The following is a 60,948-nucleotide window of genomic DNA, read 5'->3' on the forward strand; positions in this document are numbered from 1 at the left end:
AAATCAGTTCCCCACAGGACAACCAGATGAAGTTTCTAAATTCACCCCTGCTCTGGCTCTGAATTTGACACGGAGGAAGGGCTAGATCTGCCCACCTGGGAAATTAATCTCTTCCAGACCATCCTCAAACCTGGTCCTGGACGCAAACACACCTCCCTGCCCCTGTGTCCTCTGACCATGGTCTGGAAACACCACCTAAATTAGTGGGAAGGGAGTCTGCTTTCCTGTTTGTGCAAGAACTGACTTCTCTGAAGATTTGCCAGTGGTGGGGCTGGATTTAAGAAGAATAAAATACTGGTGAGATGAAGGGAAGCATCTCTGAAGGTCAGCAAGTACTTTGGGTTAAATGTCTCCCCAGATTTATGTGAGGTTTGCATTGTCTGGCTTTCTTTTGCTGCACAATTTCTTGCATACCTGTGGCACAAGAAGCCAAATTCATCCTTGCTCTACATTCATTCATTTCTTTCCTGAAATTAATTCCGCTTCCTCTGAGGGAGAGCTATGCATGTTTTACCTTTGGATTCCAGCAGGCTCAGCCTGCTTTGAACCTGCCCCTGGCTTTGAGCCTTCCTCATAGTTCTTTTCTTTCAGGGGAAATGAAAAAAATCAAAGTCAGACCCATCAGACCCATGTTTCCAAATGCACCTATTCCCTTCCATCTCTTTAGGAAAAAAGCATAGTGAATCTTTACACACGTTACAACAATAAGTGCAGAAAAGAATGGTTTGGTGAAGAACTGGAGAAAGAAATCTGCAAACTTACACCAAGGTTGAGCAAGAGATGAGATCCTGGCTCTAAAGAAATGACATTATGAATCTGGTGAGGAGAAGGAACAGACTGCTTGTTGGATTTTCTATCTGGGAAGCAGCAGGCTGCCAGAGACTCCTGTAAATGGAAGTTCTGGAACAGAGCAGCACGATCTGTCAAAGGGAAGAGGTGGTGTTAATCAACACCATCAACAATAGTTGACAGAAGAACCTTCCCTGGACCACTGGAGAATTTCTGAGTAGTGAACAACTTCTGTCCATTACAGAGGCTCTTGCAAAATCCCTACAAAATCCCAGCTCAAACTCAGCTATTCCAGAAACAACTGAATAACTTCAGAACAGCAAGCAAATACCTAAATAATCCCTCTTGATCCTGGGCCCAGCAAGGGGCTGGTGAGAGGATGCCGAGACCCCAGATGTACAGGGGTAGGCAGAAAGCAGAGTTTCAGCCCCTTCTGCAACCATGGCTCTTCTGGGATGATCCCTTTCCCCTTGGCCAACCCCAACCCCAGTGTCCCACCAGACACTGGGTTAGGGAAAAATGGAACAAACTAGTTGGATCAGAGGTAGTGACTCCCAGAAGGCGGATGTGGTGAGCAAACAGAGGGGGTTGGTCAGAGCTTCTTCTGCTGGAGCCGAAAAATGGCATGTGGACATGGCTCAGTCAGGAAACTTGGCTTTTCAGGGAAAGAAACTGCCCAGCAGGATGTCAGTGGCAGTATCACCTCAGTGTGGGATGACCTCAGCCTCAGCAAAAATCCTTGTGACAGGATGAGAACGTTCAGGAAATATTCAGGTTTTTTGCTCCACAGAGACAAGTCAAAGCCCCCCATGTTCCCACTGAGTGAGGCACCTTCACACAGCACACCCCTCAGGGCCGTGCTCCCGAGGCACAGGCTGGATCCCAACATCTCAGGTCACACCACTGGGAATGTGGCCAGGTCTGGCTCAGGTGCCTCACGTGCCCTTTGAGGCACAGGACTGAATAACAAGTGCACTCTCCCACCTGCAAATGACAGGTGGGTGCTCCCAAAATTTTTTTCATTCCAGCCCATCACCACTGCCCCAGTACCTCCAGTAGCTGCTTGCTGTGACCACTCCGTGGCAGCTGGGCAGCTGGAAGGACCATGATGGGTTGTCATTTCTGTACTTCCCTCCCCCTCTTTCTTCCCTAGTCCATGGGCACCCAAACAAGATTTTAATGACTTATTTTATTAGAGGAGAAATTCATACCTCAAGCAGGAGGCACAGAGCATGTAGATGCCTGCAACTTTTCCAAAATGGATATGGATTTTGCAGGAGGCTGCCCTTCTTTAAGCCCTCTGTTATAAAAGATCTCTTACAAGAAAGTTTTGATTCAGTTACGTGACATTTTTGTAAGTAAACAACTGCTGCTCAGAAATCAGCTCCAGTCCATCTGCAAAAGCCTGAAAAATGCCAAATCCATGATTCCAGGAGACCATTATGTCTCAGGGCTCCCACCACCTGATCCAGTAGCAGTTCTGGACTCATTTTCCAGCAAGTTATATTTAATTCTGGCCTCTTAAGCCACAGATTGCTTAGCCCCGAAGCAGCAAGTTTAATACCCCTTTCAGAACATCATTAGCATTAACTATTTTTACTGCATATTCTTGTTATTCCTGTAAGTGGATCCCCTTCAGGCCTCTCTCCAGGCAAGCCCCTGAGCATTCACTCAAGTGAACTCGGTGCACTCCAAGCCACAGCAAAGGGCTGCTCCCAAATTTCCTGCACACGTGATGCTCACTTAGCATGAACTTCACGACTGGACTGGTGCACCCCTGACCACGTCCTCACGAACATGTCCCCAGAGTCACTGGGCACAGCCTCAGGGTGTGACTGCACTGAGTTCCTGAGGCTCCTGAGCGGGAGAAGAATAAAATGGGCAGCTCAGCTCACGTGGCAAAGGAGACCCGGGGCAGATCCCCCTGTCCCGACACCCTGAGGCTGCAGGAGGGCCTGTCCAGCTCTGCTCCACCCTGCACATCCCTGCACAAAACCCTCTGTGACTGTTTGTTTCTGTTGCAGGGCAGCCTGCCAGCCTCCCTGTATCACTCCAGAAGTGCAGAGCAGCCTGATCTACATCTCCGGTTCACACCTAATTTTTGATTGATGTTTTTGGACTGAGCCAGATTCTTAATTGGGAAGGATGTTACCTGGTGGCTCTGCAGTGAGGATCAGTGCTAGTGCATCACTTCTCATCGGATTATCCCATTTATTTTGCATTCAAAGCAATCCTAAGACCTACTCTGCTGATAGAAAAGTCTTCTCCCAGGAAGAGCCTTTCATTTTGAAAAGAGCATTTTTCCTCATCTGCTGTGAATGTCATTGCTGCAGCATTCCCTTTTAGCACTCCGGGCTGTAGCTCTATATTAGGCCAACAAAAATAATAAGTCCTAAAATGAAAACCTGCAGATGATCTTGGCAGAAAGAACACGTCCGTCACAAATGGAAATCACATTTGATACTCCACAATGGCAGGAAACTCACCTGGTTTTATTTAGTCTCCACACAGCTATGTGCTATTGGCACTCCTCCAGTGGATCTTTTGAGAGGGAGGGTTTTTTTTTTTAAACTCTCGGTTAGTGGCTATCCTTTCTTATCTAAAACACCTCTCATGTTTGATTTTCACCAGGGCCCTGTGCTGAATTTTTTGTTTGTCTACTGTAAACAGGTATTGGGAACTCAGCAATTTATGCATTTACAGCTCTGTTCCCACAACAAGGTGCTTAAAATAAAGAAATTGGCTCGGGGTAATTGCTTGATATGAGAAAGATTATGCAGGCAATGAACATCTGTATCACAGCTACGGTTGATGGCTCTGAGTGCTGTATCATGTGCCAGGAGTTCCCTGCCAAAAAAAATACTTGGGAAAAAAAAAAATTTCCAACCCAACATATGCTTATATAAGACTTATCCAGTATGCAAAGAAGCTCATAAAAAAAAAAAAAAAAAAAAAAAAGAGAAAAGGAAAAAGACAAGAGTGTTGAAATAACACAGGAAATTATGCAACTGATACCTGAACCTGAGCGTTGCAGATCCTATCCGGAAACCTCCCTATCTCACAAAGCGTTGGTAAAATAAAACAAGTTATTCCCTCTTTTCGAAACTGAACTTGTTGATACAGAGTCAGATGGAGGTTTTGCATCAACACGGTCACTGCAGGCCAGGGCAGCAGCAGCGTGGGCCAAGTGCTGTGTCATCCCCAGCACCTGGGCAGGGCAAATCCCCCCTCACCCTCCCCTCGGCGTGGAAACCTCCGGGGCTCGGAACACATCCAAGGGGCACATGGACACTGGCTGACCCCTTGCACAGGGTCGAATTGTCTCCGTGGCTTTTAGCATGTGAGCTGCATGGATTAAAGGGAATGGGGAAACAACCTTGGAATAAAATCAGCTGCGAATTTTTGCCAGGAATTTGAGCTGACCCGAAGAAAACTTGTTTCTGGGATGAGTTAAAGAACGTTTCCCACCTTATTATTTCCATGCTTGCATTTGACACGCAGGAGGGTCACATCCCCTTCCTCTTCCCCAGGAACGTTGGCTTCAGGGGCTCTGCAATCCCCACTCACAGGAGGGAACCTGGCACTCTCAGGTGTTCACCTGGGGACCTGAGGCACAGCCACAGAGCCCCTCACCCCGTGGATGAACAGGTGAGGGTTACGTGAGCTGCACCTTCCCTGCTCAGCTCGTGACAGGGAGCATGGCTGGGACTTGCCCGGGCACAACACCGGGAGCTCGACACCACGGCTTCAGACTTGCCAGGGGAGATCCCCTTCCCACCTAGCAAAGGGAAAAAGCAAAAGTTCTCAGGCTCAGATAAGCTTACCTGTCCTTTCCCTGGTGCTCAGGGAGGGCTGCTGACCAGAGGAGTCTCCAGTTCAAAGTTCTGTTTCAGAAGCTCATCTATCCATGAACAGCCACCCTTGCTGGTGCTTTGTGTCTGCACTAAGGGTAAGAGAAGGACCAGACATCTAAATCTTGCCAACCAGTTGTGTAGCAAGGGGAAGGGAAGGCAGAGGCAGGACAGGACCAGAAGAGTCTTCTTGCCCAGAGCAAAACACTCATAAGTGTCTCCTGAAAGAAGACAACTGCCTGCAAAATGCTCTCTTGGAAGAGTCCTCCAGTAGCACAATGTGAAAAAACCTTATGGGCTTGGCCTGGAAAGGTTGGATCTGAAGTTCGGTGGAGCTGATGGGAGTTTCCATACTGGTGTCAACAAGCCAGAAGTTCACCATTTTCCTTGTTTAGCTTTTAATAAGCAATAAATTCAGGGCTACACATGCCCCTTCCTTCACCTTGGTTTCTGGCCCCCTCCTACACTACCCATATAACCATCAGGTTCTCCTCTCTCACTGGTCCAAAACCACAATCCACTTTCCTCTTTGCTGCAAAGCCCCCTCCCACTCAGCCTTGGTGGTAAACACATTCACAGAGTTTGGAGGGTAACTCCCCTCCTCCTGGGCTGCAGAGCCCCAAAGCTGCCTGAAAACAAATTAATAGCCTAATGTCAGGGAGAGAAACACATCCCCACTGCTGCCTTCCCAGGCCCAAACCCATAGCACCTCATAGACAGCCCCACTGCAGGGTCTGGCCGTGCCCTCTGGCCCGGTGGGACCTGAGCCCCATGATCATGAAGGAGCCCTTTGTACATCTGCAATGCTGTCAGCTTGTGAAACAAAGCTCCAACAGTCCCAAAATCCTTGATGCCCCAGAAAATGAGTGAGCAGAGAGGCTGGGAGAGTTCCCGAGCACGTCTCAGTGGGCAGAAGGAGGACTATCTAATCAGATGTGGATGGAGAACAAATAAAAACCAGCTGCTTCTCACCAGCTCTTCTCCCAACTGGAAATAAAAATGCATACACATACAAGAACAAGGGAACAGGCACTGATGAGCTGTTATCTGAATTTATTGCCATCATCTGACCCACAGTGGGGTCTATTTTTTTTTTCATTTAATTTATTACCCAGTTTCTCATCGTATCATGACATCACCCAGGGAATTAGATTTCGTAAACATGCACATACATCTCACTGGAAAGAGGATAAAGCCCTAGGCCATCCTGGGATCCATGCAGCATCACCCCAGAAGCAGTCCCCAGGCACCCTCTCTTCCAAGAAATCACTTGGCGTGGCCATGACAGAGCCACCCACCTCCCAGGCTTCACTGGGCTGGAGGCAGCTCGGAGGGGATTTTTGTACCCCTGCAGCCCAAGGCAGTGATCACCCCTGTGTCCTCTTGCTCCACCCTCACTGCGCTTTCCCTGCAATGGCGCCAGACAGCTCCACACTCAGGGATGATTTATGCTGTTTTCTTTTGGCAGTACAATATATCAAATCCTTCAGAGACTGGGTGGAACCAGAAGTGCCTCCTCCATCACTCAATCCAGGCTCAGGCTGGAGAAGCCAGTGGTCAGCACATGTGTGACCAATGCATTCCCTGGTCCGGCGTTGGCCCGAGAGCAGCAGCGCCCACATGGTTGGCCCAGGAGGGAGCTCCTGGCTTTCCTAAACCTAATGTTGGAACAAGAGATCTGCCATTCATTTGTCTAAATGCTCTGATATTTGTTTGTCTGACTGCAGCTTCCCTTGGTGAGAAATCAGAAACTGCCCCTCTTTGGGGTGGAGATCTCAGCTGAAAGGTCAGGGCCAGACAAACACAGGGCTTGACTTCCCTCTGCTTTCAGAGGTGGCAACACAATCTGCAGCTCAGGAGGGCACAGTGAAGTACAGAACACTGGCAGCACAGGGGCAGTTTGCCTCCAAACAGCTTCAGCCAAACTGGTGAGAGACTGGATGGAAACCAGCCTTGAGACCAGCAGCAACAGTGCAGGCAGGTATTCTGTGGATTCAGTAGGAACCCAGGCTGCATTCCCAACAACTTTCCTTAGCCTGATTACTTGTAAAATCAATTTGAATTAACAGAACTGGAAAGAGAGGGAAAATGAACTTCCCCAGTATGTGAAGGCAGGGAGAGAAACAGTGTCTCCCAAGTGATCCACCTTTCCTTCAGCAGACACACCTGAGCGGGGCCTGTCCTGGGGCTGGACAGCAGCAGGGCTGGATGACCCCAGAGGGCTGCTCAGGAATACAATTTGACATCTAGTTGTTTCATCCTTTTCTGTACCAACCTAAAATCCACCTGCCCAACTGCTCAGCTGCAGACTGAGGCTCTCAGGAACCCCCAAGCTCCCCACAGCAGATTCAACCCAGGAGCTCTGGGATAATCTCCTGGAAGAGCAGGAGCAGCTTCCCCCAGCCCGTTTGCTGGTTAGGATAATTCTTTCTTTGACTGATGATCAAGAAGCTATTATGTCCTGAGAGGGGAGTGATTTGTTCTATAATGCTCATGGCATTGCTTCAGCTTGGCAATTCTGTCTTGTTATCACTGGTGGAGAATTTTACAGGCCACTGACAGACCTTCAAACGCAGCCATTGCTGTGTGGAAAATCCAATTTGCTTTGGAAGTCTCCTGACACAAGGCCTTGTCTTCATGGTCCCTTGGCAAACCATTTTCAGCACATGCACTAGTTCATGACCCTGTGATTTAACGGACATCATTAAATTTTAGCAGAAGAATCCATCACTTTGAAGGAACCCCTAACAAGTGTGTGACCTAAAAGTGAGACCTAATATACTGGCATCTCCTCACAAAAGGCTCCTTTTCTCTTAACATTTGGCTTATCTCCACGCCACTCCCAGGTCAAGTTCAGTAGTGAGCCCTCGTAGTCAATGCACCATTGAGCTGCTCCAGGAAAAGCAAAGAGCATCAACTCAAAAAATGTAAATGTGGGTTTCTCCGCAGCATCCCCCGCTGCCAAACAGATAACAAGTTTATGTAGGCCCAGAAAAAAGAGAAGTCCCTATTTGAATAATTATTGTTTGCTTGTAAATTAACCCACAGAACTGCGCTGCGTGCCGTAAAACAATTTTACATTACATGGGCTTAAACGGTGGGGCTGGCATAATAAACTCTGTGTTGAGTCACCAAATTCCTCACATTCTTTGACTTCCCGTTGTGTCTCAAATATCAGATATCTCACTGGGGTAACACAGGCAGTAGCAGGGACTGGGGGTTTGTGTGGGTTTTAATTGTAAAAGCAACATTCTCATAGAGAATGACAGACAAGGTTCACAACCCCACCCTGCTGCTTGGGCAGACTGGGGGAGCTTCAAAGACTCCTTGTGTCCCCACTGGCTTGTTTTGGGGTTTAAGGCCCCTCCAGTGTGGCTGAGGGTCTCAAAGCTGTGCAGCACCCAGAACTTCAGGACATAGAGCCTCTGCAGGCTGCTGCCTTCTCAAAAACGTGTGTGAGAGTGGCAGCAGCTTGGGAAGGCTCCTGGGTTTGGGCAAACCACCACATCATTGCAATAGCCTGACTCTCCATCTCAAGTGTACCAGAGTGACTCACACTTGGTTATTGCTCAGTAAAATTTAGGCTTTATTATAAAACTCCAGTATTTAAAGTTCCTGAGATCTTGTGAATTCTCCTCTTCCTTTGTGTCCTGGTGCAGAGGAATCCAGACCTTGTACAGAGATCCTTTATTCCTCATATGCTTTTGATTGCTCCTTTGTCTTCAGAGAGGACCAATGAAGATGATGCACCTTCTCCAAGGAGCCAAGACAAACCTGTAGGCAATTTTGACACAACATTACTCCCAAAAATGCAAGTGATGCTTAGACCTTGTCTATGTCCTTGAGCATTGTTGGTTGGTGGAGGCAGCTGGCAGAAGCTCAGGAAAAGCCTGGGAACCCAGAAATACCCTGTGACATTCCAAAACATATGTATATGCCCAGATTAAGAGACAAATTGTCCCAGAGCCAGCATAAAGAGCTGCATTTCCCTTCCCTCATCCTGGAGCACAGGTTTGGCTGGTGTCTAACAGTGTTGATCCAGGGGTGAAGCAGAGCTCAAGGCCATGGCAGATGTGCAGATTTGACTCTTGTAAGCGAAGTGAGAGCACAGGCAGCCCTGACCCCACAGCACAGCCCTGTTCCAACCCACTCCCAGCTCCAGGGGAGCCCAGCAGCCAGGAAGGACAGTGTGCACCTGCGAGGCTTTTCATCTCAGTGCCATGGCCCCGTGCCTGCAGTTTTCCAATGCTGACAGGAGGAGGTTGGGGGTGGAAAGCGAGCTGGGTGGTTGGTTACAGCCAGGTCCAAGTCATTCCTCCCAGGACCTCTCTGGCGTGAGCCCTCCATGCTCATCCAGCCAGGCTGTGCTTCAGCTGGGATGGGGAGGGAAGGGACCTGGCACTTTTTCTCTGCCTCCTTTCTTACACAAGCAGGGAGGGAGGGAGTGAAGGCTGCACTCCCGGAGCCACTCCAAGTGACCCCCTCCAACAAGGGACCTCCACTGTCACCCACCCCAACGGCAGGAGCACCCAGAGCCAAGCAAGCCCTGTGCCCCACTCTGATTTAAACAAGCCTAGAAAAACCACAAATGAAGCACATGGATTTAGCATCTACGGTCTCTCCCCAACTATGACCAACAGAAAACATCTGTAGGGGAAAGGAACTGCTCATTTACTTTCCAAAATGTCAGTGAAACCCAAGAGAAAAGGAACCCAATGCAGCAATTACCCTGGGCTCCTCTAGCCTCCTGCAATAATCAAATATAGCTAATTTTCACTGGCTCCTTTTTGTGCTGACTCCAGGCATAAAACAGAAAGATCACAAAGGAAAATCACTCCCAATCCCCCAGTCTTTCTTTAGAACTGGGAGCCGAGACTAACTAACCCCTCGGAGGAAAACATTCAGCCAGAAGGGCAGGAGCTTGAAAAAATCCTTTCAGACAAATGTGAAATACTTGTGTTTCAGCTGGAGAATGAATCAGAGATGATTCCCAGCAATCCCTGATTTAATACCGGTGAGGGCTGGGTGCAGTGGATGCAGCTTTTCCCCCTCCCTCTACCTGCTGAATCCATCTCCAGCTTTTGAGGTTGATTCGGGGCTGGTAAGGGCAGCATTAACTCGAACCTAAACAGCCTGCTCCCATCATCGACAGGGAGCCACGGGGTCAACTGGAAACCAGAGAAAATCTGTTTAGTCATTTCTGAAGGCAAAGCAAACCCTGATGATATCACTTACTCGCACAGACGCCCGGTCGGCACTCACTGCCAAAGCACCTGGTCCTGCTGCCTCAGAAAAGCAGTCAGAGACGCTTTGGTGAGCTGAGAGGGAGCCCCTTAGACTGTATTAACCAAACCCATGGGTTTTTTTTTCTAGAAAACAGAGCAAAGCTGATGTGCAGGTGATGTGGGCGCAAGCGGGACCGCCTGAGGTTGGGTGGGGTCAGCCCTCCTTCATCCCCATGGGGTGTTTGGGGTGGGTGTGAGCAGCTCCCCAAGCAGAACCCTCACTCATCAGGAGCAGCACGGTGGAGGAGCAGTCTCCTACTCCAGCTGCCTCTCATCAAGGCCAGTGAGCTCCTCCAGCTCCATGGCCAGTGCCATCCATCCGCCCCTGCCCGGGCAGGCGGCCTGAGCGATGACCGCGCACAGCGGCTGGGCCTGGAGGGAGGACACGGCTCCCAGCAGCTCCCCTGGAGCTTTAGGGGGCTGCCAGCGGGCCAGGGAGGTCAGGAAACCTCTCACTACAGAAAGGCTGCATCCCATTGCCCTGGGGATGCTGCGCCTGGATGGAGAAGCACCGCACATCCATGGTCCCCAGGAGAGCTGGCCTTCAGAGAAACAGCTCGTCTGCCCCATCACAGGCAAAGGCAGGGTGGGAAGGTGTGGAACAGCACAGTGGGAACAAGGAGGGTATGGCTGCCTGGGGCACCAGAGAGAGTGTGATGCTCCTCTCTGTAAACCAGACAGCTCACCTGAGCGGTGAGGGGAAAGGTCCTGGCAGTGGGGAGCTGCCTGCCCTGCCTGCCCCTTCTCGTGGGTGCTGCTGGCTAAGGAGACAAACATAATATCCTGAGTTGGAAGAGACCCATCAGGTTTGAGTTCAACTCCTGGCCCTGCATAGGACACCCCAACAATCCCACCATGTGTCTGAGAGGATTGTCCAAATGCTCCTGGAGCTCTGGCAGCCTTGGTGCTGTGCCCACTGCCCTGGGGAGCCTGGGCAGTGCCCAGCCACCCTCTGGGGGAAGAACCTTTTCCTGAGATCCAGCCTCAGCCTCCCCTGCCTCAGCTTTATGCTGTTTTCTCGAGTCCTGTCACTGGTCATGAGAGTGAATAAAACCTTTCTGAAGCAAAGGCATTCTCTGCTTGAGCTGAGGGCAGGAGCCAATGCCACCAATGCCAGAGTGTGATGTGCCACCACTGCTGATTGTGCTTCCATTGCACCCGCAGGTACAAGTGGGGCTGAGGACCTGGCGCAGCACACACAGCCAGCAGCACCACTCTTGGTGGCTTTAGTATTAAATAAACAGGATAAATAGAGGGGAAGGGAGGCTCAGAGAGAGGAAGCAACTTGTCCCTGGGTCACCGACAGCTAGAAACAGATTGCAGGTCTCCTCCTCCAGACCTGCTCTGCTTCCCTGCCTGGGAATGTTATTCCACGGCTGTATCACCTTCTTCCAGCCTCTCCCCCAGCAGAGTTTCACTCCCCTCTCCTCCCCAGCACAGAATTATTTAAGCAGCAAGCCCAGGGTTGGTGGTCTGGTAAGAAATGCAAGCAGGGAGGCAACCCCTCTCCTGGGACCAGACTAGGTGGCCCTTTTTTAGTTCATGAGGAATTCAAGGGGAAAAAAAAAAAGAAAATAAAAAGAAGAAAAAAAAAATCCACATCCAAAGCTTGGTTTTTTTCAGCAACTGCAATTGTTTCTGTTTCCTAATAAATCATGTAGGCCAGGGACGACCAATCTGCACAGCATTATTATTGTCTCAATACATTTGTTGAAAGAAAAATAACACTGCGGCTTTGCTGAAGCAGACAGGATCTGCTTTTCCAAAAGGTTTGTTGATATTAGCCCACAATCTTGTCGGGCTCCATGTATACTCTGGACTGAAAGAGCTTTGCTGCATTCCCATCTCTAAGATACGGAGAGTCACCAAACCCAAATATTACCCTGAGCAGCTGAGACCTCAAAAGGTCTTTCTTTATTTTCCTCCACACTCTGTTTCCCATTAACTCTTCAGCAGCATTTGTATGCCCTTAACTTGCAGAGCCCAGGGCTGAACTCGGCTCCAGGCTGAACTATCTCACATCCATCTAAACAACAGCAACCCTGCAACCTGCAGGATTTACTCCAGGAAATTTTCCTCTGGATATAAGCAGGGCAAGTCTGTCCTGCTCAGGGGCCAACTGGGGGCAGCCCAGGCTCCATTTTGTGGATAAGCAGCACTTTGGTACTTGCTGACCCTCAAAGCAGCAAGTTACTGCCATCAAACACCCTCAGAGGGTGATTCTCAGCCTTCCCAGCCCAGGCAGCCCTAAGGAACTGTGGGTTCTGCTCCTCACCAGCCCAGTCCTCTGCAGCTCCCCATAACTGCAAACAACATCACTACCCTGGGGATTATATGGACAGATCATGTGCTTTAATCCTCGGGGTTTAAGCAGACCCACATCTCACATCAGACCGGAGCAGGGGCCACCAGCACCCCCCTGCTGGTCCTTGATGTCCCCTAGAGAAGCAGCCAGTTGGACTGGTTGGGGGAGCAAAGCACTCCAGTCAGTGGTGTGCCCCTCTCTTGTCTGTCCATGCTCCACTTGTGCCATTGCTTATCTCTGAATGACAGCCCGGATTTTTCTTTTTTTCTTTCCATAACACATGGAAACCAAGAATGCTCTCCAGCATGTCCAGGAGGATCCAGACAGGGCATGTCAAGAGCAGACATAGCTCATGTAGGGACAAGTATCTACTCACCTCACCATGAAGTGTGTCCACAGTGTGAAGGCTGTGGGATGCACAGCACAGACCCTCTGAGCTGACCTTGTGGTGCTTTTGAATCAGGTTTCCTGACCCACAGGAATCTGATAGGCAAAAATTAAATGCCTGATCCGTGCTCACCCCCAGCCCAGCTCATCTGCCAAGAATGGCCATATTGTCAAAGGGAGTCCCCAAAGGCTTTGGGTGAGGACCCTCGGGGGGCCCAGGCAGGGCACATCAGCTCAGGTGTGCTCATTCATCCCCATGGCAGAGCAATGCCAGCCTAGAGACAGGGAAAGAAGGGAAACACTGAGACAAAAGTCAACAACAGGGAGTGCTGCCCCAACCAGAGGTGCAGCCTGAGCAAGAGCAGACGGTGCCCATCGAGTCATGGCAGTCACTGCCCATCTCTACTGCCAGTGAACAGTGCCACAGCACATCCAATTTGACCCCTGATATTTCCAAGTGTCAGACATTCTGCTACCTTTGGCTCTGAGGGGAACGATAGTTTAATTTTGGATCCTGAGCTAAGGCTGCATGGGGTTTGGAAGTTCAACAACAAGCACAGAGGGGTTTTTCCACCCAGCTTCACTTCTGCTGCCTCTGCAGCAGTTCCCCAAAACCAGGCTGCTTACACAGGACTTGCTTAATATCATGGTCCATTCCCTGCTCAGAGAGGGCCCTGCACCATGAAGGGGGAAGGAAAGGGCACGTGGTGTCACAAGAGAGATAAGGCAGTGAGCCAAAACAACCCTGCAAAGGTGAGGAGACACAGCTGGCCTGGCTCAGAGCTGAGCTCATCCCTCCTGAAAGGCTTTGGAAGCAGTGGAAAAAAGTAAGTGAAATAAAAGCCAAAGTCTAGCTGCTTTTAAAGGTCTTTTAAGCATGATGAATACACATCCTAGACCCTCTGACCTCCAGGAGCCAGTTCTGCAGTGTTTACACTCGTGGCATAAGAAGGCATTCACACCCATGAGTCAGCAGAAGGCAGTTTGTCTCCTTTCAGAGCTAAGGGATGGTTGAACAGATGAGCCCAGACAGGGGCACATCCCCACTGACCATGGCTGAAGACAGTCAGTGCCTGAGCCAGGCTGACCAGCCCAGGTCTTCCTTGTCCAAAATCCACCATTCATACCCAGCTCTCGAATATCCACCACTGTTCAGGCTGGAATGTCCCTGTGACTCCCCCAAGCACTGACAGAAATTCAGACTAAAACATCCCCTGGGGGATTAAAAAAAAAACCATTGCAGGGCAACAGCATTTGCAGGGCATTTTGAAAGCATTTTTTCCACCCTGGGAAAGACACGAAGTCTTTTTGCCTTTTGGGCAGAGTAATAGGCAGATAGGATTTCTCTGGAATAAGCAGATTAAGAACAACCCAAGGAAGAGTGTTAACACTGCATAGTGAGAAGGAAAAAGCCCAAGGGCAAGGCAAGCTTGGCTTGGATGCCCCAGCAAACGTTACACAGGGTTTGGGCTATTGCTATTGTTGCTTATATCAGCAGCAGCTCGAGCCTCGTGTAATGAGTTCATGTCCATGCTGAAATCTGTTCCTGAGAGGTGTCCATGCCCGAATTTGCCCCTCCCATCAGCCGGGGATGCACAGGCAGGCCGTGTCACCAGCACACTGTCAGCTCCATCCGACACACGGCTCCAGGAACCGCCGCCTTCAGATCACAATGAAAGATGTGTTTGTTTGTGTCTCACTCGAGTCCCCATTTGTCTTCTCCAAAAACCACAGAGTAATTCGGCTCCAGGGCAGGCTCCAGCCTGGCGACAGCACAAGAGCAGCGCGGGGGATGCCCGAGACCTTCTCCACACCACTCCCTTTAAAAACACAACTCTGGGCTGAGGCGACCAAACTGATTTTTTTTTAATTATTATTATTTTTTTTTCCTCTCCAGGCAAATAAAGCTTCTGCACAAACCAGTTTGACTCCAGCTCAATCTGATGCTTCCCAAAGGAACCGGAGGAACTGGTTGGTGATGGGGCAACCCCTCCACAACCACCACAGTGCCTGGGTGGGCACCTGTCCCAGCTCCCCACACCTGCAGGGATGGCACCTCATCCACCCTTTCGTCATCTCTGCCATTTTCCTAAGGAATTTCAGCAGGTTTCCATGCAGTCAATAATGCCCTCACCACCCTGGCAGCAGGGCTCTCCTTCCAGGCTGGCCCAAAGCTCCCTCAGCTCATTTCAAGTGCAATAAACATGTTTATCACAGGAGCAGTCAGGACCAAGCAGGATTCAGCCTGATGGCTTCAGGTTCCCCCATGGAGAGGAGCCCGTGGAGCTGCTGGAAGAAGCCATCCACCTTTCAGGACAGCATGGAATTGGCAGCAAAGCTTCTGAGCTCAAACCCTCTTTGGCCGGAGCAGGGTCCCACATCATCCCAGACATCAGGGTAGGAAATCCCAAAGGGAGCCTCTCTGGGGACCAAATGAGAGGCAGTAGACCCAAGAGGGATCCCCACTTTTGACTCCCAGCTCACTGATGCTGCAGGATGTGGGCCAGGGGGTGAGAGAACTGGCTCTGCACACCCTGACACAGCACAGGCCACTGCCCATGGGCAACGCGCTGCCGTGGGTCCCAGAGGTGTGACCTGCTGCAATAGAGATGGAGCCTCTCCCAGCACCCCACACACTGCTGTTACCTGGAGAGCCCTCTGGTAGGTTGGACACACAGGTAGATCCTCATTACATGCACAAGCTGTTCCACACAGCCCAGCTCAGCACTTAAAACCACCCAACCACTGACTGGGCAGGGCAGGGCCAAGTCTCAGGTGCTGTGATCCCAGCATGGCCCCGCTCCCAGCAGGAGACAACACCTCCATGGGGCTTTTTGCAACCCAGAGGCTCATCACAGCCTCACCCAGCCTCCTCCATAGCAGGGGGTATGTTCTGACATAAGCATGAGTAACATCATGGAAAAACACTCCAGTGAGGCTCTGCCAGCTGGAGGAGGAGCCTCCCTGCCCTGATTCAGCCCTGCAATGAGGGGGACACAGCAGCAGAAGCAGCATTGCTGCAGCACACACTCACCCCAGGAATTAGCCCGGGATGGACAGCACGTGTTCCCCAGCAGGAGTGCAAAACACACCCAGAAGCAATCCTGAGGCTCTTACTGAACTTCTTGGCTGTTGCCCCAAAACAGTCAAGGCGTGACTCTCCCAAAACCAACTAATGCTGACTCCTGCTGCACTATGATGGCCTCTGAGCCCCAGGAGATGCCTCTGGTTTCCAGAGAAAGCCAGTAAAAGGCAAAGCAGCTGAGTCAGCACCCGGCCCTGGGGAGAAAGCCCTGAGTCAGCTCTGCTGTGAGCACAAGCCAACACTCCTCCTCTCCTCTCCTCTCCCTCTCAGCACTGCTGGCAGCCCCATCCTTGCCCTGGCAGCACCACGTCAGCCTGCACACACAGAGCACACATGTGAGGCTTTGCAGGCTGGAGACCTCAAACACAGGAGCAGCCACTGCTCAGGGACAGTTAACTCTGTGCAAGGACCAAGGGGTCACCCACAAACCTTCTGGAAAAGCTCACAGCAACACACACCAGGACCAGCACAGAGCAAGGCTGAGAGGACAGCTGTGAAATGGGTTACAGAGTACCCATGTCCTGCAGCAGCCTCAGCTCAACATGCTTCAGCTGGGGAAAGGAGGCAAGTGGGGCCCCAGCTGAAGCCCCTTCGGCAGTGGTTGCTGCTGGTGCTCTCTTTACTGTGTTCCACAGACACAGGCAGGCCCTCAGCATCCCAGGAACAGCCTCTCTGCCTCTTCAGAACCCCTTCTCTGATCTGGGCCCCTCTGAGGCTCTGTGAATGCAGAGACTGCCCACCACAGCTTCCTGCAGATCATTAGATTTGGAAGCTCTGCACCTCCTCTGCCAGGAACAGGAGAGGAATAAAAGATGAGACACATTTCTTTAAAGTAGGTTAGATAACTATTAAAAATTGTCCTTTCTTTTGTCTTGCCTTCTCCCCACCACTGTCATGTAGCTCTAGCTGGGTATCTCCATGGATGCTCTTATGGATGCTGGGGAGGAACACAAGGGAGAAATTCCGTGTTTTCTGCCCAGCCTGGAGCAGACATTTCCAAATGTTGCTGAGAGGGGCAAAATGAAGGTGTTTGGATGATGCTGAGGCAGGTGCATGTGACACTCCAAAATGAATTTCATAGGGCCACTGCTGTTGGAAAGGGAGGAGGAGGAGAGTGGTCAGGGTTAGTCATGGTGTCTGTCCCTCCATGTCTTTTAGCAAAGCTCTGAGGCAAAGACTGATGGTGAAGGAGAAAGGATTGGCTGGAAAAGGCTCTTTCTTTGTTGAGCACCCAGACCATGACAGCTAAGACTGGTTGGTCCTCACTAAAAGGAGGACCAAAATCAACCAAACAAAGAGAGGGCTGGCCCCTTGCAGCAGGAAGGGAAATCACTTCTGTCAAGCTGGAAAGGAGAAATTTGATTTCTTCTCCCTAACCTCAGCAGCCCAACTCCTCCAGGCCCGAATCTTGCTGCTGTCAAGATATTTCTGCACATTTCTTTGGCTCTGTATTGCTTCTAACCCCTCTCACAGACTTGCACGTGCTTCCTTTCTGATGTTTTTCTGGTTTACTTATCAACCAATTTGATTTTTAATTTGCTATCTGCTGGAGCAGCTGGTCCCAGTGTTGCTAACCTTGTTTACCACTCACCCAACACCTCTGACACGCATCACTAAGAGACTTTTCCAGTTCCAGAAGTAAGTACCATTTAATTAAGTTGAGGATGAGCAGGAGAGCTCTTTTCTCCCTCAGAGGTGTTGCACCACATCAGCAGGTCAGGTTTGGAGCTCGTACAAGTCCCGTCACACTTCAAAGGTAGGCAGGAAACACCTGGTGCATTGCACCACAGCATGTCCCTGCTGCCCAGCCTCCTCCTCGGGCAGGGAACACTCCTGGACGCTCAGAGGAGCTTCATGCACGAGCCAGATCACCTCTCCTGCCTCCTGCCACGTGACTCACTTCAAATCACATCCTTCCCCCTCTCATTTCAAGCAGCACAGCACCAAGCAAGGTCTCTGTCTGTGCTGAAGAACACACTGATGCTGGTGTTCAAGGTGCAAACAGCTTGGCTACTCTTTAGCTTGAGTGTGACCACAGTGTCCTCCCCCACAACCCATATGTGTCCTTAGAGTGGGGAGAAGCTGCTGCACAGAGAACCAGGCCACAATGTGCCCCAATTTATCCCACAGTGGATAACTCAGGGTAGTCCCCTCCTGCAGAGCACAGGCTGAGCCACACTGAGGGCAAACTCTTCTTTATCTACACCTCCTCTCCTGCTGGGAACAAGGAGAGGAATAAAAGATGAGGCATGTTTCTTTAAATCAGGTGAATAACTATTGAAAATTGCCCTTTCTTTTGTCTCACCCTCTCCCCACTGCTTTCACACAGCTCTTCTCATCAGGAGAAGAGAGCAGCAGCGGGTTGGAGCTAAAGCAGCTCTCAGCATGGAAACAGGGATCACCAGCAAGGAGTGGGACAGCAGAGCTGGGAGAAGGTGGCAGCAACAGCAAAGAGTTTGATGAAAAGCTGCCTACAGCTGTCTCTGATCTTACAGCCAGCTGGCCTGAGGGTGGGATGGGACATCACCAGGGACAGGCTGTGGGGATCACAAATCCCTGCAGTGGGGCTTTGCTTCACGTGGAAGAGGCAAAGAGTATCAGCATAGCTTGGGGGAAAATGGCCTGTTGGTCCTGAAAGAGAAGCAAGCAGGTGATCTAATCCAAATCCTCTGGCCCAGCTGGAGGCAAACCAAGTGTGGCAACCCTGCTCCTCTCCACACACAGCACTGAGGTCGTGGTGTTTGGAGAAGAGATGACCCTGTCTCTCCACAGGATGAAGAAGGCAAACTTTCCCCCAGGCAGGCAGCATCTGATAGACCTCAAACAGACCCTGTAGATACCCACACAATTTTCCCAACCCACTTATTTGTCACCACAGCAAGCTCTGCATGGCTCATGCCTGGGCGGTGACTTAGTTCACCAGTGGGCTCGTGGAAAATCAGAGAAGTAGAGGGTTACCATGGAAAGTGTTTTCACCAACAGCCCAAACCACACACTTGTCAGAGGCAAGAACACAGCAGATGCCTCGTACCTATTTATGGGTAGTGTTGCCCAAGTGGAGGGGGATCTAACAGTGGCAATTCAAGTTCATTAGTTCTGCTTCCTTAGGAACAGATAAGTCGGTCTGCTGCTTTTAAGAGGAGCTCAATTATGTTAATTAGGTATCAAGAGAAAGCCCTTCATCTTCAGAGAGCTGCAGTGGTAAGAAGAGCAATGCTCTGCAAGCCCCTGCTCCACCTCTGTCCTGAGTCACCTTCAGCCAAGGCCTTTCATTAGGTGGCAACAAGCATGTCCTCACATAACACTGCATCAATATGCCATTTGCTCTTCTTTACAGTGGAGTCAGCACATGTGAGCAGAGTCATTTTTAATCCGTCCCTTCCATCCCCAACTCTGCTGCCAGACAGGTCAAGCCATAATCATCTTTCAAAGACTTAAGGGTGAGCCTTTGGGAACTGGATTTTAGGGCAGTGGGTGGAATCCCTCCATTAACCTCCCTCTGTACAAAGCACACCTGGCTATTGGGAGATGTGGCACCAGGTCCTGGGGCCGGAGCGAGTCCTGCAATTAAGGATGAGTGGCTGGGGATGACACACATCAGCCAAGCTGTTGTGCTGCAGGGGAGTCAGGCTCAAGGCAGGGACAAGGAAAGCTGCAGAGCAAGTACTTATTGCCACTTTGATCAAAGGACTGGGCTCTGAGCAAAGCTATTGCTCATCCAGGCACTCCCTCCGAGGCTCTGAAGCTGTGGACGTGCGAGGTGAGATGGACACGTAGCAGCTCCGGAGCATCCAGCACTGCAACTCAGCAAGTTGTGGAGCTGAGGCAGAGCAAAAATCTGCAGGGTGATATCTCCTCTCCTGCCAAGGATTTCTAGGCAGCTGGGAATAGGGACTAATACCAGTGGAGGTGGGGGAAGGCAGGCAAACCAGCCACTGCAGTAAAAAGGGATACCAATTCAGTAGCTTTGGCTCCAAGTGTGGTGCAAAGGGTATTTAAAATAAAGTCTACAAACAATTTAAACTGCCATAAAAATCAGACTGCAGCCAAAGGTGGAACTCCAGGGCCAAAGCCTCCCTGACTTTGTATTTTGCTTGCACTGTCCTCCCAAACACTGGCTGAACGTTTAATTCGGCCTCTTCCCCTCACTCACGCGGCCTCACAGAGGAAGAGGAGAGTGGGCAGGTTGGAGGCAATTCCAGGAACATGTTGTTCTTCTCATCCTGCCAGCACTCACTCTGTGCTGGAAAAAGCCTATGAAACACAGCAGGAGAGGAGAGGTGAGGTACAGGGCTTCTGAAACGCCCCCTCAGTTGTGCTCGGGAGTCACCTCAGCACTAAACCACAAAGTCATTTTTAAAAGCCTACAAAAGGCTGGGTTGAGATCCCTGAAGTGGAAGCAAGGCCACAGAGAGGGGTTGGGGCAGGCTGAAGACAAGGAGTGAACCATTTTACCCCTTACTGGTCCTGGCCCACTTCTCTTAAAACCCCAGTTTTAAGAAGGAACCTTGAACTGCAGAGAACAGGCTGCTGGGTTTGGGGCTTTGCTTACAGGAGGCTGGAAGGCAGTTGGGGTCAAAGCAGCAGATAGGTGGGTGCTAAATGGGGTTTAGAGGTCTTTGCTGAAATAGTCACAGTGTCCTGGAGCCTTTTAGGATCAGGTTAGCACAGCCAAAAGAAACTTTTCTTCTCCCACAGAATGAATTCTGCTGAGAGGAGTCTGCAGAAACACTTGCAGAGGGATTTTGGTCTCACTACAGGACAGTATTTTGGTACAACCTTGGGGTTTTTATCCCTGATAAGTGTCATGGGACACTTATCCCATCCATCTCAGACCTTCCTGCATCCCCTGAGCTGCTCCAGAAGCCCACCCTGAGGCTCAGAACCCAGTCACATGAAGGAGAGATGAGGGATGAGGTAGAAAGAGTCACTAAGTGGAAACTTTTTATTGAAAGAACCTGATGGCCTAAAACAAAAGTTGGAGCAGTAGAAAGTGCTGAAGAACAAACGTGGGCAAGAGGTTAAAATCCCTGTGAAGGCACCATAAGAGTGAGGCATTGCAGGCTATGGGGAACAGTGGGAATGAACAGTGTCCCACAGGACACTGCCTGCAGGAGTGGCCCACCCTTATTAAAGTGCTTACTTTTTATAAGGTGGCCTGGTCCTGTCCCCTGGGACTCACAGGCATGAACATCCCCCTCGTGCCAAGCTGCCAGCCAGCACAAATGAAAGCTTCAAGCTGAACATGAAGGGGCAGCCTGCTCTTTGGAGCCGTTCCCGAAATAACGCCATCGGCATCAGAGAGAAGAACACTTAAAGCCTTGCCTGGACACATATCTAAAAATCTCCAAAAATAGCTCCTGCTTCCCCTTTGAAAAACACTGTGGTTTCTAAAGCCTCACAGGAACTCTGGTTCTGCTCAGAGAAGCCACAAAACAAGCGAGCAGCCCAGAGTTGATCTCTGAGCACATCTGGACTGGCCGAGATCAGCCTGACAGAGGAGGAAAAAAATAAAGATTTTAAACAGCATGTGTCAAATCCAGGGACCTTTATTTCTCTGGAATGGAAAGAATTTGCCAGCCTGGACAAAAAAAAAAAATTGCAGGCGGCGATTGTACATTCTTTCAAATAAAAAAAAAAAAAAAAAAACACACACACACACATAAGAGTTTGGCTCCATAAATTTCTGTCATAAGAAACAACTTTGAATTGTACACCAAGCTTTTTACAAAGCATCCATGTTAAGATGTTTTACCGTGCTCTATCACATTCTTGGCCATTTATACAGAATACGCCATACCAAATGCTACATCAGCTTAAGACATTTTTAAAAATTAGTATTAAAAAGATACAAAGGCATCTTGGCTTTCATTTGGGTTTTTTTTATTAAGACGTGGGAGTTTTTTCTTTGTTTGTTTTCCTAAGGAAGTCACTAAAAAAATATAATAACTTAATTCATATGGACAAGATTGGTTAAAAATCCAGCCTTGCTTGCTTGGCAGCCTTCTGAGCTCGTACCTCTGTTGCTTCCATTAGTCTATGAGCAGGTTGTGGGTGTCCTGTGGGGTCTCTCCTGCCCTCCAGATCTGTCCAGCCTCTCAGTTCCCAGTTTTCTTCAGAGTTCTCACTGTGACCAGGAAATATTCCTGGCCAAGCGCTAAAAGCGACCTTCAGCCAAACAGGGGGGTTCAATCTGGGCCAATTTCACAGGGGTTTAGCCCTTTGTCTTTTGCCTCTTTGTACATCCTTTGGAAGTCTTTGAAACGAGGGGCACAGCCTAACCTGGCCTCCCCAAAGTGCATACGTCCCGTGAAAAGGAAATCTCCATCTCCTGGCTTCACCCCACACTCCAGCAAGGTCTTTATTTGTCCTCTCCAGTTCCCATTCTCCCCTGTCAGCTGAAAGACTTTGCTCTTCTGCCTGTACAGTTTGTTGACACCAACATGAATGATGGATTCCTGCTCTTCTGCCTCGTTTGTTACGTTTTGAATGGAGCCTCTGATCACTGGAAACAGAGAAAATATTTAAGGATTAATTACTCTGGAAAACCCTCATCCAAACTCAGCCCTGTGCAACCAGGGGGACTGACTTCACCACGGAAGCCCCAGTTTTGGTCCTTTGTTATTTTTAGAGTCAAGATTATCCAGTAACCTCCAGTATATATTTGCATTTGTTACAGTTTATATTTGTAACCTGTCCAGCAAACGGCACCCATATATATTAAATATAAACAGAGAAATAATTACATTAGAAAACCAGCATTAATCATGATGAAGAGTTCCAACAATAAGCTGAATGCTCCCTGACAACTTACTTTCTGTTCTCCAGCCATCACAGATACCAGCTAATATTAATTTCCCCTTTAAAAAGGGAAGCACAGACAATTATTGAAACTTCTGGTCTTTTGTCAGCAGTCAGCCAACACTGTAGGGCAGCAAGTAAAGGCCTCTCCTAGATGCACCCAAGTCCTTGAACTTCTACTTTTATTGTGGTTTCTGGGTCCCTCTGTCCACCCTGGGGAAGTGCCAGCTGGGCAGATGGTAGATGGTTTTGAGGTCCTTCAAACCACGTCCTCCTCCCTCTTCCATGCACTCCCTTAGACCACATTTACTGCCAGTGCACGTTGCCAAGGGTAAGGAGGTGGCCATTGGTGTTTATGGATGTCACACTGGCATCAGGGGGAAGCAACAACTCACCAAAATCACTAGTGCAGACAGCCAAGAGAACCTCTGTGTCGCTGCATGGTCGGCAGGGAGCTGGAGAGGAAGGGTCAGAATTAGCAAAGGACTAGACAAGAGTAAATAAATAAACCATTTAAATTAACCAAAAATGCGGCAACACACATACACACATCACAGAGACAAGCAGTTTAAAGGCTTGTAAGACACCAATACCACTACAAGAAGTGGAGGCTGACTCTAAAGGCCCCGTGAGACTTCTGTACCTAGGCATGAATATGGTTCTCTTTACCAATCCTGCTGGGATATATTGTGTAGCAAGCACCCCACACACTCACTGTGCTTATGCAAAATATATTTTGATGCTGGGTGCATTTGCAGGATGCTCTGCTGTAAATTCAACACTCTCAAAAGCTTAATGTAAGATTGTGTGTTTTTTATATTCTGATGTCAAAGCTTCTCTCTTATAGTTTCTATCCAGTGTTGTTGGGCTATTTCACAGCCATTTCGTCATCACCACATCAAAGATCCAGAAGGTTACAGAGTGGGGGAGGCAAAGAGGGGAGGAAAAAACCCCAGTGCATGTGTTGGAGGGCGCTGAGGCAAAGCGGAAACTTGAGCCCAATATCTGTTCGATATCTGTTCGATATCTGTTCGAGCTCAAGCAGCACAAAGACCATTTCCTGTACTGCTGGAAACATTTGGATATCTGCACTAATCTAATCAATGCAAGAATGTGGCTCCTCTTTGTACTCAGCCAGATATTTCTGAGGAGAAGGTGCTGTAGTTGCAATACAGATGTTTCTGTAATACCCTGTTGAGTTCAGGAATTTGCTTACTATCAAGGTCTGCCCTGCCTGGGGATGCTCAGCGAGTCTGTCCACGGTGGCACAAGGATCAGAGCCCTTGTCTGTCACTTGGTGTCATCTCAACACATCAGTCAGAAAAATGGAGACCCTGGATCAGCACAGGCACAGAACTACAGCAAAGCAGGGCTTCCACTGGAGATGAGGTGAAGCCCTGGAGCTTCAGCTGATTCCATCACACATTCCACCATCAAACCCCAAACTGAAGCTTCAAACCCCACTTCTCCCCACCCCTAAAAAAAAAATCAGTTTTTGAACCTCAACATCTGAAAACAGTTACCAGATTCCCAAAATTGTCACGCCCTTCCTCTCACCCCCACCTGCTTCCCAGAGAAGTTTATCCACTGCCCTAAGAAGTAGATTTAAACTTGTCTACACAACATGCAGCTGGTGCCTCTGATGCTCCTCTGTCAGCACAAGCCACTCTAACATAAGACATGGCAAATCTCTTATTTTTTCCAAGGTCCCAGGAAAGCAGTGATCCAGAAAGAAGGATTATTGAACCAAATCCACCAGATTTGCTCCAGTCAGATGATTAATACACAGTGTAACACACTGTTTAATAGGATTAAAGGGAATGTAAAATGCACATTTCTGGGCAGGGGTATTTGAAGGAATAATTCAAGGAGGTTAAAAAGCTCCAAAAGAAATGACAAGGAATAGGCAAAATAGCATCTGGATCAATTGGCATTTCTGTTTTGTCTGAATGCCTTCAGGGCCCTTAGAAACAAAGTCAGCCTTTCCTGTCCTTCTTTCCCCACATACCATTTCAGCTCTCTTTTTTGGAAACATTCAATATAATGAGAAATGCAGAACCAGATGAAGCCTGAACCTAAATGGAGTACCAGAATAAATTCAGGCTAAAGATATTTTAACTTTTAGACTCAAAGAGATTTTGATCAGTGGTGAGACCAAATGTCCAACAGAGAAAATTTTACTAGAATAACAGAACAATTTAGGTTGGAAAAGACCTCTAAGATCATCGAGTCCAACCACTAACCCAGCACCACTGTGCTCACCACTAAACCATATCCACAAGTGCCACATCCACACGTAATGTGAGCACTTCCAGGAATGGTGATTCCACCAGTTCTCTGGGCAAGTTTTAGTGGATTAATCACAAAACATCCTACTATGGAGTTGTTTCATTCATGGCACTGACCAAATCCATCCAGGGGAAATGTCCCTCTTCCCCAGCCTCCCTCTGTCCAAATCAAGACCTGACTTAGATTAATCAAATGGAGGGAATCTGCAAACCTGTGTGAATCTTACAGCATTTCCACATGGATAGAAGCTCCAAAACAAAGCACAGCTGACAGACATCTTCAAAATCCAGTTGGATTTCAGATATTTTGCTCTGCGAAGACCTAATAATAAAAAGGCATCTCAGCCTTTTTAAGTCTGAGTGAAAACAGTCTTGGTTTAGACCAGACATCTCTGTAGTTCATCCAACCCCATTGGAAAATTGAAAACACCAAGATGACTAAGGCACTTCTGTTCTCCAAAGGAGAGCAACACAAGCAACAGCATAAAAGATGAAAAACAGAATACTTTAAAAGTGGTTCCTTCCATTTAAATAGACTGACACTGTAATAAATCAAATGAACAAATCTCCATGTATACACAGAATCAAATCATTGTAATTGTGGACTCTAGGCAAAATCCTGCAGCCTTTTAAATGCAAGAGGAAATTAAAAGTGCTTGGCGTTGCTCACACTAGATCATTGCTTAAAACCTGCTTCAGATCCAGCTGACTCACAGCAGTGTGGTGGCATGTGAGCTGCTTTAACAACCATTTTCCACCACCCATCACTGCAACACCAGACAGATGAAGACCAGAAATCCTCTTCTGTGGAACAACTCCCACATCTGCATTCACAGAGTATCAAATAGATCTCGCAAGTGGCAAAAACAAGGTATGCAAGCACAGATGGAAAGTGAGTCGTGAAGGATTACTGCCGAGGTAAATGGACCATTAAAAAGCAAATAACATCCACTGGCTACAATCAAAGCTTCATTCCTATCCAGGCTCATAAAAGAAACAAAATCCTTAGGAGGTGGCAATGCCTACACTTTCTTTTGAATCCCAGCCAGGAAGGAGTCTGTGTGTTTATGGCACAAGTTTGGGACTTGAGCAGCAGTTTCAGCTCATTCCCTCTGGATCGGGCAGCAGGTGCTTCCCTCCATCCGTGGGTCAAAACAACTCACACACCTCAGGCTAGAACGGGAAGCATCCTTCTAACTGAAAAAAGAAAACCAGGAAAAGCACTTCAGCCGTGCACAGCAGGTGAAGATGCTCATTTTCTGGGGAAACAGGTCCGGTCACTAAACAAGGTGTCTGTGTTTGTGTTTGCCCAATCCCGACTCCCCGGGGACATCTCGAGGGCTGCCCAGGTTCTCGCGTCCAAAAGCAAGTCTATGAACTTGCAACAACAACAATATCAACGTCAGCTGCTCTAATTCCTTTTAACTCGATAAGCCAAAGAGCCTTAATTCATACAGCAGCAGGGGAAGGGGGGGAAAAAAGAGAGAGAGAGAAAAGCAGCATTTTATTGAAGCCCTCTAAAGCCCAGATGCCTATAACTCAACTCCACCACCGGTGGCATAAAGCCTGCATTGTGCACGTCGGCTGCCGACTCTCCTGGGAATGCCTTTGATGGATTTTGACAGTATCCTGACCTGAAGTAACCTGAGGCAGCCCTCTCCCTCCACCCCCCCCAGTCCAGTGCCTCCAAAGGCCTCTCTATTCACCTCCCCGCAGAGGGAGATGTAATTACATCATTCCTCACAAGCCAGCAGTCATGTCCCAGCTGCTTTGAGCGATTTGCCCTCTGAACCTGATGTTACTGAGGAGGACGTGGTGGTGCTAACAATAGACCGCACTTGTTGGCCAACAGCTTTGTCAAACACTTTGCTGGTCCTCTCCTGGACCTCTCCTCAGGGAGGCAGAAACGCTCAGGAAGAGAGAGGGACCTGCCCTGAGGAGCTGCCATGAGCCCCAGGTGGCGCCCAGCTCAGCCAGCATCAGAGTTGGGGTGTCCAGAAAGGATTTTCTCCAATACTGGGGATGGATTTAAGCACACCTTTAGTGCTGCAGTTTAGCACAGATCTCTGCCTCGAGCACGGTGGGTGGTGTTGCTGTCCTGTCTCAGCTCACACACACAGCTCCAGTCCTTCCTCCTTCGGTTTGTGACATTCGCATGCAACCCTCCTTTCCTCGGAGAGGAGGAGGTGGGGGTTACAGAAGGGCCATCGTTGTGGTTTAGGATGACAGCTCCCTGCAGGACACATCCAACCGAGACGTGTTGGCTCTGGCTGCAGGCGTCACAGAAACCACATGAAGGGGCCTGATCCTCTTTTGAAACATTTGTGTTTCAACAGCCACCCATGGGTCTGACTGACCTCACCTTACCCCTAAACCAGCTTCCAACCCATAAGCAAGAAGCCTCCTCTGCCTGTCCTAATTTTCTCAACGTGCTCCACAACCTCACATCTCTCAAGAACACCAGGCAAGCCAGGCTGCAGGTCCCTGCACACCAGAACTCCACTTAGTGAGCCCAAAAGCCCTTCTCCATCCTCTGTCCCTGGGTGGGCTGTGCTGAACATCCACCCCCCCGCGCCGGCAGCGAGCACAGGAAGAGAAGACACCCTTTAAGCAGAAGTGAAAATGTTTTAACACAAAGCAATTGCAGAAAACCGCTGCACCGAGGAATACCCTTCGGTTTGGTGAAGGAGAGGGTGCCTGCGGTGCGGTGGAGGTGTGGATGGTGGGGGAGGGAAACACTGAGCTCTTTATCTGAGCTTCCAGTTGCCGGTGGCACACATCACCCACACGCTGGTACTTCTGAATAACCCTTTGAAGAGCAATCAGACCTTTTAAGTACCAAAAGCCACAGAGGAGGCCCAGGCAGGGTTGAAGCTTGTTTTCTGTTAGTTCTAAGCTTAAATCTTTTGGTTAAAACAAGTAGCCTTTTCTCTTCAAGACATTCAGATGGGTCTTGTTGCAGCCCGGGTTGATTTAAGCCAAGCCTGTACTGCAGCACCTCCAGTACTGGTGTGGGGTCCCAGACACATCTCTTGGTTGGAAGTTCAGACTGACATCAGCATTAGTTCATATGGAACAAAGAAACCCACCCACATCTTTCAAATTCTTGCTGGCAGCTCTCTAATTGGCACCTCTTGCTGGCAGCACCCTACTGGAAAGGGCATCATAGGATGAGTCTCCTTCCTGGAAACACACAGTACAGACTTCTGAGAGCAGATTATAAAAATAGACATGTGGTTTCTCCAGTGATGGTGCATTTCTCCATCATTTCTGAGTCCTAAGCAGAAATGACTATGTCTAAACTGATTACTGGACCAATGATTTATCTGGGAGACAAGAGTTTAAGGGCAAACATCATATGAGCAAGAAAAAAAATAAATCTTGCCCTTATCCTACTTTAACTAATTATAAAGTGGAATAAATCCTTGTAATTATTTTTTCCTAAGTATGCCTGGGCTTCCTCTCTGAAGAAGCAACATTTCTTCCAAGAAACAAACCTCTCACAGCTTATATCCCAAACAAAAAGACCTGCTGCTTTGCAGTGGAGGTGGGCAAGAATCTGACAACCACTCTGGCTTACCAGGCTGTGACTAGTCTTCTCCTTTCTAGATACACCTCGACTTTCCTCACCCCCTCAGAAAGCTCTTCCTGAGCAAGCCAAAACAACACTCAACCTCAAAACCCTCACAACCCTCGCACCGAAACACCACCCAAACTACATCAATGCATCTGCACTGTCAGTGCCTCTCGTACTGGAGATGAAGTGCTGGCTGAGGCCAACAGAGCTGCACCCAGCACACCTGCATCTCACACAATACCTGCAGCCCCAGAGAGGGAAAACGGGCCCAGAAGACACTGAGCATCTCCACAGCTGGGCTGGAAGTTACTGACATGCTGTCACAACACACAGAGGAGCTCTCTCATCACTCTTTGGTTTTAAAAGGTTTTCCTGTCTTCGGATGGGGTAGGATTACAGGGCTTTCTGCAAGCACTGCACTTTTTCCAGCGTGTCAGTAGGAAAATGTCCAGTGAGAGAGCAAACAGGAGAGTTGGGCTAGTGCTGCTCCCAGTCCTCTGGATCAACAAGCCTCAGAATTCCACAGAATCACGAACAGCTTGGGCTGGAAGGGACCTTAAAGATTATTTGGTTCCATCCCCTGCCAGGAACAGGAACATTTTCCAGGTTGCTCCAAGCCCCATCCAACCTGGCCTTGAACACTTCCAAGGACGGGGCAGCCACAGCTTCTCTGGGCAACCTGTGCCAGGGCCTCCCCACCCTCCAAGTAAAACATTTCTTCCTAACATCTAACCTAAAGCTTCCCTCTTTTAGTGTAAAACCATATCCCCTTGTCCTATCTGCCCACATAAAAACTCTCTCCCCTTGTTTTTATAAGCCCTCTTTAAGTGCTGGGAGGCTGCAATGAGAGATTGTGCTTCTTCAGTGAATAGAAGGTTAATGTTATAAATTACATACTGAGAGAGTTTAGTGGTCCTCTAAAAGCAGAAGTGTCCTTCCCCATATTTGCTAGAAAGTTAATCTGAGCCCCTGTGCTGAGCAGAAGAGGCAGCTCAGAACAAGGACCATGAGCACAGACACAGAATTCAGATTCCCTTCTACAGCCACAACACAGCCCAGATTTGGTACAGGAACAGATGGTGATTGAGCAGCTGGACCAAGATCATGATGCTACAGTGGACATCCTTCCCTGACCCCTCCATGTGCAGAAGGGATACTGGTGCTTTTACCCCTTCACAAAAGGAAGTGTCAACTCCCATTCCTTGTCTTAGCTCCTTTCTAACACTCAGTTCAACTTGCATTTATGTACAAGTTTCCAGAAGTAACTTGAAAATAGAGACACTGCCCAAGAACAATTTAAACCTGCAACTAAATTTAATGAAATGCAGACTTTCGTAGGCTGTGGCATAGACTGTGCCAAGACAATTGAGTTAATACCACTTCCTTCCTGCAAAGAAAGAATAAAAAAAGCATACTGTGAACCTCACCATTAGGCATGTGATGACCTTTGTGTTCTGAGAAATGTTAAGACAAGAGACCATAAACCAGAAATTTATCTTTTCACAGAAACGTCTTCCAAGAGGGTATTTAAGTCCTTAAGTACCAAAGATGCACTATTTGTGTAAACAATGTGAGGAAGAGATTTGGTACTAGGCAAGCTCCATTTGCAACGGCTTTCAAATTGAAACTTGGCTCAGCAGCTACAGAGCACATAAGGATCCTTTGGGATTGCAGAGTTGATGCCTTTTTGCTGTTCCAAGATGCAGCACCCATTCTAACAAATGAGCTGAAAGGTCAGCTAGAAACACGAACAGCCATTTGTTTAAAATTTAAAACAAAACGGGGGGAAAAAAAGGAATGAAAACTCCACATAGCAGTTTTTATTCAAGCAGCATTAGCCATTATTAAACTCTACCTCCAAGTCCATGCATAAGTAGCATCAATCCAGGAGAAAACATAAGTGACAGGGCTTCAAGACACTTCTTTCTGTCCCATCTCCTCCTCCTCCATAGCAAACCTCAGAGCTGGGGTGAGCAGCAATGGAATAGTGACTGGATCAGTGCCAGCTCCCAGCCCAGCTCCTACTCTTACCCATTGCATCACAGCTCTGTAAAAACCCTCTGTTACAGTCAAATCTGCAATGTGTTGTGTCCAAAAAGCCCCACTCAGCAGATCAGATGCCCAGTTAAATTCCTCTCTCTGCACTGCAGCAGCAGAGCTCAGCAAACGAGAAGTGTCTCTGCAACTGCACCAGCCCCTGTTCCTGTGCCAGCAGCACGTGTGCACATCTGCCACTCCTTTGCTTTCCCTCTCTCCCTCCCTAACTGCAGTTAAAGGGAAAAGCTGGCAGCAAGGTAACTGCTGGGAATGTCTCCTGCTGGTCATGTACCAAACACCACTATAAAGCCATAAAAAAGTAGCTCTATTTGTTTATCTCACAGAAAATACCTCTCTCCTTCCTCAAACCTACCAGTGCTGCCCAAGGGGGATTAGGAACGGGAAACATGAAGACAGACAAATTGCTGGAAGTCAGAGGTGCCTCCAGATGGTTGAGGGGCTCCTCTAATCCCCTCTGACCAGCAGAGGAGGGGCTGGGGCAGGATCTCTCTCCCTGTCACCCCACAAAAACCTGCCAGCACAGGCAGCATCAGCATCCCACCCCTGAGCTGCCCATCCACCTCCCCACAGCACAGCACCAAAGCAAATATTCCACTGACTCAGAACCCACAGAGATTTATGGCTTGGCTCATCCCCTCCTAAAATACACTCGGAAAATATTTCTTCTTTCTTCTAAAGAAAATGTCATTCCAAAGCCTCGTAAAATCACACACGAGTCAGAAAACATTAAGTTATAAGGAAAATTTTTGATGTCCTGTTTGGCTTTGTCTCCAATAGCTAACACAGCACTCAGCTGAGATGTCATGAAGTGCTTGTGAGGCAGAAAATGAAAATGTGAGGTGTTTTTACTCCCATGCCCTGGGGAAACGGTGCAGCCAAGCACTTCCCTCTGCCCCTGCCAGGGGTTTAGGAGAGGCTGGAGCCAGCACCTACTGCCAGGCTGGAATCCTGCCAGGAACACAAAGCCTTCCCTCCCTCCCTCCCCTTCGGTTCGGTCCATTAATGACCTCTATGGAGCAGGGGAATAGAATTAAGTAACAAGTGGCTGGTTAAAGTTAAACCCTGAGAGTGGAGTAATGACAGATCAAAGATTAAGTGTCTTAAAAAAAAAAAAAAAAAAAAGAGAAAGAAATAAAAAGAAGGAAAAAACAGCGTATGTGCATTCAGATCCACAAAGGTCTTTCTCCTTCCTGTTTCTAGAAATCAAATTCTTTTTGGTATGTGGGAGAGCTCTGAAGGAACAAGGCCAGGTTTCATTATAAAACCATGTTTATTTGATCAGGCTATTTTTGAGAAGGGCTGTGGAAGGGCTACACCTCACACAGCCAGAGCCTAGATGTTGTAAGGTTGTTCAGTTAACCTATAAAAAAGTTACTTCAGGTCTCCCATTTGTAACAGGAAAAGCTTTACAATACATCACCTTTTCGTACTTAACAGCACACAGTTCTTGGTCATATTAAGAACATTCACCTGTTCTACATAAGAACTTGTTTTTTCTCCTAAATTTCACACATCCACTTGCAGATAGATGAAGCTGGTGTAAGGCCACTGACAGTTCTGCTGGGGCAGAGGTGTATCCTGTACAAACAGGGTGATCTGGGTGGATGCTGATGCCATGGAAAGCCAGGCCAGGCTCCGTGTGCACATCCCAGCACTGAGGATCACCACAAGTCTCCCAGGGCTTCAGTACAGAAAAGCAGAGTTTATGCCCATTGCAGGACTCAAATCCCATAGAGGAGTCAGAGGGTGCCCACCCAACCCATACCAAAAAATCCTCCCACAGATCTGAACCAGCAGCACAGCTGAACTGGCCAAGCCTGTGTGTTACACAGGAGCAGCTTCTTAATACCAAGCATTAAACCTCCACCACAGCTTTAGGTCCAGAGTATCTTCCAAGTATCTGTGCAGTATTACAGTGAATATTTTCTGGCTTCTAGCACAGATTAAGGTGAAAGAGGTTTTCAGTCCTGCAAATCAAGACCCCAAGACAGGAAAGCTTTGGCCCATGTTTCAATAAGTGGGAAGAGGAATGCACTTCCCCCGCCCTCCCATCCATCCCTTCTTTAGCTACAGCCTCAGGAATTAGCAAACTAAACAGTTTTGCAGAGCAAGCACAGAGCATTATTAAAGACTGCCAAGCAACTCTGCAGGATTGCAGCTCTGTTTGTGGGACCATCTTCGGCGGTACAGAAAGGTCAGAGCCGAGGGAGCCCCAGCTGCCCGGACAATACACCTGACTGCTTATTGGTTTTGACTGCCCACTGAGTTGAGAAATAAGCTAACAGCATTCGTGGCCAGTCTAGCAAAAATAAGCTATTTTCTTCCCCCTCTCCCCTGCAGCTGTGTATTTATCACTGCAGCCCCATTGTCACCTCCTCTGCCCACTGCAAAATCAACTCCTGTCCTGGCTACATCAAAGGACGAGCAGGGGCAGGAGATGCTGGCAAAGCCAGTGTCTTGGGGAAAGGAGAGATTAAATTAGGGTATCCCTCCAATTTTGTTGGTTTTTTAAGGTGAAGACTTCCCAGTCTAATATTTTTCACCTTAGTGAGTCTCAGGTCCCTAAAACACCACCCTTGCTCGATTTCAGATGAGGTAAGGGGGTCTGCGTTCCCCAAGCACCAGAACTTTGAAACCACTTTACACAGGAAGAAACTCTAAAACTTTGCTCTCAAACTCTCCCACCCAGTCAATCATTCACTGCAAACCTGACCACTTCAGGCACACGAATAATTGGAGCAGGTTTCCAGCTTCTCAAAATTAATCCCACTCCAGGCAGTGTAACACAGCAGCCAGCCTGATGCAGTTAGATGCTGACCCATGACATCCAGTTCAGTGATATGCCCTCAAAAACTAGCTTTAACTGTGCTTTTTTAGATACATATAGGATTAGGGCATGCTGTTTATACTTTTGTAGTTACTTTGCACCGAGTTTTGTATCATCTTTTACTATGGCAAAGAGAAAGTTACTGTGGCAGAGCCTCTTGAAAAAACCATTTGGAAACAAAGTATCCTGAACTAGGAGTGTCAGAAGGGTCCCTTATAAGGCCAATAATTGAAGTGTATTTTGAACAACTGCGTTAAAGGCTGTTTTCCGACGTTTTTCTCTTAAAACTTGCTGCTGATCTTTTAGAGAGAGATAAGGCAACTAAATCAGCAAACCCTTAAGTGCAACAGTGAGCCTCCCTGAGCAAGGTGTGCTCAGGCTTATAGACAGATCCCTCAACTTTGCTCTGCTGCTCCTTGTGCATTTCACCAGCAAACCCCAATGGGAGGAGTGTGGTATCAACCTGTTCTGTGCAAATCATAGACTCACAGGATGGTTTGGGTTGGAAGGGACCTTAAAACCGTCTAGTTCCAGCCCTCCTAACACTGCTTAACCCCGAGAGGTATGAGAGTTTTATCCTCTGTGGAAAACAAGGGAAAAAAAACTACAAAGCAAGCAAGATGGGGTGTGTTAGAACAAACACCCCTGCCAACCCCACAGCACCCAGGGGTGCTCCCACCCTGCCACATAACACGGTGCCAACATCTCAGATGGTCACGGTGACTCAAGCAGAACCTGTGCTAAGCACAAAGGTCACAGGGACTTTCAGTTTAAGCGTTCCAAGTGCCCCTTTCCATCACCTCTCCTGCCCACGGCACTGACGAGCACAGCGGGCACCGACCGCGCCTTCCTCGTTGCGGTTCCCTCCAGGAACCAGGAGGTTTCCACTCTGACAAGAAGTGAAAAACACACCAGTGTGAGGGTATAACACTGGCACAGGCTGCCCAGAGTGGTGGTGGATGCCCTGACCCTGGACAGATTCAAAGCCAGCTTGGCTGGGGCTCTGAGCAACCCGGTCTAGTGAAAGATGTCCCTGCTCATTGCAGGGGTTTGGACCAGATGGTCTTTAAAGGTCCCTCGGAATCCAAACCATTCTGTGATGCTATGAGCTGCTGCTTCAGGTCATGAAGCTGAGCAGCACATTCAGCCTCCAAGAAAGAAAAAATAAATAAATAAAATGGATATTTGGGAGCAACCGGAGGAAAGCAGGAGATTAGGATCCTACGAGCTGGGATGACAAAAGAGCTCTCTCTGGGAGGGTACCTGCACAGATACAGCAGATTGGTGCTCCACCTCTGCCAAACCCACACTGCAATAAAGATCAAAAGTTAAGAGGGGTGCTTCAAAAACCCATTTGTTAGCAGAAACACTGGCATAGCCCAAATATTTATGAGCTTTCTGAATTTCCAGTCTGTTTTCTCAGGCCAGTGAATTAACAGCATACAGAAAATAGCTCAATACTGTTAATTACATAACTGGATTTATCCAGTTTTGCCTTGTTTTTCAGATACCCACCCGAGTGCTGTACCTCCTACCTATTAATATTCTCAGACAGGTACCCAGCATTAAAAAAGAAAATATATAAAAGAGCTACTAAAGCTGCACTAAGTCAGTAGATGCCATCAAGATAAAGGGACATTTTTGTTAAAGTTTGACTTCTTTGCTACACAAAAGCGGGTGGGTAATGAAAGGGCTTTCAATTTACCTCCTCAGCTCTAACAACTAAATTACAGACAGCCCCATGAGTGCAAAGGGGAAAGTAAACTACATAGCTTACACAAAGCTGGATCCAGAGCTTGATGCAACACTCTTGAAACACAGAGTTTAGGTAACAAAATAAAGGTCCTTTGGTGGGACAGGGGAAGAGGATTCACCTTCCCCTCCAAAACCTTTGGTCAAACCTACAGATTCTTGTTTCACAGTAGTTGAGCAGAAGCTGAAGGACTGAAAAAGCAAATGATTCTCAAGGGACCTTCACATTTCCCACAGGAGTTTAATCCAAGCAGCCTGTTGTGCTGCAAGGCAGACCTAGACCTGGCACATGTTCCACTACAGCTGAGAAGCTCGTGTGGGTCATCACCTTCAGGAAACTTCTAGGAACTATAATGGCCAAACAACACTTTTGCCAAAACCTCTGTCTACTTGCCAGTATAGCAGAGATTCTGAGTATTTTCTTCCAGCTCAAGCAGAAGAGATCAGAATCAACAGAATTCAACAACTTAAACAGGTTCTGCTGATTCTCAACTGGCCTCGGGCCAAAATGTCACAGTGCCTCAGTTCTTCAGCTGGGCAAACACCTTCAGAGCCTGGCTGCTTAATGGACCATCAGTGTGGATGGCAGTGACACAGGGGTGCAACCCAAAACCTAATGTGAAATCAAAAGCACTTTCAGTCACCCATCACTTTGGGCATCAAGAGGAGAACACGCCCATCCAGATGCCTGAATTGTCAAGGTGACCCTTCTTAGGGACTACTCCCATTAGATGGTGACAAGCCCTGCTTGCCTTTGATCCTCTTTCCAGCTTAAGAAACAAGCCCCCAGAAACGTGCTTTTCTGATTGCTGCTATCACAGTAAAAAGCTTCCCACACCAAACGTCAGCAATCTGAATTAAAACCTCTCAGGATATTACAAATACTTCCTACAGCCAGGGAATCTTAAGAAAACGTGGTAAGGCAGAATCAGAGCCATGAAAAGGGTTAAACCACCAAAATCTGGAAAACTGTAAGACTGCCCTGTGTCATTCAACCTTCCCAAGAAAAGGGAAAGGCCAATTCAGAACCTGCTGAATTATTTGGTAGGCTCTGATTAAGTGGGAAAGAATGGCTGTAAACTAATAAAACTTGAGGTTTTCTAATTAAACCACAGGCACCCTGCCAAGCATTGTTGATTTGTTGATGCACCCTGCAATGTCAGGACTCCGAGGACACAACAGGTCATTAAAGTATTAAACAGATGACTTACACCCTTTAATCAGAGCTGGGATGCCAGGTTAGGAAGAGAGAGTAAACTCAAGGGCAGAGTACAACAATTATCACCAGGAAACAAACACAGCATTTAGGGAAAGTGGGGAGAAGTTGTTAGCGAGTAGTTATTGCACAAGGAGAGGGCTGGATTACTGAGCCCCACACCTGGGTCTTTTATGATAATCATCTCCCCACTCTGCAGTCACAAGAAAATAATGCAGTATTTGTGATTTTCAGTCCTCTGCCACCAGATGAAGCGCTGCAGCTTCCTCTGCCCAGCACATCTTAGCCCCCACCTACAACAGCACCTCACATCCTCGTCATCTCTTCACACCTACTGCCAGCTCTGCTGAACTCTGTCAAACTGCAACTGAGACAGGAGCAGCCTCATTTTTCCAGCGTGCAGCAGCCAAGAAAACACCTTAAGCTATGTTTGTGACCAAGGGACAGAGGTAATGTTAGAGAGAAATACAGGACCTTAAACCCAGTTTTCAACTCTAAGGTCAGCACTTGCCTCTGTCTTGAGCCTCCTCTCTGATAAATCTCCAGTGATTTCAGTGAATTGATTGTAAACTTCCCCTCCAAATGAACAGCTCTGTAAAGGGCATTTCTTCCAAGGTTTCACAGAAAAACTAGAAGCAGCTCCAGAAGAAAGCAGGTCCACGAACTGCAAAGAGCCTCAAATATATTGCTCTGTGGAAGCCTCACAAGGCAGCAATTTGGCAGTTTCCCCAGACATATAGATATTTATAGGAGAATAAAAGTGCTCATCTAAATGAGTAGTGGAAAGAGTCATGTATGGCATTTGCATCGTGTTTTCAACCCCCCCCCAGCCCCTCCTCAGAGTTTGGGGATCCAAAAAAAGGCAAGAGAAATAATTTAAAATACAATAGAGATCCCCAGTTTGCCCTGAAGGCTCTGCTGATGAACTATTAAAAAGCTTCTTCTGGCCAAACAAGACACTCAGAGCATGGAGCAGATTCCCTACCACATTGTTTCATAAGACAGCACTGAAATTCAACCAGTGTCTGTTACAGCCGAAAATACAGCAGTCACCAAAAAAGTGATTTAATGTGCCTATCAAAGAGGAGGGCTGTAATTGGATTCAGTCCTCAGCCAGACTTATGAAAGCCTCTGAAAGACACTCCCATCAGCTTTAAAAACCTCCAAGATTTTATGTGGAAAGAAGAGCACTCAGTTCTGAAAACACAGCAGTTTGTGCTGGCGTGTGCTGGTAAAGGATGTCAGCAGCAAATCCTCTTGATGTTAGCAAAGGTCAGGAGAAACTCTGTGTGCAGACTAAACCCAGCAGTGACAAGTAGTGTTTCTCTCATATCATTTACTATATGCAAAAGCAATTACAATTTTTTGGAGAAAAAAAGAAGTATGACTTTTCTTGGTAAATTTGAGTCACTTCTCACTAGCCTGCCCATGTCTCCATCCTCATAGCCTGTCAAAGAAAGAAGCACTGAATCTGAGAACATTCTCCGAGTAACTGATTAAACAATGTATTTAATGTCTCCTGTAATGGAATTTTACTACATAGCTGACATTCTGCAGAGCATATTCATCTTTGCATAAATGATCTTACTGGGAAAGCAGCTCTTCAGAGATACCCCACTTTGTGTGATGTAGAAGCAGAGCAGAACTCTCCATAACAAGCTACTAGTTGTGAACATGGCAAAAGTGAAGACGATGACTTAAAATTTGGAATGTTTGTGTTTATCTTTTTCTGTTTTAATGGCAAAGCCGCCACCTATCAGTTGCTGGGGTTACTGCATCAGCCCTGCCCTCAGTCTGACTGAGCCTAGAACTGCTCATCTCAGTCCAGCACAAAAATAAAGCCCCATCCAAGCTGTTGTGACAACATCCAAACACTGGCAGGGCAGCGAGTCTGCACAAATACACAAACACCCAAAGCCAGAGTCCTGCTGTGGAAGGGAGCCAGGGGAGGGGAGAGGATGGGACGAGTTCTGCAGTCACTCATCCCAGAGAAGGATGAGGGATGCAATGCCTGGGAGATAGAGCTGCACTTTAATTAACCACCTCACTGCTTATCAAGCAGCATCTCGGGCAAAGCATCAGCACCACAGAACCTGCCCAGCCTACAAACTGGGGCTGCTCAGGCTCACTCACCGAGGGTTTGGCCCTGGGCTGAGTCATCCCAAGTGTGCTGTGAGGACTCTTCTCCCCCTCCCCTTCACTCTTTTGAGAGAAGGCAGCCCACGTTTCAAAGAAGAAATCATCTGGTTGCCACAAATCTGGTTCCCCACTAAAAATACCTAAACCTTGAAACCCGTGTAGTCATTTGAGACAAACTACCCTGGATCTGCTATTCCTCAGGCTATTCTGGGAATCTCCCCTCCTTGGTTTTGGGGATAAAAGCTAGAGGCAACTCTGAATGGATGAGATGCATGAACCAGATACCAGCTACCTAAAGGGAATTCCCCCTTCTCCCTGTCATCCTCCACAAATGCCCGTTTTCCTTCTCAAACTGCCTAATTGATCAGCACAATTAGGTCACACCTAGAGCCATTGCTCCCAAATGTATTTGGTATCAGACTTTACAGGCTAGTTAGCTCTTTCAGTCGGTCCACTCCTCCTACCTATAAGCTATAAATAAAACTCCTCCCTGCAAAACTTGCTTTTCATAATGGTTGAGAGAGAAGACAACATTGGCCCTGTAAAAGTATTGTCATGGTGTTGAAGTGCCATGGCACAGTAATGCTCAGGAGACTGCAATAAACAGAGCTGAGGAAGGAACACACCATTTTCCTCGTTTAAAAAAAAAAAAAAGAAAAAGCAATAATTAGGTCAGCAAGTAGCACTAGTTGCAAAGGGGAAAAAAAAAACCCCGCAGAAAAGGAGTTCCTCCTTGTTTAAATGTTTATTATTCAAAACATGCAGTGGGGTCTTAAAAACTGAGTTAAAAAGTAGTTAGAAAAGTGTTACAGCAAGGCTGGGAAGCCCAGTTCACGCTGGAGTTCAGCATGGGGCAAAGCCAGCTCCTGTGATTCACCCCATGCCTGCAAGGGATCCTTCACACTGTAGCCCTCAACAAATTATTGCAATTCAGCCTATGCTACCGGCCCCCAAAAAAACCAACAAAACAAAAACAAAAACAAAAAAAAAAAATCAAGTCTTCCTCAACAGCCTGTTCATAAAATATGTCCTTAAAAGCACACGAAGCTCAGTCCCAACCACTCTCCCACTCTCTCACTCTGCCATCTGTTCTGCATCCAAGGCAGCGTGTGGAAGTACGACCAATGCCCCGGAACTCACCAGAAGCTGTGTGCAAATCAGCTGCTATCCCCTTGCTCATCAATTCGTACTGGAAGCCTGTGATCTTCCTGCTAATGTCCTGTTGAGGAGTGGCCTCCACAAACAGGCCCCCCTGGTCGTAGCCAAAGCAATACACTCTGCTGGGACTGCGGTCTCCGTCTCGGACCAAGAGTTTCAGTTCTCCAGTTTTTTCCAAATAAATATTTGCTCCTGCAGAGTCCTTGAAGGGCTTTATGCAAACAGTCAAATGTTTGTAAGAGGCAGGTGAAATATTGGGTCGCAGGTTGACTATGAGTGCTCCCGTGGGATACATCCACTCTATGGACCCTTCGGAACAGCGGAGGTAGACCTGTTCAACATCCTTCCTGTGAGACTCGTGAGTTAAGCCACTGGGGGAAGAAAGAAAGAGAAAGTTAGAGAAATGACAGAGCCAGCAACATGATTGTCATAACCTCAAACCTTCAAAGACCCACATCAACAAAGGCAGGAAGCCCAGGACAGCACTGAGTGTTGGCTCATCCAGCTCAGCAACGCAGGTCTGTTGCAACACTTCAGTTTTATTGTTATGGGACAACTTCAAATCATCTCCCAAAAGAATAAGTCCAACCACTAGTAATAGGCTTCAGAATTAAGTAGGATATAAGCACATGATCAAAAGCAATGAAATTAATACAGCCTCAGTTACTGCCCATCAGCTGAGCTGGGGCAAATGACTCGGTGCATACCAACAAAACACGTACACCCCAAATCCTTCCTGGTGGTGGCTCAAACCAGCACGTTCTCCAGCTTCACAGATCAGTCCCCACCTTTTTCCAAGTACTTTGTTCCCCTTCCAAGTCTATATTCCCAATGGATCTGAAACTGGGAGGGATGCCAAGCTCACCCTGTGAACTGCAGCGAAGCAACGCTCTGTGTGTTACTGATACCCTGTGGCCCAGCTGGGCAGCCCCAAACTCCAAACTGGAAGGTCAGAAGAAAAGACACTGCAGTCCCCAGTCATAGCTGGGGAAGCACTGAACTGTGCTGCTTTCTTTGGTAGGTACTTGTTCCCCTATTACTTCCCAATCTGAGGTTTAAGTTTAGTTTATCACTTTATTGTCCAGCCCTGATGGGCTACAAGCAGACACACAGCTATGGGTGTTCAGCCAAAAAGGGAATATGTGGCCATTTACTACCACTGGGGCACAGGGCCACCATCAGTCCGAGCACCACGGGCAAAAATTAACACCCCAACAGTCATTTCACAGAGACCACAGAGATGGGACAGGAGAGCAACACGGGGGTCCCAGGAACAGCTGCTGGTGAAAGGAGAGCAAACCACTGTGGGCAAGCAGGATGACTAATAAATCCCCATGGCTTGCTTGCCCACAGCCTAAGCTGAGGGCAGCTCTAAACAACCCTTGCTGCCTGTCACTGATGCTGGACCAACCCCACCAGTTCTTTACCTGACGTGACTCAAAGCACTGGCACTGCAGGCACTCCAGTCACAAGAGCAAGTTGTGGGAAGCCTGGTTTATTGGCTGCAGTATTTGGGCCACTAGGAAAAAATCCTTTGGTCCCAGTCTCTGTCCTGTCACAAACCTATAAAGTGAGTATGAGCAAACCACTTCACCACCAAGCTTGTTTCTCCTCCTACGCTGTGTACCCAGTTCTCAAACATAAGCATCTTATATTCTGTGCCTTTAGAGCACTACCCAAAACCAGACTCTTCATCACAGCTCATGAGTCTGCTTTGCAGGACTTTGGGAAGCTTCACAACATTCCCACTTGTAGGCACATGAATCAAGATGGGGGAAAAAAAAAATAATTAAAAAGGATTAAGTGACTCGTCTGAGGTTACACAGGAAACCTGTGGCAAAAACGTATTTTAGTGTAGTGCAAGTGATGACATCAGGTTCTGGTTCCTCAACAGAAACGTCCAAATACACAGTTCCTCATCCCAAAGATATACTCAGGTGCTGAACAGGTTTTAAATTCAAGTCAGCATTTAGAAACTAACTAGAAGCAATGTGTAAAAGGGAAAAAAAAAAACAACAAACATATGGTTTGCATTTACTTGTTAACATGACTCATTATTTTGAGTGTTGGTGCGACCCACTTGATAGAGGTTACATGAGGAAGCTCAGAAAGAAAAAAGTCATATTTAATAACAATAGAGCCTTCAAACATGTGCTTTTGAATAATCTTGAAAGCCACATCAAGAACACAGATGAGGAGAAAAGAGGGACGAGTTTTTAACCTTTAGTCTCTTGCCCTCAAATTCAGTAGTACTTAACACATTCAGGAAACTTAACTTGCAATGGGATATTTCAAGTTGACTGTAAATCCACATCTGGTCCACAAAATCAGTTTTCAGCACAGCACACACATGATGCCACTCAACAGAAAACACAGAAGTCTGTTTATGTGCAAGCTGTGAATAAGTAAAATTAAACAGTGCAAACCTTATCCCTCAGCAAAGGGGCAGAAAGTTACTCTCACACATCAAGACACCAAAAGAAGCTGCAGAGGTTTTGCAGGACTTATACTGGCACAATCCAGCCTGAGTGCTTAAACAGAAGGAAGATACCAGGGGCAAAACTCTGAACTCATGCAGTGAAACTGCTGTTGCAAGTGATCCCAACAACACTGAGGCAGTGAATTTCTGCCAGAGGAAAAAAAAAAAAAAAAGTCTTAGCATTAATTTTGTTCAAACGTTCACGCTGTTCAAACAAAAAACAGGGTGGACTCTGAAATTATCTTCTGAAAGCCAATTATATCCCACAGGCAAGAGTGATGCCATTAGACAGATACATCAAGCACAAGTACCTGTACACATTAAGCCTTATAATAAAGGATGACTCAAAACTTAAGCAGATTTCAAAATACATGTTCACATTGCTTAACAGCAACCACCATCATCCAGTAAAACCCGTCGCTTTGCTTTGAGTCAGAATGACAGGTCACCACACAGGGATGGTTTAACACCAGGTTTAGTTCTCCCTAGACAGGAGCCACACACACCCCGTCCATACAGTAATGGAGGTCCAGGAGCCTTTTTTTTTTCACCCCCAAACTCATTTGAGTTTTGCTTTTTGGTTTTTAGAGTATATGGCAAGGAGACAAGGCAGCTGTTTCATGGTTACAGTGATGGATGGGCCATCCATCATCCCTTTTAAATCTCTGCTGTTTGCTGGGACTTACTTAACAAGCACTAGTTCCTCATACCAATCCATGAGGACATCCTGAATCACTGCATCTGTCTCCTCACTCATCTCCCTTTCTGGCTTCAGCCACCCCTTATGTTTGCCCTGAAAGACCTGTTACAGTATTGCTGCAGAGCTGTTATGCTGCAATGTGCAACAGGTGTCATTTAAAGAAAAAAGCTATTTATTTATTTATTTATTCTATCACAGATGTGCTGAAGAGCCCTCAAAGCACCCATGTCCTCCCTGCACACTGCAGTGAATGAAGGGAACTTTTGATCCTAACTTGGAGGTTTTAATTAAAGATGACAACGTAGAGAGTACCCAGAATTCCTCAGAGCATCCACCAGTACCAAAGGTAAGATCAGTGGACACAAAGCAGCCACATCAGAGCTGAATTCTCTCTCTACAGCCTAAAGTCAAACACACCAGCCCAGCTTATTCTCAGCCTGTCACTGAACCACTTTTGCCCAAAGCATCAAGAGGTCATTGCAGCACAAACCCCTGAACTTACAGCAGAAGTAATAACCAGACACCCGGCACAGAGGTTTCTGCTTTCTCCTGGACAAAGCTTTCCTGGAAGCTCTCTGCCAAGCTATTTATTAAGATGCTGCTGTGGCCTATTGAGTGCACTTAAATTGCAGGTGTCAAGCTGTGCATTGCATCAGATTTCCCTGGAAGCATGAGGGAGAGCTGTAGGAATCCTAGTGAAGCTCTTCATCCTGCTCGGGGGTATAAGCTCATCACTTTTCCATAAGCTAATGGGGAAAAAAGGAAAATATATCTAGAATATTCTGTTTCTAAGATTGTTTCTTCTAATATAGACTTGTACATAAAGGTGAGAAAAGGCCTTCAGGTTTACTGTAGGAGATGACATGACTCTCAAATCCACCAGCACAAGACAACCTAGGACTTCAATGTGGGAAGAAAAGACTATGTTTTGGTATTCACAGCATTTTCCAACAGTTAAGGTAAAAAGCATCACAACTTCAAAATATTACATTCCATACAAAAAAAAAAACTTCCTAACCCACATAGCTATTAGTATCCACACAAATATTTAATTAGATGGTATTTACTGGTACAGCAAATAACTTTCTTTCCTTCTTAACTGCTCTCTTTTAGGAGGAAGCAGATGATATTTAATGGCCTTAGGACTGCCAGCATTTCTAACAACACCTGTTTGCTACCAGTAGGGCCAAAGTCAGCCTGGGTTACTTTATCCCCTCCCAAGACTCCAATCCACCTGGACTCTGGAACTCTCTCACGCAAGTGAAACCATCCAGGCTGAACTGTGCTCTCTTCCTTCTCTCCACTTCCAACAGCATCATCATGAAGCCATCACCACTTTTGCTCACGAGAGCAACAGGTGAGTAAATCTGAGCTTGCGTTGCCAGTTCACCCAAACTCAGCTACAGAAAATGAGATTTCACTTTGCCCCCACCCCAAGCATCACCCCCTTAGTGGATACTCAAGTCATTGCTTATTCCATCCCTGCTCAGTTGACAGGAGTGGTCACTGCTTGCTCTAAGAGAACAGGACAAAAGTAAGAGTCAAACAGGACAGGATTTCAGGGGTTTGTCACTATTCTTTTAAAAAATATGCTGCAGTATTTGTGGTATGGTCCAGGCAAGTACCTGCAGCTGGGATGCTCAGGGATGAAAGCAGGCACAGGGTTTTTTTGTTGGTTGGTTTTTTTGGTGGGGGGAGGCTGGTAAAGCAAAATGATACAATTAGGATTTTACCACAGAACGAAAAAGTTTGGTCTCTGTCAAACACAGTCGCCTTCAAGTAGATTCACTGCAATTAACTACGTGTCAGTTGTCAAGAAAAGTCCAGAAAAAAAGTAAAATACCAAGCATATGCACATTTCAGACAGTGACAGACAAGAAATTATGATGTTGAAAGTCAGTCCAGCTGTTTCCCCACTCCACATTGTCCCTACTCGAAAATACCCTACTGATACTGGTCGGTCAAACTTTTATGCTACAGAAAGTCAGATTTGAACAGCATATTAGAATTGAACCATTTCACCCTTCAAGCAAGTCTGACCCAGCAACACTTGCTGGTTGAGCAGAGTCGCTTTCTTAAACCTATATAGAGTGGAGAAGGTCACAGACCCAACCACACACGTTAAACATACTACAAGCAATTAAAGCACAGATAATTTGGGAGATAAACACTTGAGAACTGGAGAGGTTTCTCAAGCGGTGCAATTAGAATAAATCAGGAGCGCGGCCGCTGTGCCAGCCCCCGCTCCCGGGGCTCATCATCATCATCATCATCATCATCATCATCATCATCATCATCTCCGCGGGACGAGCGCCCGGGAGCGGGGAGTGACCGCCGGGGGCTGCGGCGCGAAGTGCGGGACGCGAAGGGAAGGCAGCAGAGGGGATGGGGGCCAGCAGGAGCTCCGGGGAGGGCCGCCCCGGCTGCGGCGGGAGCGCTGCGCAGGTGCACCCATCGCGGGCAGAGCGGAGCCGGGGCTGCCCGAGCGGCCCGAGCCGGCCCTGCCCCGCGCCTGCCGCCTCCGCCGGGCGCTGGGGCCGCGGGGAAGATGGTCGCGGGGAGAGAAACTTCTTTGCTGCGGACTTGGCACCGCCTTCCCCCTCCCAGCCCCTCCATCCCGCCGCTGGGCCGAGGGGAGCCCAGTCCGCCCCGGCCCCTCCATCCCGCCGCTGGGAGCCCATCCCGCCCCAGCCCCTCCATCCCTCCCCCCGGGAGGGTCCGGCTGCCCGCCGGGGAGGAGGCAGAGCCGCCCCCAGCCCTCTCTCCGCCGTGTGCCGCTCCCTCCCCCGAGCCCCGGGCGGGCTCCGCAGCGGGAGGGTCCCCCTTTTGTGCTCGCCACCAACTTCTTCCGCGGGCGGGGGCGGCGATGGCCGCGGCATCCCCCGCTCCCCGCCGGGCTCCCGCCTCACCTCCCCTTCCAGTTGCACAGGTCGCTGGAGTACTGAGCCGCGGCGCCGCCGCCCAGCAGCAGCCGCAGCCCCAGGAGCAGCGGCAGGAGCGCGGCGAGCGGGGCGCTCCGCATGGTCCCCCCGGCCCGGAGCGATCGCGGGGTGCAGGCGGCGGGGAGCGATGGGCGCAGCGCCCGGGGCTCGCCTACATGGTTGGGGAGCGCGGCTACCCCATGCCCGGCTCCCGCATCCCGGCTCGGCGCCTGCTCCGCTCTGCAGCTCGCACCCGCTGGCTGCGGGCTCCCAGCTGAGGGGCGGGAGCGCCCCGGCCGAGCGCCGGCTCCTCCTCCCCCGTCCTCCCCCCGCCGCTCCTCCTCCTCCTCCTCCGGCACTTGCTGCGCCGGCAAAACGCGGCGCCGGATCGGGAAACGCCGCCGCCCCCGGGCACGGCCCGTCCCGGGCTCGCCCCTTCGTCCCCCTGTAGGTGCCCGGAGGAAGATCCCGCTCCGCTCCTGCCCTGCCTTGGGCCCTCCCGGGCTGCCCGAGGAAAGGGATGATGCCCCGTGGTACCAAAGGGTTTCGTTTGGTTGGGAAAGTCACTGAGATGCGCCCTCTGCGCTGGGGGAGGCCGTGGGTGCCCGCAGCAACCCGCGTCCAGTCCCGGGGTGGATCCGTGGGTGTCCCCAGTGACACACATCCATCCCGGGGGGGCAGCCGGGGGTGTCCCCAGTGACACACATCCATCCCGGGGGGGCAGCCGATGGCGTCCCCAGTGACCCCCTGCCTGTCCCTGCGGTGCAGCCGTGGGTTCCAGCACTGCAGCAGGTGACTCTGCTTGCAGCGGGATGTCCACCTGGACACAATTCCTGGTGGATGGAGGCTGACAATTTTGCTGGAACCTTCACTTGCCAGGAAGCACTTGGTACTCGATCCTATTTGTATAACTCTTCAACACTTAATGACCGCTAGGGATAACTCCTTGTCTTGTTTAATGTCCATGTTTATTCCGCTGTTGACTTTGGATACTTAACCCTTGGTGGCAGAGACCCTTCTGCAAGAAACCAGAGACAAAGAAACGCCTTCCAGGACGTGAGGGAAGCGCAGGGGGTGAATTAGCCCAAAGCCCAAACTACTCGGGCCAAGATAAATGGGGAAAAACAAGCCCCAGATGTGGGGATGGGGGCAGGGGGCAGAGGATCCAGCTGCACACAGACTGTGCTCTGATATGCCAGACACCATATATTTCTTTCAAAGAAGCAACAAGGGGGTCGAGATTGATACTGTACATCCACAGATAGGAGGGGGGTTAAAATATTTCCAGATCACTGAGTTTCTTAGTCTCCTGTTGTTCTTTCAAGTGTCTCTCATGCAGCTTTGTTAAGGGCACTGCACGGATTTCTCTAGGTGAGAGTTCATGGATGAGCATTAAACATTTACACCCTGTTCACACAATTTGATGTGTTGCCCTCCTTAGTGCCTGTAAAAACACCTTGCTAAGTGCCCCGGTGCTGTCTGAGAGCATCCGATGGCTAAAACAGGATATCCCAGCTCTGAGTGCTTCCTGCATGCTCCTGCACCGAGGATTAAATCCTATGCAGTGTATTCCTTTCCATTTGTGGGTTTAGCTTTTCATGTCCTTTTTGTTTGGTAAATTACAGGTACTGTTCTGTTGATGATGAAGCATTAGCATAATTACAGTAATTCTGCCAAATGATGCAATGCATGTAAACATGTAATTAGCACGGAGGGACAACACTGAGCAACATGCAATAATGCAAAATGCCTCATTCTCCCGGTCATGTGCAGTGACAGAGGCTTTAGAACTCAGTGCCATGATTATTTCTTTAGACAGAGGTTTTGTTAAAATGTTTTGCTTCCTTGCCTCATACTGGAAAGAAAAGCATACAGAGAAAACACCATACTGCTTTATTCCTCGGGGTGTTTATTATGTGTGCAACCCTTTGCATGCCCCCCAACGTACTGAATCTGATTTCCTCTGCAATATTCGAACTCCCTGCATTTGATAAAACAAATAAGTGTCCAGGCAGCTGCTCACGTTACACTTTGGAACTTTTGAAACTGCCTGAAAACTGGGAACTTTTAAGATAGGGAACAGAGTGTGCTGTTTAGCAGCAGCTACTACCTCTGGCTTTCATTCTCCCCCTTTTAACTCGGAAAATGCAGTGGCATTTAGTTCTGGGGACCCAGAAGAGTAATGGCAACACGGGGGCTTTGAAAGCCCCTCCTGTCCTCCATGCCTTCATGGTGCTGACACAGTTTTCATCCTACCCAAGCCGATGAGCCTTCCAAGTGAGCAAAGCCCAGGGCTGTGGCCACAGGGCCAAGGACTGCGGGTGCAGAGCCAGGGGGTTTGGCTGCAGAGCCAAGGTTGGTGGCTGCAGAGCAATGCCCAGGTTAAGCCTGCCCCAGTTCAAAAGTGAGGGGCAGAAGGAGATAGGGAACCTCCGCAGCGAAGGGGGCTGCTTGGTTTGCTCATTTGCATCTCAATCCCCACAATGCTCTTCCGGCTACTCACAGCTATTCCATAGTAGTGCTCTTGGCTGAGATCTGGGAACACGCTCAAAGGGTGAGGCAGCTTTTGGATGCACTGAGCTGTTTTCTGTTTGAGCTGTGAAAAGCAAACATCTTTTCAAGAGAGAACATTCTGAACAGTAATTTTTTTTGCATTTACAATTCAGAAAGAGCAGAACTTTACTGAAATCTGGGAGGAAAATATTGTATAATGTCTAAAGGAAACATTAATCCTCTGCAGCAAAGGCTCACACTCCTGTGAAAACAGAAGCTGCTGAGTTACTACTCTGACCTAATGTGGCAGGACTGGAGATACAGGTTCTGGAAACAGCTTCATACACTCAAACACTTGAACCCCAATAAAGCTCCATTGCCTTCCTCAAGGAGCAGCTCAAATACAAGGATCTACATAGTCATTTCAGACACTTCCTTTTAAATTCACTTTAAATATTTGCTTGTCACGGCTACAGACCCAGGCACAAACAACGGTGATTTTAAAGGACTTCTAAGGATTTTAAAGAGCAGGAGGAGAACCTGTTGAAGGAGAGATGACTAATTTGCTCCAGCACTCAAATGCGCAGATTTGGGGAAAACAAAATCAAACGGTGATTAGAGGTGGGCTCAGGCTCAGGTCTGGATTCACATTTTCTTCAAAGCGTTGCTGTGTTTACATTATGAGGGACAAACCCCCCTGCCAAGTTCGGACCCAGCCAGAAGGCATAGGAAGGGCGCTTTCAGACGCAGGATTTGGGGTTAAGCACATCTCAGCTGAACATGCAGAGCTGCTTTAAACAGTGTGGCAGAGCTAATCTGCTGAAAGGTCTCACTCAGCCTTGCTGTCCCCAAGGGAACATGTATGGGAGAGCTGCAAACTCCTGCAGAGCCGTGCTGGTCACTGCCCAGCCCGTGTGTTGGTTTTGCCGTGGGTCCCCGTGTTTTGCAATTTCCAAGCAGCTCCCTCTCAGCTGATTTGTTTTCACGCTGCTCAGCTCGAAGGAGGTGAATCAGGTCCTGTGGTTAGAGAGCAGAGCCCAGGGCCGGTGCGTGGTGTGCAGCCCCTCGCTGCCTGCCAGCAAGGGAAATCTGAAACTTTGGAGGAGGAGGGGGAAGGAGGAGAAGCAGGGTATTTTCTGGGAAGGCAAAGCCATAGCTAACCAGCATGCATGGCAAAGCAGGAGGGAGAAGAGAGAGGTCTAAGAATTCCAACAAGCCACAGGGAGGACAATAGACAATGAATACGGGAGCAATAGGAAATAAATAGTATTTGTAAGGTAAATCCAGCCGGCAGACAGGAGTGAGCAGAGTAACAAAACAGGGAGAGGTTCAGCAGCTGAATGGACAGTGGGAAACCTTTGTGTGTGGTGAGGGGGAACCGTGTTACTCGCTCTCATGAAATTAAAATTAGTAAAGAAAGTACACTCGTCCATAATTGCACCCTTCTGCTTATTCCTGTGTGCTTCTGTCAGTACTAATATCCGAGCATAGTTCCTACTACTCCTAAGCCACCACTACTCACGTCTTGCTTTTCTTGTTTTTGTTTTTTGTTTGTTTGTTTTAAAGGGAAAAGTTTTGGCCTTTGGAATGCAACAGAAAACAACAGACATCGAAAGAAAAATAAGCAAATATTTCCTAGAAGAAGCTAGGATACGCCTGAAATCCAGCCGTAGGGCAGCAGGATTCCTGACGGAACCGTGTCAATTCAGAGATCGCATTTTAAAGAGCGAGGCAGCGTTTGAGAAGTGTTGGAAGAGGGGGCGGGGAGCGGAGCTGCCCCTCTGCCTTGGACACAAGGCAGCTCTGACACAAACAGCTCCCCCTGAACTGGCAGCTCCCGCCGCACGCACAATCCGGCTTCCGCCTCTGGATGGTTGCGTTGGGATCCCGACCAGCTCCCACCCAAATCGATGGATTCCGCTGTCGGCACCAAAGTGAGACCGGGGTACTTGCGGTCTTAATTGTCAGATAAGCAGAAAATCTCTGGGGGGAAAAAAAATTATATCGTTAGTGGTGCAGGCTAATTACAAGACATAACAGCAAAATAAATAAATGAAAAAAAAAAAAAAAAAAAAAAAAAAGAAAAGAAAAGGAAAAAGGTGGAGATGCCCAGACTTGTGCTGTGGCCAAACCAGTAGGTGTACCTAGAGTTACACCTATGGGCTCTCCCTGCACGGAACTGTGCAAACAGGGAAGCTCCCTGCGGGAGGGAGACTCATTTACCAGGAATACTTCGACACTGAAGGCAAATCAGAAGCGTGGCCAAAGTGTAATTTTTTTTATTTTATTTTTTCACGTTGCTGGCAAATAAATTTCCTTCCCATGGTGTTTATTTCCATCTCACAGATATGGGGCGGGGTAAAGCACACCCTGGGACTAACACCTTTAAGCAGGGAAGTCAGGTGTGTTCTCCTGCCCTGTCCCCCGGGGGGGGGTGAAGCCCCTCTGCCCAACAAGGTGACTTGGTCCAGATCAGAGCTGAATCACCTGCAGCTCCCTGACTCTCCATGCTGACTCCAGAGAGAAACTACACTCCTGGCTACACGACTTTAATTTAAATACCTCAGCCAGCTAAAATCCTGCTGATTAGGGAGGCTGAGTGAGGAGTAATCTTGGCCAGGGGGTTTAAGGTGGAGTAAGGATAAAACCTCCTCTCTGTGATAGTGCTAAACCCATGGCTTTTGGATATCAAGGATCATTCTCCCAAACCACACAGTCAAGGGCCACAGAATCATGGTTCTGGTGTTTCCCCTCACCATTTTCCCCCTACCCCCCAAACACCTTGAACTGTCAAGCCTGTGCAGACAGGAATTTGCATTTTAGTCTTTGCACATCAAACTGAAAAGCAATGAAGGGAACGACCCAAGCAGCCTATTGAGAGGATCAAAAAGGTAACACAAAGCACAAAAGATGGCTAAGAAACACAGCTCATTTGCCATCCCACACAGCAAGGCTGTCTCAGGACCTGGGGACCCAGGCAGAGGATTTAGTGCCTAAGCCCAGAGACTCCTCTGGGGTACAGGCATTAACTCCTGCTTGCACGACTGAGACTGGAGAAAGCTGAAGTCAAAACCAAAAAACACTAAAGAGGCCTCGGCATATTGTTGCTTTGGGGATAGCCCTGTGCATTTCATCCACAAAAATTAGTGTTTTCTTTTCATTTCACAATAACCAAGGTATTTAAAATGTCTGCCAAGAAGCACTCAGAAAACAGAATTTAATCTGAGAACTCTTCGAGAAGATCAGTTGTTTATTTCTACCATTTAATGAACATTAATTTCCTGTTTTAGAAAATTTATGCCACTGGTGAAGCTGATATTTATCTTGATGCATATCCTCTTGGCTGGCTTAGTTTTTCATTTTCCCCAGTTCCTCCAGCCTGCCTACACTCTGCAACCTGAAGGCTCAGCCTGTGCAATCACCTTCAAATGGATTCAGAAATTTCCAGTACATGGTGGGAGAATCTGACAGCAGAGGACACAGATCCAAATCCATTAGTAGTCACTTCTCATGGTAAAAACAAAGCTAAAGAGAATATTTGTAACACTGACCTGAAAACAAGAACGTATTTTCCTTTCTGCTTCAGAATCTGGACAAAACTAATGCAAGTTACACTAAACAAATCCAGCCCCTGCCAGGGTAAACAAACATTTGCAGTGTTGCTTTCTACATGCCTGTCATGAAATAAAGACACTGACATGCATTTTAATGCAACTCTCCTACAAATTGTGAAAAAATAATTGTGCACTGTGTATTCATTGCTAGGTTACCAGAAGGGGAGAGAATATTTTTGCAGCCATGATGAACTAACAAGGTAAATAATTCAACTTAATAATTTTTTAAATTTCACACTTAATTTTCGACAGCAGGGCTTTTCAGAGCCCAGATCAACCTCAGATCTGGTGACAGGGATTTTTTAGAGCTGACAAGCTCCTGTGAGGCAGATTTGGTTCGTGGAGTAGTTTTTATATGACAAACTTCTCCCCGAGTTCAATGGCAGTTTTAGTAGAAAAAGGGCAGCGAGGTTTGTCCAGTTGTTATTAACAGTACACACATTTTCATTTCTTTTTAAATTCAATCACTCACTAGATGAGTGATGTCTTACCAAATATTGCAGCATTAACAGAAAAAATGAAAAGAGCTCTCTGTAAGTCCCCAGTCTGTCTGCACAGTGCTCCTGTCAGCAACACTCTGGGAGGAACAGCACCAACTGATTAAAGCAGATCAGGGATTGTCTCACTAATCCATAAATTCCGACATTATTACATATTTGCTTAAGGAAAAACAATGGATCAGATGATGAAATCAGATCTGTGCTGCTCCACAAAGCAGGGCCCTTTGTGCTGCTTTGTGGCAGTATTTGCAGGGCAGATGTATCTGCAGGAAGGAGTAAAGGGCCCTGCATCCCCCCTGTTCCTTTTAGCACAAAAACTCCTCCAAAGAGACTCAAAGCTCAAAGGAGACTCTTTCAATTTTACAAACTTTCCAGATGAGAAATAATACATCTGCTGAAAGAAAATCTGATTTATTTCTTTTTTCTTTGGTTCAAAGCATGTTTTGACTATCATGGCTCTTATTAGGTCAGATCACACTCCCATTTAGGTGCCAACAAATCCCACCAGAGAGATGTTCCTCTGATTAAGTGAGCTGGGGAAAAGGCAAGTTTAGGTTCTCTGTCAAAGTCCCCATGCATGACCTTCTAAAAGTCATTTCTCTATATTATGACGCTGAATTTAGTCGAGGAACTCTGAAAATCCATTCACACAATTCATGGTGCTCTGCCAATTTGCTGTTGTGAGAGCAGTGGCAAAGAAAAACAACATGAAAGCCTGAAGGTGTGGTAACAGGCCGTGTTGAGGCTAAAAGGTCTTAATTTGAAATGTCCCAAGGACAGTGACAAGCCATGAAATCTAACATGATCTAACAAAACTGGCAGTCATGACCAGCAAATTAGGACTCAGAAACACCATCAAGCCAGAAGAGATTTTAATATTTTTAGAAGATGCCATAGTCTTTCTTTTAATGCTTTTGGAGGAAGTCCTTGAAGCAGTCCCCAAGTGTTAAATTTGGACTTTGTTATCTGGGTAATATATATATTTATATCTATGTATCTTCTGCTTTCTCAGACAGGATTCTGGCTGAAAATCCAACCAAATCCACTCAAGGGTAAAAAGACTTTGAAGGAAAGGGAATCCTCCCCACTGTTGATATCACAAGACTCTTGTGTTCCCATGAAGAACTGGAGGAGGTCTCTTGTTACATATCAAACTTTCTCACTCTTTTATTCCTCAGTCTCATGATGCCAAGACTGGGTTGGGCCTTTTGTGAATCCAAATGCTTGAATGGACATGAAAATCTGACAGTTTGTACTTCCCTATCAGGGATCTGTCTCGTGCTACCTGGCATGTCTTCCAAGCAGAATTCTGGAGATCTCATTCATGCTTAGATCAGATTCTACTCTTAAATTATCCTTCATTTAGACTGAAAGAATGAGATTCCTTCCTTCCATACTGGAAGACTTATCTCTTACCAGTTTAGAGTCATATTTTTTTCTATTTTAAGGGAAAATGGTGGACCATTCCAGGGGGGGAAAAAAAAAAGTAGAACTAACCCAAATGGTTGATGATCTTTGTATCTGTGGTTCTATTTCATTTCATGCCTCCCTCACTTCACAGCACTACAACCTTTTTGAATTACCCTCTGTGATATCCACTCCTCACTGTTGACCATTGCTCACTCATTCATTGCTTGTTGGATCAGCTGGACACTTGCACAATCAAGGCTTTGTTGTGCTTTCAGACAGGCTGCAAGTCACAATATTGAAGCAGCACAAGGACTGTTTCCTCTCCTGGTATTCTTCTTCCCTAGCCTTTAGGAAGACAGCTTCCTAAATGCATGAAAATGCATATAAAGTAATTACGAGAACAGCTCTCATGTAATTTGCTACACTACGTCTTTTTTCCCTTTAATTGTCAGGAGAGAGTGAAATATTCAAAAGTCTGAAGAGTTTTTGTAAGTTGGTCAACTGAGAAACAAGACTTTGCTTCTTTGAGAAGTGCAGCAGAGCTCAGGTTTATTTAATGAAGCAGTGGATGATGGCTGGTGATACACACTTAGTGGGGACCCTCGAAGAGCTGCTCTCTCCACCAGTTAATTGGCCCAGACAAAACAGAATGGACTTTTCTAACTAATAAGCACTGACAATAATGAAGAGCAACTGCAGGGATGGTGGGAAGATAAAGGAATGCACATACCAAGGCTGTGCAACAGGATGAAATGTCAGAGTTCAAGTTTACATGCACAATAACCACAACTGGCACACGGGCAGTTGGCTGCAGAAATAATCTGAGAGCCCAACTAACAAACACAACTTTATGCAGCTGGGGGTTTTAAAACAAAATGAAACTTCCCATTTGCATATAGAGGTACCCCAGTATTTAAATACCTGCAGAATCTGCTTCTAGGCCAAAGCTATCAATGGAGCTGGAAACCTGGATGTGTTTGAACTCTGTCTCAGCAGGGACAAGCAGCAGTGTTAGCAAAAGGCTATTTTTAGTTGCTTTCACTTGACGTCAAAATGAGGATCTTGGCTTCCCAGATGGTGAAATTAAATTTCTTTCTCTCTTGCAGCAGAGAAAAAAAAAAAAAAAAGGTAGTACCTTATTTAGGAAGGGAAAGTTTAGATGGAGGTTAAGTAGCTGGGTTGATTACGGAAAGAACAAGAAGTAGATGAGTAAGGATTTTGTCACAGGGAGGGAGGTGCAGAGTCTTTTGTGCATGGTGGTTTATTGCAGGCTCTAATGGCATCAGGATGACGTTACCAGGGAGCCTCTACACAAGCAAATAATTTACTGTCATCTCCTCTATCCTGCTAGCACAACAATGTAGTCTCCATAGGCCTACTCCTAAAACGGTTTTGATAGCCAAATCCTGTCTATAATGTCACAGAAGATGTCATAACCTTACCTAAAAAACACAAACTTGACAAAATTGTCAGTTTATTCACAGAAAATTATTGTGAATTGATAATGTCCATAGAAAATACAATTATACAGACAGACTTGCTAAGGTCTAAAGGACTTCAGACCTTCCTTTACTTTCCCTCTCAAGTTCCCTGATGCTGCACTGAAAGCTGCACTGAATACTTTCCCTAATGCAGCACTGAAGCCAGGGAAAAGCAGCAGAGCTGTGCAGTCCCAAGGGCTCAGTGGTGCCATCACCTCCTGCTCCCCACAGCATCCCACTGTTCCTCCAGCTGGGCTCAGTGGCCCAACACGAGGATGTCCCTGTCAGGACAGATGATCCCACACCCAGGCTGTGCCTCCATCCCTCCCACAGCCCAGGAGCCACAGGCACTGCTGGATAAGACAGTAACAAGCCATCACAGATACCATTTCACAGCCTGTTGGCTCCTTTCCTCAGAGAGCTGGAGGTCCCCAGGTTAGCAGCATATTTGTCAGGCTGTTCAAAGGCCTCCCTGGCCTTTGAGTTACATTCAGCAAAGAAAGGACATAAAAAGATGGAGTAACAGCTTTTCACTGAAAGAGAACAGTTTCCTGTCTCCGCTCTGCTCACATCTGGTCAATTTTCTGACAAGAATCACATCTTTACTTCTCTTTTACAACACTCAGCCAGTACAGCTGTAAGGGAGTGAGCTGCTCACTATACTGGCCTTTGTATTATCAGCAGTATTATTAGCTTTAATGAAGCTGTTAAATCTGTTTTACTGAAGATGCATGAACCTGTAAGAACTTTCAATTTCATAACCAGGGTGAGTGTGAAGAGCTGGCATTTACAGGAAGATGTAAAACAGTCTTGCCTTGAAAATTAAACAGAACTGAAACAGAATTAGTCACAATAAACTTTAATACCTCTTTTTAGAGTAGGCTTGCATTTTAAGAATCATATTAAAAGACATAATAAGACATAATAAAATGTCTTTTATAGGATAGTATAAAAATTTAAAGAACCTATTGAATTGTGTTTTCAATGAAGACATATTAAGTAAATGTTGCTGTATTCTCTAGAGCTATACTATACAATTCTTGTAATCTTTTTCTCAGATGCCTTTGGCTAATTCATAATTCAAAATGTTATTCATTTCCCTTCCTGTCTGTGTGTCATATAAAGATGTGCATCCAATACATTGTCTGTGGATCTCTGTGTATTATACACATCCCAGTTCCTGTTATGTATACATTCCTTTGGAGGGATATGATTTATTTCTTTAAGCACTTTCCCATCTTAAAATGTCAGATGCTTCCTGTACTTATATACAAAGAAGTTTAAGCTCCCAAAGGTACTGAGGTTCAACAAAATTCTGAGTGTGGATGGTATGAACTTACAAGGGAATCTTTGGGAAATATACAATTGCACCTTTCCTCAGCTCTCCAGCATAACTTTATTTCACAAGTGTTTAACACTTCAGTCATCAAGAAGATCAAACAAAGGTATGGTTTTGAAAAACAAAGAACCTAAACTGAACTCTCTAAAGGTTTACTCTTCTTCAAGTAGAAGCCTTGATTCTCAAGGGTTATCACTTGTGGCACACAGGAACTCGTCAAGATTAGGAAAATGGGATTTCAAGGCTACCCTTTATCTCTTTCCATTATCTGAATCTTGCTATCTTTTGTAAATAAGACTTTTTCCCTCCAAATAACTTACTCATAAAGTTTTTTGGGGGGTAAGCAAGGAAAATGCCATGATTGCTTTACAGGCTTTCAGATTGGTTACTCAATAACAAACCCAAACTGTATTAACTGCTGTGGGCAGACTATAATCACTGCTGGATTCTCCAGCAGATTTCACCAGCTAAAAAGTGAAGTAGTTTCTTGTACTGCATTTTAAAAACACAGCATTGTATAGAAACGTTCCTTTAAGGAAAGATTGCCAAATAAAAGTCTAACTTTGCATAAGATTGCTCAAATATTGAAGCCCTTGGCAAAGAAAAACCTGCACTGATCTGCTTCAGTTCTGTGGAAGAACTGAGCCTCTCGTTTGTCACTGCCTTATCTCCTGCAGTCTTACTGCCACAAAACCACACTAGATGTGAAGGTGCAGTCAAGAGCCTGAGCCAGAGCTGAGAATGGCTCAAGCAGAACAGGGAACCTGCACAACATCACACTGTGGCCCAGCAGCCTGATGAGAGGACATGAAAGCACACAGGGAGTGGGATGACTGGGGGTGGTCAAGAGAGCGTATGTTTGGAGGTGTGGACCGGTTCTGAGATGAATGGGATATTTCTAGTTAGCCCACAGAGGTATCTAAGTCCAGTACTCCTGTTAACAGAATATTTGTGGTATTTACCAACTCATAAAAACAACCACGGGCTTCTTCAGATTGACTCATTTGAAAAGAAGAAAAGAGAAACAAGCAACAGCAACATCCTTTCTAACGACAGCCAATGTTTCAGAGAGAGAAACGTATCACACAACAGTTCCTCTCTAAAGAGCAGCAGCATTTTCCAGTGAGGTTACCCAGACTCAATATGTCTAAATTGTAAGAGGATTTCTTCAGAACAATAACGCCTGCTCTGTAATTTCAGCAGAGCATTTGAAGTCTTGAGTACACAGGGAAATTGGCCCAAATAACTATCAGGTACTAGTCCCTGATAGTAATAAAGGCTCTGAAGGCCAAAGGAAGGCATTAGCAACACTTGTGCAACTCCCTGAGCAGGGTGTACACATGTAACTAATTGGAAACCAGTAAACAATCCTGGCATTGAAGCGCAAAGCAGATAATCTCACTCACACTACTTCAGTCACTTTCTTCTCATGTGGCTGACTGGAATAAAACTGCTAAAATACTGTTTCCCTCATGCAGAAAAAGATCTAGGGGATATAATAGATCACAAGCTGATTAGGAGTCAACAGTGTCAAGCCATTGTGACAAAGGCAAACACTGCACTAAGCTGTGCAAACAGGAGTATGGCTTGCAAGACACGGGAGGTAATCCTGCTCTGCCCAGCTCTGGGCCGGGTCTGGCGCTGGGGCTCGTTCTCCAGCAGAGATTCAAAGTGCCCACAGAGCATCCAGAAGAAAGCCAGGAGAATAAACAGGTCTAAAACACAACCAGCGAGGAAGGACTGAACTGATCAGACACACACAACCCGAACAAGAGAGTGGGAGGGGAGAGAAAGGCAACAACAATTTGCAGATTCGTAAAATCATAAATTCACAAAGGGAGTGACTTGTTTTCTGTGTGCAGGAATAGCGGGTTTGGGATGGGATTTGCAAGCCTCCTGAGGCAAGGAAAGGGTTAACATAGGCATTAGCAAGAAAGCAGCTGAGAAGGCACACAGCTGCAGGGGATAAAGCCACTCGGGAGAGGGCTATCAGGGGACCCCTGAAGGAGGGGGCTGAGGAGCTTCTCAGGGTAGAGATACAGGCTGAAGAGGTGGTGGGCTGTGTCCTTTAGAAGAGATTCTGCTCTTCTCTTTGGCAGATTACTGGCCTCCTAGGTTGTATTTACTCAGTGTGTTTGACTGTGAAAAAAGTGTCTTTCTTTAGGCCTGCAAAAAGGCAGGGTGGGGTGCCAAGGGGTTTGTTATTGGTTTTTTGGGGTTTGTTTGTTTTTAATACCCCAGCAAAACTTTTTACATCTGGATTAAAATGCAAAGCACCAAATCAACTGAGGTAGGAGGAAAGCAGGATAATTTTTGCCTGAGGTAAAATATTAAGTTACTGTTACTAGCAGAGGATTCAAACTGAGGAACTGTACCTTGGGAGCTGAAGATTTTATTCTGTGGAAGGAGAGAGAGAGAGCAAGAAGGATCTCTACAAAAGGGGAAAATTATGCAGCAGGCTCAAGCTCAACAGCTCTAATACTGGGAAGGTGACAGGTGTCTGGATCTTTTTGCCAGAGGGAAAAGATCTCACCCTGCCAAATTTTAGGGGGCTTGGAAATCACAGCAAGATCTAAACTGGATATTAAGAAATTCTTTCGATGGGCAAAGATAGCAAGGACTGCAATAAATTGGCTGAGGATGTTATGAAGCCTCATGGGCTACAAGGAGTTTGTCAGGGATGATGTCAGGTGTTTGTCCCTTGATCCTGTCTCAGGATGCCAGGACTAGGTGAGCTTCTCATGTCCCCCTCTGCCCTGTAGTACTATAATGACAAATATTGTCCCCCCTCTTCTCTTGCCACTCAGCTGTGACATTTTATGAAAATAATGTAGCATTTTTGGAAGCTCAAAGCATTCTTTGAATAGAAGTGGTTTCAGACTAGCTCAAAGCTGAATATTTTGCCTACTCTGTTGAATGATCCTTTCAACATGGTGTGTTCAGGAAATACTTCAGTACTGAAGCTTGTAAATTCAGCAATAGATGTGTTAAAAGAAAACTGTGTATTCACTCATTCTGTCTTTCCAATAAAGATACAGCTAAGTTGCCCACATGCTCTACAACACCAATGAGCAGATTTGTTTGCAAGGATACTATTTTACCACCTCAGTTAGGGCCTGAGCTTTTAAAAAACAAACTAAACCCAAGATGCCTTGGCCTCAATAACCTCAATGATGTTCTACACAAGCAGTTCTGCTTTTTCTTTTAAACTCACAGTGAAATCAACTGAGATCTGCCCTCACAAGTCAATAGGTCCAAGCTGTTCATACTGTGAGTCTGTGTAATTTTAGAAGTTTCAGTTAAATATAAAGAAAGGAAAACAACTTTCTAGATACTGTGTTTTTCCATCAGGATGAGGAAAATTTCTATCTGATAGATAAAGCCTCCTGAATTTGAAAGCTTTAGGTTCACAGTAATAATCCTCAAGAGACTGATTTGTCAGAAATAAAAGCTAAAAATCAGTTTGATGAGAAATGTCTTTGAGTCTGTAATGCTTTCAGCTGTTTCTCCCCACCACTCTGTAAAAGCTTTAAAGTAGAGCAATTGGAAGTACAACTAGGACCAAACCATTGCTTGTTTCTGAGTGAGTTTGTCACAACAGCATTGGGAGATCTCTTTCCATTCTGACTCACATGAAAGAGGAATGGGCACTGAAACAATCAACTGCATTTTGGAAACTATTTAGTTGCCCAACAACACACAAATGTTTGGTGGAATTTCAAAAGCCAGTAGGTAAGGGCTCTCACAATGGGCATTAGCTGCCTAGGTTGCCCTGAAAATCCCATGGAATAGGTTCCACATGCTCGTGGACCTTTAAAAGTCCATCCAAACCCACCGCAAATGAAATCCCATTCTAAGCAGGAGTTTGTATTTAATTACCTTCTGTGGTCAGCTCCAGAATATAACTCAGAAAACATTTCTGGTGGGTTTGTTTGGGTCTGTATTTTCCTGGGGAAGGGCTTTGCTCTGCATTTTGCTTCGCATAATGAGGCACTGTCTCTGACTGGGACTTTTGTTTGGTTTAGGGTGAGTAAAGCAATACTCTGCTACACTTTCTTAGATAAAGCAAGGCACGCAGGCAACATAAAAGTGCCAGCAGCTCTGTCGCCAGGAACAGAAATGATCATATTTAACAGCGCTGCTCACAGAGAGATTAAACTCGGGCTGGCCAGCGAGAAGCTGTGGAGATAATTTGAAATAGATTCCAAGGGGGAATTACTGCCTGGCTGTCCCACTCACCTCCTCAGTTCTCGGATGTGTGTGCCAACCAACATTTTAAGATAACTCTGCCCTGTTTGCTCCTTGAATTGTCTGGCTGTTTAACAGGCTCTTCAGATAAACAAGGGATAATCTCGGGATTTTGCTCAACAAAGATTGCTTTGTGTAAATTTTAAAAATTCTGAATAGGTTGTTGTACAGGGCCTGGTCCTGCGATCCTTTTTAGCTGTGAATACTTTCAAAGGAGTAAGTGGTTGCACAATCATAGTTTCAGT

At 47.2% G+C, this 60,948-nt stretch overlaps 1 protein-coding gene across 1 annotated transcript; it reads right to left on the reverse strand.

Annotated features, from left to right (window-relative positions):
* Positions 1–21,235: 21,235 nt before the first annotated feature.
* Positions 21,236–45,878, reverse strand: METRNL (meteorin like, glial cell differentiation regulator). The gene is made up of 4 exons (XM_032706970.1): positions 45,607–45,878; positions 39,501–39,889; positions 22,899–22,958; positions 21,236–22,207 (listed from the first exon to the last, which is right to left on the reverse strand). Exons 1-4 carry the CDS (start codon positions 45,717–45,719, stop codon positions 21,891–21,893), a joined length of 879 nt encoding a protein of 292 aa, XP_032562861.1. The 5' UTR covers positions 45,720–45,878; the 3' UTR covers positions 21,236–21,890.
* Between the last annotated feature and the right edge of the window lie 15,070 nt (positions 45,879–60,948).

Source organism: Chiroxiphia lanceolata, chromosome 19 (assembly GCF_009829145.1).
Source record: "Chiroxiphia lanceolata isolate bChiLan1 chromosome 19, bChiLan1.pri, whole genome shotgun sequence".
NCBI classification, from domain to species: domain Eukaryota; kingdom Metazoa; phylum Chordata; class Aves; order Passeriformes; family Pipridae; genus Chiroxiphia; species Chiroxiphia lanceolata.

Coding starts and splice junctions, on each gene's coding strand:
- METRNL (XM_032706970.1), bottom strand. CDS start 45,719: ATGCGGAGCGCCCCGCTCGCCGCGCTCCTGCCGCTGCTCCTGGGGCTG. Junction 39,890..45,606: donor CTGTGCAACTGGAAGGGGAG/GTGAGGCGGGAG, acceptor TTCTTCCCCCAG/TGGCTTAACTCACGAGTCTC. Junction 22,959..39,500: donor TGATTTGCACACAGCTTCTG/GTGAGTTCCGGG, acceptor CTTCCTCTCCAG/CTCCCTGCCGACCATGCAGC.